The 72,089-nt window shown below is 43.9% G+C and overlaps 1 protein-coding gene and 1 pseudogene across 1 annotated transcript; both read right to left on the bottom strand.

The window, feature by feature from the left end:
• Positions 1–16,013: 16,013 nt before the first annotated feature.
• On the bottom strand, positions 16,014–70,490 carry SPATA48 (spermatogenesis associated 48). The gene is made up of 9 exons (XM_043588441.1): positions 69,223–70,490; positions 62,359–62,456; positions 44,591–44,667; positions 38,517–38,655; positions 36,595–36,662; positions 32,380–32,421; positions 31,054–31,161; positions 22,007–22,114; positions 16,014–16,248 (listed from the first exon to the last, which is right to left on the bottom strand). Exons 1-9 carry the CDS (start codon positions 69,773–69,775, stop codon positions 16,125–16,127), a joined length of 1,317 nt encoding a protein of 438 aa, XP_043444376.1. The 5' UTR covers positions 69,776–70,490; the 3' UTR covers positions 16,014–16,124.
• On the bottom strand, positions 46,521–47,536 carry LOC122486513 (annotated as a pseudogene).
• Positions 70,491–72,089: the final 1,599 nt, after the last annotated feature.

Here is a 72,089-nt window from a genome sequence, read left to right as displayed (position 1 = left end):
AGACATCAAAGTAATCATTGGCCACATGTATCTATAAGCCCGACAGGCACCTGAAGCAGGCCATATAATCCTTACCGGTGCTTCCTTACAGAGTGGCTGTTATGGTCAGGGTGGATATAGATACTGACGGTATCCTCAACATAGAGATGGGCAAGAACTTCGAAAATCCTTGAAATCGCACCCTCAATCTTCACAGGGCAACTGAAGCCCGGAGGTGCCCGGCGACTTGCTTGAGATCATGCAGCTGGCTGATGGCGGATGTCGCTGACCCGGGCCATCTTTTCTATGTCGTTTGTACTCCTGTGATTCCTTATAAGCCAACTAACTGGCAAGATGTAAGAATTTCTGAGGCCACTATAAAAAAAAAAAAAAAAAGCATGCTTATGATAACAAACGCTCTGCTTAAATAATTGTGTGCTATTTACCTAAGTTGTAATTATTTAATCGACTTTAAAGCATTTTAACGGGGGAGGGGGCGCCTGGGTGGCTCAGTCGGGTAAGCGTCCGACTTTGGCTCAGGTCACGATCTCACGGTTCATGGATTCGAGCTGTCATGTGCTGACAGCTCGGAGCCTGGAGCCTGCTTCAGATTCTGTGCCTCCCTCTCTCTCTGCCCCTCCCCTGCTCATGCTCTGTCTCTCTCTATCTCTCAAAAATAAGCAAACATTTCTCCACAGCTAACTTGATGATAAATTATCTACCTATATAATAAAAAAAGAAAAAAAATGGAACTGAAAGATACATGTCTCAAAAGTGAAAGACTGCCCAAGTGCCTAGAACAGTAAATAAAATATGTAAAACTAAAATAAATAAACATTAGAAAATTAGAAAAAAAAAACATTTTAACGGGATGGCTAGGCACACAAAGTACTCCATTGTTCTGCAGCCAAGCTACTAACAGAGAAGCACAAAGTGTCTTCAAAGTGAACTCCAGAATGGTCTAGAATGTTCAGAAGGGCTCTTGCCTATGACAGGAAATCAAGGGAGCTGGTTTGCAACTAATGACTGCAAGATGGGACTCTTCTTTTGAGTTAGAATAGCAGAAAAACAGCTGTATATGGAAGGATATGGATGGATATGCCAAATTCTCCCACCTGAACCACCCATGAGCTGTATGTGAGAAAGTGACCCTTGGTGGCGGTACGAATTCTTGGGGCATACAGCTGGTATCTAGTCACGAAATCCAATTTCCCCAGCAGCGCACAGCATCTGAAACCAAATGCATTATATTTTGATTGGCTTCCTCTCCTGACCAGCTCTCTCTGCCAGACTCAGAGGGGAAACTCCTCTATTTTATTCTAAAATAAGCTAAAGCAGGGGTGTCTGGGTGGCTCGGTTGGTTAAGTGTCTGACTCTTGATTTCGGCTCAGGTCACGATCTCACAGTTTGTGAGTGCGAGCCCCACGTGTGGCTCTGCACTGACAGCATGGAGCCTGCCTGGGATTCTCTCTCTCTCTCTCTCTCTCTCTCTCTGCCCCTCCCCCGCTCACATGTGCACTCTCTCTCTCAAAAATAAATAAACTTTAAAAAATAAAAAAATCAAAATTAAAATAAGCTAAAACAGCAGTTACGGTCGGACAGATTTCACAACCGCCCTGCCTGTGACCCTCTACCCACGGACAGCCCATCCCTTCCCTGTTTACACCTTCTTGAGCACCTTCAACGTGTAAACGTCGACAATTCAGTACACAATTGTCCATTCCACGCAAAATCCTCACATGCCTGCATATATGGCCCCAGGTCAGCCTTCTTTCTAGCCACGGCGTGTCTCAGGGCTCATTTCTGTCTGGGTAAAGAATATGGGGCAATTTTTCCAGGCGACTGTGGGTTTTTAATAAGTGTTTCCTGAAGTAGTGACAGATTGAAGGAAATGCATTTGTAGCATTTTCCACTCATCTTCAATGTCCTAGGGAATCGCGTCAGATAAGATGGTGGAGGTGTAAATGGATCCCTCCTTCTATCTTTCATGCCTACGAACTTCAGTTGACTATTTCTAACATGGGTTGTGTTCCCAATATGTGTCAGGCAATGTTTCTACCCTTATGGGACATAGTGTCCAGACTTATGGGCAAACAGGCGTACAGATAAACAATTATGAAACAATTCATTAGGTAGATAGCTATAGGTACCAAGTGCAATAAAAATGACAAGGTCAGAAGAGTTAATTCCCAAGGGGGTTAGGGAGACCTGGGATAGTACCATTGGCTCTTTAGGGTTACGGGTGAGGGATTTGGCAGGAAGGGCAAGAGAGCCTGTGAAAAAGTGTGGAATGAAGGCTGGCAGCCTGCAGGGCAGCAGTGTGGGATGGCTTGGTGGCGGGCAGAAGATGAGCCTGGAAAGAAGGACAGGAGCCATGCCGTGCATGAGCTCCGCTGAGGGCAAAGGACTTCTTCTGGGGCTTCCGGGGCTCTCTCTGAAGGTAGAAGGATTTCTAGCAAAAAGTTTCATGGGCAGATGTGTATTTTAGGGCCAGCTTCTAGCACCACTGAGGAAGATGAATTTGTATCGGGCAGAAGGAGAGCAGGAGAGTGGGTGAGAGAAACCATCAGAGGACCGTTACAAAAGTGCCAAGAAGCGATTGATGGCCTGGGCTGGAGGCAGATGAGAGGTGGGAGTAGACGGAAAAAAAGACACTGAGAGACATTAGGAAATGCACTCAGTGGAACCCGGGGCAGCCTTCGCATGAGTGTCAGTGTCCCGGGAGCAGAGGCGGGGGTTTGGAATGTAGGACCGTGCTCAGGTAGCCAGCCTAGGCGACTCCGTGCAGGATGACACGAGCACCCTCCACCTGCAAAGTCAGGGACAGAAGCCGATTTGAGAAGAGCGGGGATTGGGAGGATATCAGGCCAGAATATGCAGAGTTGAGTGGCGTGCATGACAGCCAAGTGGAGTCGTCCAGCTCAAGTCAGGAGAGAGACCCCGGGCCCCGACTAGCGGATTGGATCCCTGTTTTTGTGGCTCACGGGATGTCTATTCAAAGCATCCTGTACCCCAGTTCAAGGGAATCTTATAACACACATTTGTTCACAACACTGCCTCTGTGATACAGGGAAAAGTCCCACGTCCTTATGCCTGCCCACTACGGGCCCTCGGGAAGGACAAGGCAGCGCTACAGAATGGCCATTGCCCTCCTCCTGCCTCTAACTCTGGGGAGAAAATTTCCTTTATAGCCCATCCTAAGAGGACACATTCAGGGAGAGGAGTTGACAAAATAGGAGACAGACCAACAAGCAAGTTCCGCACTGTCAGCTCAGAGCCTAGCTTGGGGCTCGATCCCATAAACCGCAAGCCCGTGACCTGAGCTGAAATCAAGAGCCGGACACTTAACCAACTAAGCTACCCAGGTGCCAGAACCCTGCAACTGATCTCAAAGAAACTACCACTCATGGATTTTTAATAGTGAGTCAATGAAAAATAGCACAATGTTCTAAAAAGTCTGTTAAAACAGTCTCCTTACCAAATATCTATCTTCACAACTTTCCTGTACTTCAACCAAAGACACCTATTCCCACAGATTTGCAATGCAGAAGTAGATGCAAGAATCCAGCTCTCTTTTAGCAAGCTGGACACTAATGAGATTTGCAAAAATTAAAACAATAAAACACATTATTTTTTGGTTTTTTGAAAGATATAGTTACTTTTCATAAAAAGCGGGTTATTTGTGTTCATGTCTAATGGCTTTATTTCTGTGGTTTTAAAGTGAATTGGGGGTACCTGGGTGGCTCAGTCGGTTAAGCGTCTGACTCTTGATTTTGGCTCAAGTCATGATCTCATGACTCACTATTAACCCCACATTGGGCTGGGTGCTGATGGCAAGGAGCCTGCTTGGGATTCTGTCTCCCTCTCTCTCTGCCCCTCTCTCATCTCTCTCTCTCAAAATAAATAAAAATAAAAACTTTAAAAAAATAAAATAAAATGTATTAGTGGGCACCTGGGTGGCTCAGTCGGTTAAGTGTCCAACTCTTGATCTCAGCTCAGGTCTTGATCTCAGAGTTGTGAGTTTAAGCCCTGTGTTGGCCTTCATGTTGGGTGCAAAGCACACTTAAAAAAATTTTTTTTTTACTTAAAAGTAAAAACAATGAATGAATACAGATTTTTAAATTTCTCACTTTTAATTTCTAATACAATCAATATCAATGACTTAACCCATGTGAATAAATACAGAACCTTAATCATTTTCAAGAGTATCAAGGAGCCCTGAGACTACCGTTCTGGAGAACCGCCAGGCCACACAATGGAGGAAGTCATCAGTTTGGGTCTCCAGTCCAGCCACATATGTTCCTCCCTTGCTCCGGCTCCCATGTTGCCTAGAAGTTTCTCCCCTCTCTCCCCTTAGTGAATTTCATGGCATTCTTCAGGGCTCAGCTCAAGGTCATGATCCCTGGAAGCACTGTCTACTCTCTCCTCTGTTAGAGCTCCTTAGTTACACCTTGTTGCATCTAGAACCCTGTCTCGCCTAATGCTGTTTATCTCTACAACTGGGACATATCACACCCTCCCCCCGCAGGAACCCAGCTGTGCTGGAATGAGCCCCCGCAGGTGTGTTAACTGAGTAACCAACCGGACCAGTTGGCACTGTGCCCTCAGATCTGTGCTAAACCCCGAGACACGCACTGGAGCTTGATTAAAGACAAAGATGGTGGATGTTCATAAATTCAGGCTGGAGGAGCTTACTCTCAGAAAAGCAGGCTGAGGGCAGTCATTTTTCCTGAGATGGAACACACAGAGTAAGAGGTCGCTGTTTGGAAGGACTTCGGCAGTTCCGTCTGACTTAGGAGAAATCTGAACTGTAAGGTATCTTCACAGAAATGGTTTATTCTCTTTCAGTTGTGTTTAAAAGGAGTGTATTTGATTAAATATAGTTCATAGTAATTTGCAATCAGAATCTCAATTATCTGAGCCTGGTTGGAGGCAGCCAACCACAGAGGGCAACGGTTCTGAGGAAGTCCCACCTCGGCTACAGTCTTCATCCTCCATGAGTTAGTGTGCAACCCTGGGCACCTGTCTGAATTCCAGTTCCTCATCTGTAAACCATACAAAATAATACATACCCTGTAGGGTAGCTGGAGCGATCAGATGAAATATTACTTTGACCTCATGCACAGGGATGTTAAAAAGGTTTCGGCTTCCTCGCTTCCCTTCCCTTCTGTCTGGCCAGCCCCTCGTTGAAATTGAAGTCTCTAATTAGTGGATTCTGCATACACTTGTGATGTTGTTTGAATCTTCACTTGGCAAATTCAGAGGAAGTGTAACAAAATGATTCAAGGATCCTGAGAATTGGGCCCAGATAGTTAGATTGTACTGGACACGAAAAGAAAATCTTTAGAAATTGACTTTGGAGAACTTTTTGTATTTTTTTTTTTGAGAGAAAGAGAGCAAATGGAGAAGGGGCAGAGAGAGAGAGAGAGAGAGAGAGGGAGACAGAAACCCAAGCAGGCTCTGTGCTGCCAGCACAGAGCCGGATGCAGGGCTGAGACTCATGAATCGTGAGATCATGACCTGAGCTGAAATCAAGAGTTGGGTGCTTAACCCACTGAGCCACCCAGGCACCCCAACCTGTTTCTGTTTTCATTCAGGTTTTAACTCCACATCTTCATCTTACACAGTCTCTCTCAGCTTCCCTGATCTGCAAGTTTCTTTATTTTCTCTGAGGCTCTAAAATGTGTACAGTCTATACTACACAATTTATCCCTTAGTGGGATATCGTCTCATTGACAACCAAGATTCTTCAACTAAAGTAGAAGAATGTGATGTGTTCTGTGTCCCAGTAGGATGCATGTGTACATGGAAAAATGCGTGTGAACCATTATCCATCCAGCTATCCATGTGTCCATTTGTCCACCCATCCACTCATCCATCCATCCATCCATTTGTGTGTCTATCCAACCATCCATCCATCCATCCATCCATCCATCCATCCATCCATCCATGTGTCTATCTATCTATCCATCCTTCCATTCATTCATTATACAGATATTTTTAAATAGCACCTAATAGGTGCCTAGCTAGGTATAGGACTCTGGCTGATACTAAGATAAATAAAACATGATTCCAGACTACAAGGAATGAGAAAGAAACTATATAAATGGATCTTCTCATCACAAAAAGATAATTGCTATAATATTTTACATTAAAAAACAAACTAAGGCAATATCAGGAGTCACAGAAGTAAGGGGACTTATTTGACAGCTATATTGATAGAGAGACAAAGTAGAATCCAAAGTAGATGTAGGATGACTCTCAGCTTCTGGCCTTGTCGCATGGGTGAGTCATGGTGTCACTGGCTCATCAAGACTGACTGAGGTTGAACAGGGTCAGAGGCCATAGGACACAGGGCACAGGTGCCTATTACATGGATAGCACATACAGCAGAAGAAGGGGAGCCATGATCTGTTTCAGAGGAATGTTATTTTTAATAATAATGGTGTCATTACGTATTGAGTGTCTCTAATGTGTCCGGTATTTATGTATGTTCTCTCCTTGAACGTCCTCAACAACCCAACATTTTTCTAATATGAAATGGGAGAGCATCAAGGGCATAAATCTCCTGCCATAAGTCAAGGTAAGTGCGGGAGCCTGTGTACCTCCCCAACCTGCACTTGAGGGGACACTGACTTCAACATAGGCCCATGAGTCGGCTACAAGAGTAGGGCCAAAGCATACAACCCCCCTTTCTAAGGGAAGAGGTCACAGTCTTCATGGGACATCCATGTGACTTTAGAAAGTTAGAGAATTAGGAAGATAAATATTCCAAATGAGGAGAAAGCTTTGACCAAGAGTAATCAAATACCTTGGTCCCACATTCAGCGGCCAGACCCCAGAAAGGGCAGTGGTGGGAATTCGGGGTCCCTCCATACACAAACGGCTTCTCCCTGTTTACCCCTGTGAAGTCCCTGTCCTGCCTCTCCCTGTAACCCTCTGCTTCAGCACCCACTGCTTTCTCCTCAAGCAGGAAGTTGAAGTGAGCAACTTCCTCCCAAGAGGTGCTTCTGATGGAAAGGCCACATCTCTAGAGGGCCTGGGAGGAAGGAAGGGGGCTGAAGCTTTCTCTGAAGAGTAGAACCTTATTCCAGGAGCCCAAGACTCCAGGCACCCTCAAGGACAAACCATAAAGAAATCAAAGGAGCTATGGTCAAGCCACAGTCCACATGAACAGCATCACTCCCCACCTTAGCTAGTGTCACCTTTTAAGCAAAAGAGGCATAGGGCTTTGCAAAGATCCCCGTGCTTTGGAAAAATACCAGGAGGTCTCACCTCCATGGTACAATGATGTCTACTCCTGAGCTCTTGGTTCCTTCTCCAGGGACATCCTGGCATTTGGGGGCATGGCGAAGCCTCCCACACAGGACTTTATAGACCCCAGGCTCTGATTGGAGGGGCTGGAGGGCTCCCCCACTGTTCTGTAGAGCCATGAGCTGACTTCACTGCACAAAAGATCAGAGCCACCCAAACAGGCAGCGGCCAGACCTCCCTGGGTGACATGGAGCCCCATCTGTGTCTGCTGACAGGAATCACATGTGGGGGGTGTCTCCGCCAGACTTCCCCTCCAGAACATGGGGAGTAGGGCACACCCCACACCTGCTAACCCACCATGCACCTTGCAAGCTCTTCTTCCTCACATGCTCCTTTAGGAAACGAGTTTGCCGTGTCCCTGGGCTGAGTAAGGTCCAGATCATTTGGGGCCACCGCTTACCCCCCAGGGTGTGTGGACATCACTCACCTGTCCCCTTGTTCTCAGAAGCCTCCTTGAAAGTCCACAGTCCCTGTGTGTATTTCACTGCTATGTGTATAAAGCTGACTCCAGAGAGGTCCTTTTATTTCTCAACTGGTAAATTCATTATGAAATAATCCTTGGAGAGATACAGGCCACTGGTTTTCTGCAATTTGCAACACCACACTTTAACTTATGTTGAAAGCTGAGCCTTTTGGTCCTCTTGTCTTAGAAGTATATTAATATTTCCGTGACCTTTACTAGATGGCAGTTGAGACATATTCTTTTAAATAGCAAAACCCAGAAAACCAATAACCTAAAATACATATTACTGACCCTCATTTGATGAGCAAATTAGGAGAGATAAGTCTTTTCCTAAAGTAAAGAGAAAGTCAAGGGAACCTGTAAAGTTTAAGTAGAATGATTATAGATACATGGATGGAATGGATGGATGGATGGATGGGTAGGTGATAGATTAGACAGCTAGTAGATAGATAGATAGATAGATAGATGCACTTATGGATGGATGGATGGATGGATGGATGGATGGATGGATAGGTGATAGATTAGATAGCTAGTAGATAGATAGATAGATAGATAGATAGATAGATAGATAGATAATAGATGCACTTATGGATGGATGGATGGATGGATGGACAGATAAACAGACAGATGGGTAGGTGGATGGATGGATGGATGGATGGATGGATGGATGGACAGATAAACAGACAGATGGGTAGGTGGATGGATGGATGGATGGATGGATGGATGGATGGATAAACAGATGGATGCATGGATAGATAGATAGATAGATAGATAGATAGATAGATAGATAGATGATAGATGCACTTATGGGTGGATGGATGGATGGATGGATGGATAGATGGGTAGGTGATAGATTAGACAGCTAGTAGATAGATACATAGATACATAGATAGATAGATGATAGATGCACTTATGGATGGATGGATGGGTAGGTGAGAGATTAGATAGCTAGTAGATAGATAGATAGATGATAAACAGATGCACTTATGGATGGATGGATGGATGGATGGATGGATGGATGGATAAATGGACGGATGCATGGATAGATAGATAGATAGATAGATAGATACCAATATTTTCAGACAAGGATTCAGATTCTGATTTGCTGTAGCACTTTAAATACCTTTAAATTCTAGATTATTTTAGGTAATTTACTTGAGTTTTTAAAGGATTATACATTTAGTGTGTATCTAGATGACAATAAAGGTGAGAGCAGAAAGCCATCTGTCAGAGTGCCGGGCAGCTGTATTGCCATGGGGCATGCTAGCTTGAGCATGTCACTGACTTTGAGGCTGAATGCCCCTCCATTTGCATTGGTGTTGGTCATGGCGGTTAGTACCTCATAGGTCCAAATCTGCCCTTGAAACATGGTCGATGTTTAGAACCGTGAACCTCCTCCCAAGTCGTTGAGTGCCAGCATTTTCTCCCACCAGGTCCACGTTGTGGGCAGAGTCCAGTGTAAAGTGGATGGAAGCCCCTAGAGCTGAGCCCAAGTGGAGGCCACACCACCCAGAATAATGGAGAGCAGAGAGGACAGAAGGACTGTTGTTCCCTTAGAAACCAGTCTGCATCCTCCCCCTCTGGCATCTAAAGCAGTTGTGGATCTTGCCCTCTTAGTCTTGCTCCAATGCCTGAATGCGGCATCTGCCATGGCTCACAGTGGCCTCATAGCCATCTCAGGAAGGACCCACAAGACCCCTGGCTCGAAGCGCAGTGACTTAGTAACCCTCTCAGGGAAGACTTTTGCTGCCTTTGTCATCTTAAGTAATTGAGTATATTCAAGTGGCCCTAAACCATTAAATGCTGGGGGTGTTTACCCAACATGCCAGTTTGGGTTTGGACTCTCTGATCTGCAGAAATTATGCCACACGGTTCCAGGACCTCCTCTTTCCAGTTCGTCTGACTGGGTTTTCCCTGGCCCTGCTTTGACCTGCCCAGAAGCTCCCAACCCTGCCTGGGGGCCTGCCTAGACCTGGATCACCCCCCCTCCCAACATCGATCTTCCCTGCAGACCCCCTGGACACTAGGAAGTGTCCAAGGACCTTACGACCCTGGGGACCCCGCACCGGCCCCCTCTGAACCCCCCAGCACATTGACGAGCCTCCTCTATGTTGTATCTTGTGGCGCTGCCCACAAAAGACACATGAAAATGGTCTGCCAACACTGGAAACATAGATTTCTACTGACACTTTATGGCTTTTATGTCCAAAGTGTGAAAGTGAGGCGGTAAAGCTGTTTTCATTTACGGTTGACAAAGTAGAAGCCGTGGGGTTTGCCCCGGAGACCCACTCTGGGTGGGCGGCACAGGAAAGCAGCCTCTTCCTGTTCATCATGACCAGCGGGTCCCGTGAACAGGGCGGCACGACCTTTCAGTGGTGGTTTTCACTAGAGTGTGAGGAACCAGCTTTGAAAGATGGGAGGTGCTCTGCAGAGGGCACTTGTGAGCGCGTTCAAAACCAGCCAGAAGGAAAACATACAAGTGCTTTGAGAAGACCGCAGTAGAGCATCTAGATAGAAAGCACAAGGATTTGCCGTGAACACAAAGTCAGGAAAATGGGTCTGTCGGGCTGCTGTCCTTTTCTTCTCAGAAGCTGTGTCTCGGGGCAGGGAGGGGTCACCTGGAGAGTGTGGGAGCCAAGACTTGGAGCCCATTCAGGCTGATTCTGAAACCCCTCTTCGCTGAGACTAGAAATGAGAAAACACCACCTTCGAAGCAGATGTTTAGAAAATTGATGCTGGGGCGCCTGGGTGGCTCAGTTGGTTAAGCTCAGGTCATGATCTCACGGTTTGTGAGTTCAAGCCACAAGTCGAGCTTTGCGCTGGCAGCGAGGACCCTGCTTGGGATTCTCTCTCTTTCTCTCTCTCTCTCTCTCTCTCTCTCTCCCTGCCCTTCCCCACACACTCTCTCAAGATAAATAAATTAACTTTAAAAAACAAATTAATTAAAATTAAAATTGAAAATTGATCCTGAAAATACGTTTTGCAGAGAAACACACTGGTCCCTTAGTTAATTGTAGCTATTTATTTATTTACTTTTTTAATATGTGTATTTTGAGAGAGAGACAGAGTGTGAGTGGGGGAGGGGCAGAGAGAGAGGGAGACACAGAATCCAAAGCAGGCTCCAAGCTCTGATCTCCTAGCCCGACATGGGGCCAGACCCCATGGCCTGAGAGATCATAACCTGAGCCCAAGACCGGCGCTTAACCTACTGAGCCACCCAGGCGCCCCAGTTAATTGTAACTATTTAGCAGGTTTCTTCTTGAGCGGTGTATTGATTATAATGCAGAACTCTGTGATTCCCAGAGATGAGAATAATTCGGTCTGGCCTAGACTAAAGGGAACAAGTAGAGCTCATTTAGAAAATTTTCATTTAGGGGTGCCTGGGTGGCTCAGTCGGTTACGCATTCAGCTCTTGGTCTCGGCTCAGGTCATGATCTCTTGGTTTTGTGGCTTCCAGCCCCACATCAGGCTCCTCCGGGCTGACATCGCAGAGCCTGCCTGGGATTCTCTCTCTCCCTCTCTCTCTCTGCCCCTCCCCCCCCCCACTCGCACTGTCTCTGTCTCTCTCAAAATACATAAATAAACTTAAAAATGTTTTTAAAAAGAAAAATTTCATTTATTACAGCATAATCCTGGGTGGTCAGTTTAGGCCTCCACCAGGTAATCGGCACCTCTCCTGGTGACAACCTCCTCCCAGCAGCATCAGGGCGGGAGGGTGATGGACCACGAAGACAGTGGGGTAGTTTGCACTGCACTGCCCAGGCGTGGGTTTTCCTTCCATGGGTCAGTGCTCCCTCTGGTGCGGGGAAACACTAACGAGAAACACGTTAAGCATGTCTAATGTGATCTGTGACCTATCGATTTCCCCCAAGGGTTAGGCATCTCCTAATATCAGGGGGATCTTATAATCGAAACAGGAAAATCTGAAACTCTGTGGCGAGGGGAAAAAGCAGGTACGGAGTCAGGTTCTCAGACGGCAGCACGTCCCAGAATGACTCAGGAGGCTCCTTCGGCTCTCGGTTTTGAACTTGGAACCCTGACTTGAGTTTGTCAGCATCTCTGAGTTAATCTACTGATTGAATTCGGCCTTCGGCTTCCTGGCAGACATGGGAAAATGGAAGCACTTTCCATTTTAGCATTTTCCATTTAGGGTAACTATGTAATTTCACACCTACCTATATGACAAACCACCAAATTTTAGAAAAGGTTGAGGTAGGTGGCTTACATAATTCTCCTACTTGGACACCAGTTCTGCAGGAGGGACAAATATCTTCCTGGTACTAAATTCATAAAGGAAAAATTCTCGCAGTTTCTGTTTTAAGGGGTTTTGGAGAGTTTTAGGGATAGGGTCTTACAACTTTTCAAATTTTCCAGTTTTCAAGAAACACATGTCACTACAACAGTATAAAAATACAGAATTACTACTGTGTTTTACATCTCCCCACATTATTCCGCATAGCCATTTAAAATGAAAATGAGATAAATATGTACTATTGTAAAATATGCTTTTAAAATTATTTATTACTGTTTATTTATGAGAGAGAGAGAGCGTGAGCGGGGGAGAGGCAGAGAGAAAGAGAGAGAGAGAGAGAGAGAGAGAGAGAGAGAATACAAGCAGGCTCCAAGCTGTCAGCACAAAGCCCAACGTGGGGCTCAGACCATGGGCCGCAAGACCATGACCTGAACTGAAATCAAGTGTCGGACGCTTAAACAACCGAGCCACCCAGGCGCCCTTCTGTAAAATCTGCTTTTTACAGGTACCAATAATTGCATGTATATCTTTCCATGATAATATAGACATCCACTGTCTTTTTAACACATATATTTAGTTTATTCATGTAGCACAATTTATTAAATTTTCTCTCAATTGGCATGAAGTTGTTTCTAATTCTTCTCTGTCATAAGTTGCCACACTTTCAATTTCTTTATATAAACATATTTGCTCACTGGAGTAATTACTTGCTTGACAAAATCCTAAAAGGAAAATTGCTGAGTTTGAACCTTGGCCACTTGGAAAACTCTGGAAACATCTTGCCGAGGGCCCTCTGGAGAGGGGCTTAGCTTTGTCAAATCCTACTTACAGAAAGCAAAGTTATGGGTCTTTTCTTACCAGTACTGATCCGTGGGTGGAAAATGAAATACCACATTTCTCTAATACTCCTGAAGTGTCAATATTTCTTTGCCCATTGGCCATTTATGTTTCTTTTCTTCTTAGTGTTTACTTATTTTGAGAGGGAGAGAGAGTGTGTGAGCAGGAGAGGGGCAGAGAGAGAGGGAGAGAGAGAATCCCAAGCAGGCTCTGTTCTGTCAGCGCAGAGCCTGTCGTGGGGCTCAATCCCACAAACCGTGAGATCATGACCTGAGCCAAAATCAAGAGTCTGACGCTTGGTTGACTGAGCCACCCAGGCACCCTGCCATTTATAGTTCTTATTTTTTTAATGTACTTGTTAATGTCTTTTGCCTTGGTTGCCTTGTTTCTATTGGTGTAGTCTTTCTCGTTCCCCAAACATGGACTGTTTTTACAGTGAGGATATGAAATTTTGTCTGACATATTTTGTCAACAAGTTTTTCTTGAAAAGATTTTGGTGGTGTTTTTTTAAGTTAAAGTAGTTATTTTTTTTTCTTCATAATTTCTGGCTTCAGTGGTCTTTGGAAAAATTTTCCTCCACCTAATAAACCAATTCTCCTGAAATTCCAGGCTGTAAATTACCCATTTGAAGCTCTATTTTTGATTTATGGGCACAACTTACTTTTGACTTATGGGTGGGACCTGGATGGATCTATTTTTCTGTTTTGATTCTATACAGTTGTCTCAATATCATCTATCCAAACAAATCTATCCTGTACTCGGGGGGTTAACATAATTTCTTTATCCATTTGTTTCTAGATTTCCTCTCCTCTATCATGGGTATCATACTTTTCATATTATCGAGCTTGAGTAATGCATTTATAATATTTTATAATTGTCATACCCTTTTCTTCTAAAATGGGCATTTTAGCATGCATTTTCTGTTATGGGTGAAAGATTTAAAATTTTTGAACATTCTCTGCCACCTAAGTTTTATGGAAACTTCGAGGTTCTCTGCGTTTGGTCCATCCCTGGGGATAGATAAAAGCCAAGAGAGTAATGTAGGGCATCCTGTGCTGTAAGGAAGGGAGCCAAGGGAAATGGCTCATCTAAGCAGGTGTAGATATGTTGGCTCCCAGTGCATCAGAATAATCCAAGACCAGAGTTCAGATCTTGAAGAGCAGGTGACTATCCCTGAAGCCATTGCCCTTGATTTTTATGAGTTTCCACTGAACTCTGACCAGGGAAACCCAAATAATACAACTTACCCTCACAAGCACAGGCTAGGAGTTTCTAGCAGCTGGTATTTCTATGTTGGCCTGGGATTCTAGATCTGTGGTGAGCAGGATTTTAATTGTCTTCATGAGAAAGCAGACTGAGCTAGTTTTTGTGCAAACAGAAGTGCTTCCTCGTCTCTCGTGCTGGCTGTTGCCTGAAGATGCTGCGGACAAAGCCAGCATCGTTCTAGAAGCAGCTTGGAAGGTGCTGGGCGCTCTGATAGGTGTCCGGTTACCTGCACTGTAGAGGATGGAAATGGTTATCGTAGCCTGCAGAATGCCAAGATCAGGTGCCACTGGTGCTCTGCCATAGAAAGGCCCAGAAGAACAAACAGGTGCCTCAGACTTTGAGCGATAACACCTCCTGACAAAGTGGCCTGCCAGGGATGTTTACTACAAAACATAATCTCTGGTACCTGCATTAATCTATTTCCTGGACAGGGCTAATCCTTCCCATTTGTGTTTGGGTGAGAATCTTCCAGAGATGAAGATTTCTGTTTTGGTCTGATTTTTTTTTTTTTCGAACAGAATTGCTTGTTCTGAGAATAATTAGGCCACGAGATTAGGTTCAGGTGAAGTCATTCCTTTTCTGTGAAAGCAAGTCAACTTCCCAGGACAAATGGAAGCATGCCTTCCTGCCTGTTCTGGAAGGAACGGCAGCTCATACAGAGGGTCTGGGGAGCCAACATCCAGATCTGTGGAGGTCGACTGAGGCAATACCCCGTCCCCAAACAAAAACAGCCAATTTTGCCCTTTTTCAAAGGAATGAGCAGAGCTTATACACGTTTGCTTGACGTGCTGTCTCTTAGAAGCTCTTGGAAGAAGAAAGCAGGAAGAAACCCTGAAAAATCCTTCTGAAAAGCCTAGGAACATAGGGTGAACTCCCCCCCACCCATGCCCCACCTTTTTTCTGTTTCTGTTTGTTTCATCAAGTAGCAAGGTATTTGTAAAATGCCTGCTGCGGGGGGTTGGGGGGTCAAATGAGCTAAGATTTGAGAGAGCACGTTATAAACTCTTGATAGGACCTATGGATATGGGTAGGCAGATATAAATAAACTTTACATGTATACCAATAAAACTACATTTGGGAGGCTGGAGGGGTCCTGTATGGCCCACATTCACTCTTGAGTGATTCTGGAGCTGGTGCTCTGTCTGCCCAAGGTCCACACACTGAACCCTAAAGTGGATGGGACTGGTCACTGCTGTCCCTTGGGCCTCATGGAGCCTGCGGGGATGCTTTTTTTCTTTTTCTTTTTCTTTATAAATTTTTTTTTTTGCATTTTATTTATTTTTGATAGAGAGAGACAGAGCACAAGTTGGGGAGGGCAGAGAGAGAGGGAGACACAGAATCAGACGCAGGCTCCAGGCTCCGAGCTGTCAGCACAGAGCCCGACGTGGGGCTCGAACTCACAAACTACGAGATCATGACCTGAGCCGAAGTCAGACGCTCAACCGACTGAGCCACCCAGGGGCCCCTGCTTTTTTTTTCCTGAAAGAGAAATACAACAGCCAGGCAAGGGATGGTTTTGTCCTTTATCCTAGATCTTGTCCCCGTGTGATGCCCTCTATGGAAGGAACACCCCCACTTTCTCTCCCAGCCACTCAGTTTTCCCATTCAGAACATATGGGGTTTTGATTGGATAGTCTATGGTAACCAACTTTGTGATCTATGCTCTACAGTTACAATCACTGCATTAACTTGGTCAAGACATGAACCCTCTAGGTAGGCCTGGCATTCCAACTCTAAAGAGGAATCTTCTAGAAATAGAACCATTGCTACTGATGGCTTCCCGAAAACCTTGGCTGCCGTCATGGAGTGGTGGCATTCCAAGCCCCGGTCAGGCAAGGAACTGAGGTTGGGGTCCAGAACACTCTGCCTCAGGCAGAAAAGAACACCAGACTTCATCAGACCTCTACAGACACACCCAGAACATGCCTGGATTTTTTTATTTCCCCATTGCACCATGCACAGTGCCTCCCCAAGGCTGAAGATTGTAAGTCCCATTCAGAGGGCAGGCATTTGTCAGTAGCCTACACTTTCCTTGTCCTTCTTATTGAAGGGATTGTAGGGTTTTACAGTTGTGACCATTCGAGACAGCGGTGCCTGGTGACGGAAGAGGTCAACTGCCATTTCTTTCCGTAAGATGCTGTGACAGGGTGGCAGGGGGAAAAAAAAGAAAGAAAATGACCTATACGATAAACATAAAAACACATAACCTTATCTATTTTCCAGTGAGACACATGTTCAGGGTGGAGAATGAGGGTCAGGAGAGCACACGGAGACTGGGAATGATTCATCCTTGTGTGCATCGTTTCGTTTATTTCCTTTATTTGCCTTCGGTTTCATTTATTGCATTCTGTGCGTAACATTGCAATTAGTTTCATCGACTGAAAGTCTACTCTGTGCCTAGAATTACAGTAGGCACTAAGAATATAGAAAATGTAGTCAAAAGGAAGTAATCAAAAGTTACAACACGAAGCTTCTGTGCGGGTGAGGCTGGGACAACAGGAACAGAGAGGAAGAGTCACCTCTCTGGGCTGGGGAAGGAAGTCCTCCCCACCTTCCCCTCCCACAGTCTATGTCAGGGAGGAGTTAAGTGGGTTGTGATGAAAGCAGGTTGGTGATGAAGAAGGGGTACAGGGAGAGTGGCGTGGGAGGGCACAGGGCTCGTGGGGAGAGGCTCAGGGCGGGGGTGGGACCGGCCACATGCAGGGCTGGGACTCGGTTTCCCCCTGCCAGCGTGGTTAAGCTGACTGCTCTCACAGGACATGCTCAACCTCACATGTGTCTTCGTTGGCTCATTTACCCAGCGGGGAAAAATGCTCTCTGTGTTGCAAGAATTGAAAGAAGATAACTAAATACGTAGAACGCTACACAAACAACGCTTTCCCAATCAGTGTTCATGCCCAGAGGTGGTCTTCCCAGGGTGGACACAGGCCACGCCAACTCTCTTGAACGACTGCATACAGCCGGGGTCACTTTTGCTGCTGCTTGAATCACACACACACACACACACACACACACACAGAATGCGGTGTTCATAAGTGGCAAAAGTTACGGAGCGCACAGCAACTCAACCCAAAGTGGCTTTTTTTTTTTTAATTTTTTTTTTTAATTTTTTTTTTCAACGTTTATTTATTTTTGGGACAGAGAGAGACAGAGCATGAACGGGGGAGGGGCAGAGAGACAGAGGGAGACACAGAATCAGAAACAGGCTCCAGGCTCTGAGCCATCAGCCCAGAGCCTGACACGGGGCTCGAATTCCCGGACCGCGAGATCGTGACCTGGCTGAAGTCGGACGCTTAACCGACTGCGCCACCCAGGCGCCCCTTTAATTTTTTTTTCAACGTTTATTTATTTTTGGGACAGAGAGAGACAGAGCATGAATGGGGGAGGGGCAGAGAGAGAGGGAGACACAGAATCGGAAACAGGCTCCAGGCTCTGAGCCATCAGCCCAGAGCCTGACACGGGGCTCGAATTCCCGGACCGCGAGATCGTGACCTGGCTGAAGTCGGACACTTAACCGACTGCGCCACCCAGGCGCCCCCCAAAGTGGCTTTTTAAAACACGCTATGATTATCGTGAAGTCATGGTTTTTTATTGTGTCGTGGAAAATGGCTGCTGGGGTGCAAACTCAAGCTTCTGTGAAGGTGGCCTTGCGGCATGAGGGAACACACAGGGGACGCTGCCCTGTGACGGAAGCGGCAGGCAGGAGAAGCCCCTATGTACGTTCTCATGCTCTCCGAATGGGAGATTCACAACCCCCGTCTCATCCACCCCTGCGCTCTCCCGCACTTGAGTCTCGTCCACTCCTCTCCCTCCTTGCTGTTCTGCGTCTCATCTCAATATCACTCTAAAATGCAGCTGGGGGCCTGTACACCTGGCTCAAAACCTGTTACCGGGACCACATGGACGTCAGCCCCTTGGCATTGGCATTCAAGGCCTAGCTCACTTAATCCCAACCTGGCACAATGGTCTCCCACTGGGAACTCTGCACCACGAGGGGTGCATGGCCCCTCCTCTCCTGGTGGTCTTAACCAGCCTGCCGTCAGGGGGCAGGTGCATTTTGGTTGACTGGTGATGTCTGCATGCAGACTGCAGGAGCGTGAGGGAGAGTGGGTGGGGAGGGTGCGGGAGGCAGACTGGAAAGGGAGACTGGGTGTTTCCCTCTGAAAGAAGCTTAGAAGGGAGAGGAAGGAGGGCAGAGAAATGCCTGCTCAGAGAGGACATCTTTGATTTCTATAGCACAGAGGTGGCTGGGGTGGGGCGGGGGTGGGGGGAGGGGGTGAGAGGGTGGAGGGAGGAGCTGGGGTGGGGAGCGGTGGCTGGGTTTCTCCCCAAGCAAGAGTGGGGGGGGCAGGGCTAGAGAGGGCCAAGCACTCTGAGGGAAAGATGAAGCTTTTGGAAGAAAGAACTCGTCTTGGTGGGGGGAAGGAGATGGAGGCCCTGGTGGGAGAAAAGGCTCTGACGCGGGAGTGGGGGAGAGGCCAGGGGACCGGCTCGCCTGGGGGTGGGCTGCAGGCGCCCATGGGGCAGCGGCAGAGGTGGGCTCCAGGCCGGCAGGGAGGGTGCATGCCGGAGCCCGGGTCCAGGAGTGCCCGGCGCGTGCCCGTGTGCACGCGGCCTCTCAGAAACAGCAGAAAAGACGCAGAGGGTCAGGCAGACGCTGTCAGGAGGAAGTCAGCTCACTCAGTTCTCAAGATACTCATCAGAGACCCGACCCGGACTCGCACTTCCACAAGAAAGTTCTAGCAAAGTTACAGGACATATGGTGTCACAAAATTGAGAGGACATATTTCATGACGGAGAATCTCCAAGGTCCGTTTTTCTCTGATCACGGGTGCCTCCTCATGTTACAGAATGCTTTCTATCTTCATTTATTTATTTTTATTTTTTCAATGCTTATTTATTTATTTTGAGAGGGGGGGAAGGAGGGGAGAGAGAGAGAGAAAGAGAGACAGAGAAAGAGAGAATCCCGAGCAGGCTCTACACTGTCAGTGCAGAGCCCAACATGGGGCTTGAACAGAGATCAAGAGTCAGATGCTTAACCCACTGAGCCACCCGGCACCCCAGAGAGTGCTTTGTAAAATCTGAGCACCCCACCGTGCTTCCACACTGCCAAGCCCCAGTGCCTGCAGGTACAGCCATTAGGGGTGGGCACAGGGATGGAGATTTGGGCACCTGGCCCAACAGGGGTTGGTCGCTTCCTTGTCACCCTTGGGTGCTGCCACTGTGTCTCCAGAGCCTCTGTGCACCCCAAGAATAAGAACCCCAGAGAAGCTGCCTCGGAGGGTCCTCGGTCCCCACTCTGAGACAGCAAGATGACAGTGGTGTGTGTGCAGGATATGAGGGGCGAGTATGGGGGCTTCCCGGGGGGGTCAGCAAGGGGCCTAAACCTGGGCTGGAGGGTGTGGCCGAAGACTCAAGTTCTTTTCTCAAGTAGGAATAGCAGTAGTAACATTAGCAACAGCAGTAGTGACATTAGTAACAGCAGGAGCAGCACTGGTAACACTAGAAATAGTCATAACAGTAGCAGTAACAGTGGAGGATGGTTTTCCACTTAGAAATACAGGCTTCAGGGCACCTGGGTGGCTCAGTCGGTTAAGTGTCTGACTTCAGCTTGGGTCATGATCTCCTAGTTTGTGAGTTCGAGCCCCACGTCATGCTCTGTGCTGACAGCTCAGAGCCTGGAGCCTGCTTCCGATTCTGTGTCTCCGTCTCTGTCTGCCCCTCCCCTGCTCATGCTCTGTGTCTCTCTGTCTCTCAATGGTAAATAAACATTTAAAAAAAATAAAAAAAGAAATACAGACTTCTTTGGGACATAGTAGAACACTGGACAGCTAGATCCTGTGGCTGTGGAAACATGCTATACCAACAGGGCGTCAGGGATGCGGCCTGAGATGTTTGGGTAGAGAAGGTGGATCCTGAAGGAAGAAGGCCAGAGATGAGGAAGGTTGGCATTGCCCTGGGAGAACATCATCAGGCCTCTCCTCCGTCATTAACCGCTCAGACACGGTGTGTTTTCCAGCCTTCTGGGAGCTACGTCTTTACGACAGACATTTGGATGCATTTAATTGCGCCATTGCTTCCTTGGGCCCTTCAGTGAAATAAAATTACACTAATTGTCTCAATTTCTGTCAGTCCTGCCTTTGCCACTGGACCTTTGAAAATGTGTCTTGAGAGAAAACTGGTTGGATGCAAAACACTAGCCTAGAAAGCCAATGTCCTCCTTCAAAATGCATCTCGTCAGATGGCCCAGAGCCTAAGCAATCAGCAAACCCAGAATTTAGATCAGTTGAGGAAGCCCTGTGTCAGCAGGCACGTCCCCCACTTGGTCTCTGCCTGAGGAACCGGGTCCTGTGCACAGGGTGTGGAATGATCTGGGTGCCTCAGACACAGGGCCACACGAGGCTCTCCTGTGGTCCATGGTTGTGTAGTGAGGGCCTTCGTGTGTGGGATCCCTGGAGGAAGCCAGCCTTGCCACACACAGCCTGGCCCCCCAAACATCTATGAGACCAAGGGCCCTCATCCAAAGTAACCCTTCCTCCATGAAGCCTTCCCAGAATTCGCCTAGAACCTTGTGTCTGCCTCCCTTTCCTCACCCATAAAACGGGAAAACAAGAGCATCTTCCTCACAGGCTTTCTGGGTTGGGGAGGTGGGTCAGTTAAGCACAAAGCACTTGGGTAGCCCGGTGGAGAGGAAGAGCTCACCCACGTCAGGGACACGATTGTGGTGACACTTGTCATCCTCGGACTCCAGCAGTGTGTTTCTTGCTCACCACTAGCCAGTGAGCTCCATGCAAACTGGGTCTAACTCCTGTGACTTCCTGGGGACTAGCACACAGCCATACCAACTGCCCACCTGGGCCCAGGAGTCCCTTTACCCTTGCTGCCTTTCAGAACAGGTAAGAAACCCGGGAGGACTCCCACCTGAGGGTCACCTCCTCAGAAAGCCCTCTCTGACCGCCGAGCTAAATCAGCACCCTGTCCAGGCACTGGCTATGGCGTCTCCCCGCCTTTTCTCCTTCACTGCACTCGCTGAACTCATCTTATTCCCTCAGTGACTTGTGGGCATCTGTGCCCTCCATCGGTCACACCGGCACATAAGGTCCTGAAAGCGAGCCTCGTGTCTGTTCAGCCCATGCGCTCAGCGCCTCGAACAGCGCCTGGGCCCAGAGCAGATGCCCAATAAATGTTTGCTAAGACCAAAAGGAGAAAAGGCACCCTCTGGGGGGTAGCGAGGGAGCACCACCTCCCTCCGCCTCCAGGGCACACAGGGACCTACTGGGGTAGTTTATTTCTTTGCGGGAGCCAGCGACTGGACCTGGTTAAGACCTCTGAGTTTGCATTTTTCAAAACCGTCATCTTGTTTGCAAGGCCGGGACTTCCATCAAATGTTTTCAAATTTGAGTCATAACGAGCAGCAGCGCGCAGCTCCTCTCAGGCAGCTCCGAACGACGGGGTCGGCGATAACCTTCCATCTAACATCTCCGGCTTTCAATTTGCGAAACGGTGTTTAAAACTGTATGTCGACTTTCAACAGAATGTTGTCTCTTCTGAAACAGAAGGCAGCGATTCGGGGGAAGCGAACGTGCGTCTCACGGGGTGTGTTCCATGCACCCAGGCGTGTTCCGGTGTCAATGCAGGAGGGTCGTGTGTGTGCAAAGCTGTGAGTCCAAGAGGCAGGCTTGCTGTTTACCTAACGTGGCGGGAGTGTCTTCCTACAGGGCTCCTTTTTGCCACCACAGCAGGGAAATGAACTCTTCTGTCTTTTGGATTTGACACCCTGATGTAAATTTGCTCTTTGTAGTTAATTGTTCTTTAGCGGAACGACCATAATGAGGACCCTCCCCCGCCCCGCCCGGAGTATCTGAACGCCCTGAGTGATGGGACTTAATACTCACCGGTACACTTCTGAGTCTGGCGATGGGGCCGTTGATGGAATATCAGAATTTGCTGGGTGGCTGGCTGTGAAATGAACCTTACCGGTGTATCCTGGAATATTGGCAGAGCTGAAGGAAAGAGTTAAAAGGGAGGGGGAGGGAGGGAATGAAAACAGGCATTTGTGAACGAGTCCTTGTCACCAGCACCCACGTAGAAAGGTGCAAAGGAAGGTGCTGGAAATCGGGCCGGCAAACAGGAAATGCTGACTTGGAGATGCCCCGATAGTGGCCCTACTCTAGGACCGCAGAAACTTCTTTCCAGCCCGTGTTTTCCTAGTCTTTGAACTTTGCATGTATTTTACAGACGTGATTCGTGGCTGAGCTGTCTCCCGTTGAAGGCAGACGTTGGTTCTTTGCAGGACAGCAGACCTGTGCCCCACACGTGACTCTGTCGTGCTGACTCCAGCACTAGGAGACACATGACTGTGATTTGAAAATAATATGTTCTTGTCGCTATTATACTGCATTCCTGATTTCATGTAATTTCGTTTTCTTTAATTTATTTTGAGTGAGAGGGTGAGTGAGCAGGGGAGGGGCAGAGAGAAAGGGAGAGAGAGAATCCCAAGCAGGCTCTGAGCTGCCAGCGCAGAGCCTGATGTGGGGCTTGAACTCACGAACCCTGACTCATGACCTGAGCTGAAGTCAGACGCTTAACCGGCTGGGCCACCCAGGTGCCCCTGCACACAAGTGCCTTTAAGTAAATTGTTTGCTGAGGGAGAGAGGTGAGGCTGGAGCGGGGCTGTGTGGGTGTAGTTCCCCCCTGCTGCTTAAGACCTGTGGCCTTGGCCTCAGGAGCGAGGGACAATAGGGAATTTAAACTGTATTTCAAGGGGGCACCTGGGTGGCTCAGCTGGTTAAGCATCCAACTTCAGCTCAGGTCATGGTCTCACGGTTCATGAGTTCGAGCCCCGCGTCAGGCTCTGTGCTGTCAGTCTGTACTTAGGCTCAGTCTGTACTGAGTCTGTACTTAGATCCTCTGTCCCTCTCTCTCTGCCCCTCCTCCACTTGTGTTCTTTCTCTCAAAAATAAATAAAACATTTGAAAAATAAGTACATAAACTGTATTTCAAGGAGCAAGAACCTACTGTGTGCAAACCTTGGCTCTCACTCAAACAGGACATGATCTTTGTGGACTCGAGTTCCGAGCATCCTTTCAGGGCTTAAAGGGAGGGAGGAAGATCACCACCGCTGATGTGCCAGGAGCAGGGACAGGGCCAGACAACAGGTTGCCCTTCTGCTCACTCGGCTTTCCCATCCCCGGGCCACTCTTTTGAGAGTGTGACATGACATTGGCGCGGTCCCTCATTCTAGATGGATGCACAGACGCAATGCAATGCCGAGCCTCTGTCCCGGTCAAGGGAGAGGTTCCTCCGGGTGCATTGCTTGCATCTGGGGCCTTCCCACAAACCCAATCAACCAAAGGAGATGTCCAGGAACCATTTGCCTGAGGAGAAATTTTCAAAGCACGGGGCTTCAGGGACGTTGTTTCTTACAGTGGCAGGGGAGGGGGCAGACGGCGGAGAGGGGGCGGCGACGCAGGTGTGTGCCCGAGAGTCAGGGCCCAGATTCGAACCCGGGGAATCGGCCCATCAGCTCGCAGGTCTGGACCGGAGACGTGATCTCTCGGAGCCTTACTGCCTCCGCCACGAGAGGGGGTGAGGATGCCAGCTATGGACGTGTTTGGTGGGGAAAAGGTAGCAGTTCCCAGTGCAGATGCTGGGTGTCCCCCCCCCCGAACCCCTGGACATGGGTCGTGGTGTGGCCCCTTGGTATCTCCCCTCTAACAGAGTGAAGGGAATTTACGTCGATGGCAATAGCAGAAGAAACCGTACACGTTACTGGTTCCTGGGAGACTAGGTAAATGAGGTGATGGAAAAGCACGGGGACCCGGGCCTCCCTTCCAAGCCTGACGTGCCCCTTAACCAACTGTGAGTTTTTCCTCCAGCGAGGGAAGCCCTCTGGGCCTCAGCCCAGTCACCTGCAGCAGGGATAGGACACTATTCACCTCTTTAAGGCTCCTCCGGGATTCAAGGGATTCAATGAATGTGAAAGCAACCAGAGGATCTTCAGCACTTAGGTGGGGCTCAACTCATTTCAGTTGAAATACAAGATTTTAAAGCAATGAGAAATTTCTAAAATAGGAGCCCGGTAGGTGGAGCCTATGAGGTTTATCCAGCAGAGGCCAGCTATATAGATGTTCAGACAGTGGTTTCCAAATGTCCCCACATACTGGAAACTCACGGGGATTTTTCAAAGGTACCCATGCCTGACTCCCAGCCCCCAGACGTTCTGATTTCACTGGTGCAGGGTGGAGGGGGAGGGTGGGAGGTGACTTGGGAATCGGGATCTTCAAAATCTGTCTAGATAATTCTAGACAAGCTGTGCATGGAGGTTTGGAAATCCCTATTTCAGAGTTGCATTTTCAGGTCTGTTGGAGGGACTCGGGTGATCAAATCAGTGTTGCCAAATTCTAGGAAGTGCCCTTTAGGATTTGCTGGAATTTTCTTCACGGGTAGCTGTATGTCAGGGAGAGGTAGCAAAAACCGAGGCAGAATTATTCATGCGTATGTCTTTCCCCCAAACCTTCTTTAAAGCTTCCATGCATGTTACAGAGGAAATCCCCTTCCTCTGTGTGAGATGTTTTTTTCCACTGCCCCTAAAAACACCTGCAGAATTGAAATGGCTCTAAAGTCATAGCCCTTCCATTAGAGCAGTTAAGAAGTCAAAGATGGAAGGGAACGGTTTTGTCAATCGAAAGAAGAACTTGATAGAAAACATCATACAGCTATGTGCCTCGTGGCGCACGGGTTATTGACGCCAAGTGGTATTAGACATTACATTATAATAATGACATAATGTTACGTTACATCACATCCACTAACAACAAACCATGAGCCAGGAGGCTAAATTAAAGAGAAGCCGCTTAGGCTTAAGAAAAGAATTCAGCTGCTCAATACACTGCCAAATATTTGAAAACGAAAGTCCTCACCCACGCCGCTTCTAAATCTGCTCAAATTGCCCCTTTTCAGGGATATCACAAGGGGACTTTTTTCCCACCTTGAGTGCCACATGTTGACCTTCTGGCAAGAAGAGAGTCGCCTCCGGGGGACCCGGCCCTGCTGCTGACAGGTGACATGATTATCTAGGGGCAGGAGACATCTGTTCAAGGTGCTACACTATGCAGGCTTTCGCGTGGACTTCTGGGTTGGTTCCACGTTCAAAGACCCCCTTCTGCCACTTAGGGAAAGCAGAGAAAAGCAGGAACTCATTTAAAAATAAGAGAAGTAGAGGGGCGCCTGGGGGGCTCAGGTCATGATCTCACAGTTCATGAATTCGAGCCCCGCGTCGGGCCCTGTGCTGACGGCTTGGAGCCTGGAGCCTGCTTCGGATTCTATGTCTCCCTCTCTCTCTCTGCCCCTCCCGCCTTGTGCTCTGTCTCTCTCTCTCGCTCTTAAAACTAAATAAACATTTTAAAAAAATCAAAAAAGAATAAAAATAAGAGAAGTCTTCATTTTTTTTGTCTTTCTCCACAACTTCTGGTCCTTTAAACACCTTCTTCCGTACCCCGGAATAAGCCTGGATTTTGTCCATTAACGGGCACATGTGAAGAAATTATTGCCTAAGTTTGCAACTAACTGCTTTGGCTCAACCTGGCATGATAAAATACAAATTAAATAATTTTAGAACGTAAGGAATTTAGTGAGCCTCTTAGAAAAGGAAGCACAGATGGTGTGTAATTAAAAGTTAAACAGGAAATAAAGAAAACGCAGGGACAGCATGTTGTATGTGGCACACAGGCAGGGTGTATGTGGGTTGGGATTTCAGCGCGCAGACAGCTTCTTCCCCGTCCACAGACAGGACCAAAGCCCTGTGAGCGTGCGCTGTGTCCCAGCCACTGTTTTAAACGCTTGTGCAAATGGACTTAATTCTCACCAGACCCTGCGTTGTGGATCCTAAGGATCATGCCTATCGTATGGATGCTGAAAGTGAGGTTTTAGAGAAAGTCTAAGTCCTGTGTCGTAGCAGGTGGCAGAACCGGCTGGACCCAGGATCCCCGGACGGATTGCTGGGAGATGCCCCTGTGCCCTCCCACCCAGGGCCCCCAGCCCAGGCGGGAGAGCTCAGCTACCTTCCGCTGCTGGGCATTTATTCAGGGTGTGGGTGCATGTTCAAGTTCAAATCGATCCGACAATCTTGCCCTGAGAGCCGTTCTGTGTCAGGCACACATCCAGGCAGAAATCAACGAGGCCCATTCCTGGCGGCTTTCGCATCAATGAGAACACTTTTAATGCACATGTAGAGGTTGGAAAAACCCGAGTGGGGCAAAGACCACCGATGAAAAGTAAGGCGGGGGTGGGGGTGCATGTGAGAGGGAGACAGAAGGCAGCACAGGGTCAGAGGTCAGAGAGGCTGGCCGTGAACTTCGGGGCCGCCCCTCCCAGCCATGTGACCTTGGACCACTGAACTGAAGCTCTCTGAGCCACACTGTGCTGTGGTCAGGGGACTGTAGCTCCCCTGTAGGGGGCGGGGCACCGTGCAGCGGGAGGGGCGGGGGCTGGGCAGGGTCAAGGCTGGGCCCTCAGGGAGGGCTGAGAGAAGGCGGCTGCAGGACCAGGATCCTTTTGGTCACGGGGCCGTGTTTCTCAGAGCGTAACACGTCATGGCCCCAAGATCTGTTCAGCAACTGTAGTTTTATCATTATCCTCATCAAGTGTCTATACTTGTTCTTTCTCTGGTCTTCGAATCTCTCCAAATGGAAGCGGACACAGAAACAGCCGGAAGGCTTGGTTTGTCCGCAGGCTGGAGCCCCGGAACCGCTACTTCCCTGGAGGCAGAGGGCGTGTCCTTGTGGGAAGAAGGCCCCCCCCCCAGCTCGCCCCGGGGGTAGGGGTGGGGGCTGAGAAGGATCTGCTCTTGGCCCCTCCCGAGATGACTGACCTGCGGCTTTGTCACATCCTGCACTCAGGCCTCGGCCTCCTCATCTGTGAAATGGGGAGAGAACCTGTTGGCACACCTCTGGCCTCCCCACACTAGTTTGAAAATCAAATGAGAGCGTAGACGGGAAAGCCCTCCAAAAAGGCAGAAGTGTCGGCCGGCCAGCGTAAGGAACTACTATTCATAGCCCCATTCTCTAACCTGGATTGTGGTAAGGCTTTGGGGGTTTTTTGTTTGTTAAAGGTGCCACACGCCACGGCAACGGGCAGGAAGGCACCACCCGCCCCCCCCCCCCCCCTTCCATGTCAGACCTTGGCCAGCACCTGCCTGGGGATCCATTTTGGACAAGTGCTCGTTATTTGCAAAGGCTTCATCGCAGGGATGATTGGGTGAAGGCACAGTAAATGTGAAACCCTGCAAAGTTCTGAAATGAAGGATTACAGCCTAGTGGAAGACAGCCCAGTCGGGGTGCGGTGGGGGGTGCCTGGCTGCTTTAGGAAAATAGGCCCGCGGTGTCCGGAAAGCATCAGGCGTGGGGGCGGAAGGCACGGGTTCATGGCCAGCTCGTCTCCAGTGGGCTCTCCCGCCAGGGCACGCGTGTCCCCTCCCCTGCGCTTCAGTTTCCTTGTTGGTAAGACAAGGGGCTGGACCAGGTGAGATGCAGGACAGGGTACCCCAGGAGCTCCAACAGCTGGTCCACTGCAAACCCATTTCCAGCCGCTCTCTCCATTTTCTCAGGAAAGGGCAGGATTTTGGATTTTGGATCCTGACTTCGCACAGATAGGCTGTTCCATAGCACGCCCATAGTTATGTGCTTCGAGTATGCTTTTGTAAGACAGTTTGGTCCTATTTTTTATCATCACTAATTTTTCTGTATTTTTTTTTTTTCTGTAATGATCAGATCTGGTTCCACAATAGCTTTAAGCTTTTTTTTTTTTTTTTTTTTTTTTAACGATGAGTACAATCACCAGCAATTTGAAAACCCCGGCCATGTCAGAAGGCTTGGTAGCCAGGAAACAAAATCAATTAATGAGGGAAGTTTGACAAACCTTTGCTCTTTTCTGGGAGACTGGTGATGCCAGCAATGGAACCACCTGAACTAGGAGTCGGTGGCCTTGACTGTCTGAAACGTGGTTTCATATTTCCACCATGACTAAGTATCACGAATTGTGGGGAGAATCCAAAAAATATCAGGAAGACATTTTTCTTTAAGAAAGTTTATGATGAGAAAGTAAAGGAAGAGTGATACTTGCTTTTGAATAGGATGGCGCTTCCATATCCTCTACTTAGCACAAAGTTAGTAAGTTTATGTGTTTCTGGGTTTTGGATTTTATGCAAATGGCATCATATTGAATTGCCTTTCGGCTCAATGCGGTATTGTAACATCAATAAAATGTTTTATGGGGCACCTGGGTGGCTCAGTCGGTTAGGTATCTGACTCTTGATCTTGGCTTAGGTCATGATCTCAGGGTTCGTGAGTTCGAGCCCCGTGTCAGGATCCGTGCTGACAGTGGGATTCTCCATCTCCCTCTTTCTGCCCCTCCCTTGCATGGGGTCTCTCTCTCTCTCTCTCTCTCTCTCAAAATAAATAAATAAAACTTAAAAAAATATATTTTGTTTAGACATCTACATGTATGTAGTAAAACTACAAAACAAAGTAAGGAAAAGCACAAAGACTCGTGGCTTCTGGGTTGGGAAGCGGGATCTGGGTGGTGAGGCTGGGAGGCACCCACACATGGCTTAGAAGACATTAGTAAAGTACTAAAACAGTCAAATACTATTTCTTTAGCGAGGCAGGAAAACACAGACTTTTATTTGTTATTTCACTTTATATGTTACCTATGACACTACATATTTATGTATCTATTAATATTTCATAATAAAAGTGAAAACCATTTCTTTGTGTTAAAAGGTTAAGAGGACCTTAAACATGGAAACCGGATTCGAAACAAACTTTGCGAGCCTGGTGGCCCTCTAGTGGCCAAATTGGACAAGTGCAACCAACGTCTTCAATTTCTTTTCCGGGAGCCACGCATAATTTCACTTCCTCAGAAACAGAAATCCACAGCAAGCCGAGGTAGACCGGCCCAAAGTTATTCAGGCTAAATAGGATGTTTTACATCAAATTCTTACAATACTTGCCAAACCCCTCTTCATTCTCTTGGAGGAATGACCCAAGAGAATATGTTTGGATTCTTTGGCCAGCATGTCTCATAAAATGTTGCAAAAGTTAAAGGCACATTTCAAAAGAAAAAAAACAAAATAAATCTTTAGACCTGTAGGATATTTTAAAGGTGGTTTCATCTTCATATCCTTTTAAAATCTTTAGAATTACTATGTTTAATAGCAGTAACTCCCTTGCAAAATTTATGGAAGAATCACACCAACTGATCCTTCCTCAAGACTCAGCTCAGACGTCACACGCATCCCGTATGTCTCACGAGTGAAAGTGACCTCTCTGTGCTACTGAGCTTCGAAAACGCTAAGCTAACTTTTGGGGGGACTTCTTTCATCCTGCTTTTTATCGTAATTATTTGTGTACAGCATTTATCTGCCCTTCAGATTCTTAAGCTACGTGAGGGCCAAGTCTTTGTCTTTTGTATCTTTATGTTACCACAGTTCTTAACACAGTGCCTGGAGCATTTTACAGGCTCCTTTGCCTTTTCCTTTGGGTGTGTTATGTAGAGAGTTAAGTGAGATAAGTTACACAACTATATTTTAACACCAAAGTTAGATTCGAAACATACTTCATAGTTTGCCCAAGTGGTCAAAAACTTTACATAGTCCGAAAAGGTAACAGGGAAATTTAAGACCATTGTGGGAGACGGCATTGCTTAAATTTAACCTGCAACAGAGTAAGTTCGAAGGACAGCTGATGCGAAATGCAACTTGTCTCATGGGCGCAACTGATGTTCAAAAAACAAACAAGGAATCAATTAACATTGAAAATACTGTGGTAGTTCACACTTTGGCTTTGCATGAAATCTGCAAGTTTGTCTGTGTCTCCCGGCAGAAACTGCTGGGATAATATCCATGGCAGTCAGCAACTCAGTGGCTCATGAAAAGAGCACAGGATTTCAACTTCCAGCTGTATCTGATGAGTCCTAGGGAAGTGACTGACCTCTGAGCCCCCATATTCCCATTGGTGAAAGCAAATATATATGTATCTATATATATCTAGATATAGATACATATATCTATATATATCTATATATATATCTATATCTAGATATATAGATATATATAGATTATACATAAACATATTATATATATAGCTTAAAATAGTACACATTAAATGTAGTTATATATTATATATTAAATATATTTTGTATTTATTTTATATAAGATATATACTATGTACAATATATTATATAATATATGTTTTATATATAAAGTTATATGTCATCTTATATATTTCATATATAATATATTATAAATTATAAGTTATACATTATAACTTTATGTTATATTATATCCTTATGTATAATATATTGTATATCGTAAACTGTAAGTTATACATTATCACTTTTAAATTATATCATATCAAATTATATTTTTATATATAATATATATTACATGTTATAAGTTATATATTATATAAGTATATTATATAGAAAAATATATTGTATATATTATCTGTATATTATAAAATATAGATGATATAATATACTTATACCATATATAATATTTTATATATTATGAAATATATAAATTTTAAATATACAAAATATTTAAAATATATAAAGTATATAAAATTTATTTTTATAAAATATATAAATTTTATAATATATGAAATGTCTTTATAGTTTATGTGAATATATTTTTTACATGCATGCAAAACATGGAATATAAGATATATTACATTATTGTGCATCAAGGCACCCCGGTCCGTCAGTGCACAGAATTATGATCTCGTTTGTGGGGAGCTACATTTCTTTTGGGACAGCAGGCGTCTTTCTTCTTAAACTACATTCGATGGCAAGCCATCTTGTATTCCCTCATTTATGATAAAGCCCATCACCGTGTTTCACCCCAAATGGCACTACAAGGGGAGTAATTACAAGTGGAACTCACCGACTTGTGTTTGTATAAAGAATCCTGGAGCCCCGAGGCTTGGCGAGAGATGTGATGTCTCCAAAGGGGTTGTCAACATCATCGGCATTTGTAGACTGCACACAACCCCTGTTTGCGTGACAAGAAAAGAAAACGTGTGTTTCTTCATAAGAAAAACAGAAGAAGAGGTAAACAGTGCCCTAACATTCAAAGGGAATCTTATTTACTAAAATCGATGAAAAACTGAAACAACAACAACAGCAACAACAATAATAATAACCATGATGATAGAACAATTTGCCTTAAAAAACTAAGAAAAGAGATTTCCTCTTTTACAGAGTAACACCTGCCAGGCTCTCGTGATCTGAAGTTTGGGCCAGCATGAGAGGAACAGGTGGGTTGTGTTTTTGTGCAAAGAAAGAAGCTGTTTGTGCAGCCCAGGGAGGCTCCTTCACCGGAGGCTGGCCCCGGGGGGCAAGGCAGGGACTGGCATCCGCCAGAACCAACTGGGCTCCTGTTGGAGATGGGAACCTGGGCAGGTGCCCGGGAATCTGGGGCGCCCAGCCATGTGCCTTCAGGGCCCTGAGACAAGGCGGAGGTGCTGTCAGCCAGAGGGCGTAGTGTCCTTGTCCCATTGCTGGGGCCACTAGTTGGAAAGAGTAGTCAGCTCCATCGTAGGGCAGAAGAGGCCACAGTAATGGCGGCAGCAAGGGCAAAGATTAAAGGCCCAGGGCCTCCATTTTCTTGGATTTACTCTGTTCCAAGGCACCATGACCTGAATGTTTATGCTCCTCCCGTATTCCTGTGTTGAAATCCTAATGTCCAAAGGTGACGGGAGCAGGAGGTGTGAGGAGCTCAGGTCACGAGGGCGAAGCCATCGGAGTGGGATTAGGGGGCCCACAGAGCCCTACTACTGTGAGGACACAGTGAGAAGTCTTGTGACTTCTCCATGGAGAGCCACATTTAAACTCAGAAGAAAAAGGAGACACATTTTCCCGTACTTAGTGTTAGGGAGCACGTCGTATCTTCCGCATCGAGTATAAAAGCCTTTCTGGTTGACAACACCCAATATTAGGAGCATCCAGGGTATTTTACTTCATAAAATAACCAATTTGGGGAAACAGAAAAAATGCCGCTCCCCCTTTCTTTCTTTTATCATAATCTTTAACAAATCTGTGATGAAAGTCCTGACATTAAGCAGGCTCTGGGCTGGCAAAACGTTAGAACTCTGTTCGAAAGTATAAATTGTCTTAAACAATAAATTACAGACATGACTGAGCTGAAAGCAATTACAATTTAGATGTAAATCTAGTAATTTTTAAAACATTAAGAAACAGTATCACTTACGTATAAAGAGGGATGTATTTGCTTCTGGAACTTGGACTCACACTGAGAGAAAGAGAAAATGTGCACAATGGAGTTAGTGATGTTCACTTAATAAGCATCCAAGGGTTACAGTATTTCTCTTATTGATACCTCCTGGGATTTAATCTCTTTGGAGATGCCTCCTGGGAATTAACCTCTAAAAGTTTGTAATGTAGGGGCTCCTGGGTGGATCAGTCAGGTAAGCATCCGACTCGGGATTTTGGCTCAAGTCATGATTCCACAGTTGTGAGTTCAAACCCCATGTTGGGTTCTGTGTTGGCAGTGTGGAGTCTGCTTGGGATTCTCTCTCTTCCTCTCGGCCCCTCCCTAGCTCTCTCTCTCTCTCTCTCTCTCTAAGTAAATAAATAAACTTAAAATAAAATAAAATAAAATAAAATAAAATAAAATAAAATAAAATAAAATAAAAAACAATAACATAAAAGTTTGCAATGGTAAACAGAGGTGATTTAAAGATGTAGTTTTAAGTGAAAAGCCAAAGCAGAATAAACTGACTCCAAGTGTCATGGACACACATGTCTTTGCTTGCTTTCTCTTTTTTTTTTTTTTTTTCAATCTTTATTTTTGAGAGAGAGAGACAGCATGTGAGCAGGGGAGGAGCAGATAGAGAGGGAGACACAGAATCCGAAGCAGGCTCCAGGCTCTGAGCCATCAGCACAGAGCCCGACACAGGGCTTGAACTCACGAACTGCGAGATCATGACCTGAGCCAAAGTCAGACACTCAACCGACTGAGCCACCCAGGCGCCCCTTTGCTTGCTCTCTTTAGCCCTATTTCAGAGCCTCCCCTCTTGGGTTACCCCCACCCCCTATTTTTTAAGGAGGCTTCACGCCTAGCACAGAGCCCAACATGGGGCTTCAGCTCATGACCCTGAGATCAATGCCTGAGCTGAGATCAAGAGTCAGACACTTGGGGCGCCTGGGTGGCGCAGTCGGTTAAGCGTCCGACTTCAGCCAGGTCACGATCTCGCGGTCCGTGAGTTCGAGCCCCGCGTCGGGCTCTGGGCCGATGGCTCGGAGCCTGGAGCCTGTTTCTGATTCTGTGCCTCCCTCTCTCTCTGCCCCTCCCCCGTTCATGCTCTGTCTCTCTCTGTCCCAAAAGTAAATAAACGTTGAAAAAAAAAAATTAAAAAAAAAAAAAAGAGTCAGACACTTAACCGCTTAACCGACTGAGCCACCCAGGCGCCCCCTAGGTTTCCCTTTTGCTGCACACCTCCTTAGTGATTGGTGGGGCAATATTTGGCAAAGCCCCTGGTTTGCTGAGACACAGAATCTTCATGTTGAGTGGATCCTACTGACCATCCAGTCTAATCCTCCATGGTGGAGATGAAACGGCCATAGCACGGAGTGCAGTGACTTGCACAAGATTCCCGTTATTTACAACCTCACAAGGAACTCCAGGTCTATTTTGTATTTTCCCCACACCCACCCCAGAATCAGCCATTTCTCCAAGGGTCTCACAATTTCTTTGATCGGAGAATGGTGATTCAAAGCCAGCATGTGGGTGCTAGATATGGTTGTGGCTGCTGGGGTGTCCCTGCTCCCGGGTCCTCTGAGCAGACAGAGCTAGGGATGGGTGGATGTGTAGGAGTCTGTGTATACCCACATATTTATGTCTATTTCTGTATCTGCTATCTGTATTAAAGTAAACGTGAGTTCACAGGATACGTCCTGATCATCTCTTAGCCTTTCTCCCCTACTTACCCGTATTTCCTCCTGACAGCGTGAAACTTGCTTCCTGTTACCCACCAAAAGTTTCATTTTGTTCAACCCTATATGTCAGAAGTATTAGAATCACCAACCCACTTCCCTGCGGGAACACACCCTGCGGGTACACACGTACCACCTGGAGTATAGCGCTTATATGCCATGCATTCCTTTTGTCTTTAGCCTTACATTTTTTGGTCAAAATACTATTTCCAAATTTATTAGGGCCCAGCCTTTTTTAAGACCACCCGGTTTTGCCCCCATCCACTCAAGTGTAGTCATGTCATTTATTTGTAGCACAGATTCATTTGTCACAATCTGCATTCCATCCTGGATTCCCCCAGCACCCTGGGCAGGAATGTATGTAGATACGTATTGGTGTTTCCATGTACGTACTTAGTTCACGTTGCCTTCAGTAAACTTTGTTCTTTGTGGTGGTTAGTTCTTTGGGTTTCACAAACACAAAGAGTCATGTGGCCACCATCACAGAACCATACAGAACAGTTCATGACCCTAATGTTCCCCTTATAGGCTCTCCATGCACATCCCTTTCCCCCTTCCCAACTCCTGGCCACCATTTTTCTATCCCCTTCCTGTGGTTTTGCCTTTTCCAAATGTCGTATAAATGGAGTCATACAATATGTGACCTTTTGGGTGTGGCTATTTTCACTGAGCAAAATGCATTTAAGATTCACACACACCGGGGCGCCTGGGTGGCTCAGTCGGTTGAGTTCGACTCAGGTCATGATCTCACGGTCCATGAGTTCGAGCCCGACGTAGGGCTCTATGCCGACAGCTCGGAGCCTGGAGCCTCGTTCAGATTCTGTGTCTCCCTCTCTCTGGCCCTCCCTTGCTTGTGCTCTGTCTCTGTCTTATAACTCTCTCTCTATTAAGAACAAATAAACATTAAAACATTGGTTGTATACTCATGTATATGTTTATCCACTGTATACTTTTCCACTGGCCTGTTGAAAGATACCTTTGTTGTTTCTAGGTTTTGGCACTCTGAGTACAGCCGCAGAAACATTCCCATACAGGTTTTAGTGTGGGATCCTCAGTGCAACCTTTGCATAGACGAAGGTTGCAGGATGAGCGGCATGCTTGAAAGTTGTGAGATGCGGCCTACCGATGAAGACATGAAGCTTTTCATTCACTGGATGGTTTCTTATTTAAAAAATGCAATGATTCGTACAAACTGGAATACAAATTTTTATCATCTGCGTGAGTTATCTGCCATTTCACCACATGATGTAAATAAGATACTAATAAGGTATTTTTGTTAGCGCTCATGTAATGTAAGAACGGGTACCAATGCCTTCCATCTTTATTCTTTTAAAAGATATTTGAGGGGCGCCTGGGTGGCGCAGTCGGTTAAGCGTCCGACTTCAGCCAGGTCACGATCTCGCGGTCAGGGAGTTCGAGCCCCGCGTCAGGCTCTGGGCTGATGGCTCAGAGCCTGGAGCCTGTTTCCGATTCTGTGTCTCCCTCTCTCTCTGCCCCTCCCCCGTTCATGCTCTGTCTCTCTCTGTCCCAAAAATAAATAAACGTTGAAAAAAAATTTAAAAAAAAAAAAAATAAATAAAATAAAATAAAATAAAATAAAAGATATTTGAATATGATCACAGTGACATCAGCTTGCTTTGTTTTCGAGAGTCTTATATTTTTTGAGTGTCATACTCTTTTTTAAAAAAATGATTGCCGTTCAACATATATGCTGGAATATATTTTTTATATTGGGATGTTTTACACATTGGCAAAACATATTTTAAACAATCCTTATCAAGAAAATTACACATTATTTTTAGAATATGGCTCGCCAAAATCTAAGTTTGCTGACAAGACAACATTTTTCTCAATATTGTCACTATTTGTAACAGTAGACGCGGCAGTTCAACTCGATTATAATTTGGCACATTTTCACCTCATCTTTTTTTTTTTTTACTGATATAAATATTCATTTTTAAAGGACAATTTATTTTTAAATAGTTGTGGCATATCTCATAGTCTAAATTTTAAGGAGGTGTAAGAAAAGGCAGGCAGGCATCGCTGAGCAACTGAGACAGATTTGGGTTCTCTTTCCTGTCCCAGGGATGGAAGTCTGAGGTCTCTGGAATATTCTCCAGAGGATACGCCCCTCAGCCCCTCTCTCACCCGTGGGCTGGAGCACCAGACATATTTTTTTTTTAATTTTTTTAAATATTTATTTTTGAGACAGAGAGAGACAGAGCATGAGCAGAGGAGGGGCAGAGAGAGAGGAAGACACAGAATCTGAAACAGGCTCCAGGCTCTGAGCTGTCAGCACAGAGCCCGACGCGGGGCTCAAACTCGCAGACCATAAGATCATGACCTGAGCCGAAGTGGGACGCTCAATCGACTGAGCCACCCAGGCACCCCATGGAGCACCAGATATATTAATGACAAAGATGTTTTAGTGAAAAATTTAGTAACGAGATCATGAGGAGATAAAACTTACAAAGTCACTGGCTTGATGGGTGCCAAGAAAGATCTTGTTTGAAATCTGTCCCAGAGTCCACCAACCATCTAAAATCGGCATCAAAATGAAGGACATAGTTAATGAACAAGTTACCGTAAATTCTCGTATATAATCTCTAGCGCTCTTAACAGTCCCCAGCGCATCAATGGTAAGCCCCAGGCTCCCAACAGAACGCACTCCCCAAGCATCCTTAACACTTCGGGGGTTTGCCCCAGAGCCCCTCTGGTCTCTGCTCTGCTCTCAGACCCACAGTTTCCCAGTTTGTTTTCCCACAGCTGGAATCTGCCTCATCATCCAACTCCTTTGGATTGAAGTCCTGACAAAGGTCTCATTTTTTTGTTTTTGACATTTTAATTTATTTTTGAAAGAGAGAGAGAGAGAGCATGAGTGGGGAGGGGGCAGAGAGAGAGAGAGAGAGAGACACAGAATCCGAAGAAGGCTCCAGGCTCCGAGCTGTCAGCACAGAGCCCGATGGGGGGGGGGGGCTCGAACCCCCAAACTGTGAGATCGTGACCTGAGCCGAAGTCGGATGTTTAACCAACAGAGCCACCCATGTGCCCCAGAAAAGGTCTCATTTTTTTCATCCCAGAGATTATGTTTCACTTGGATCCACCTAGGTTCACTCTCTGCAGCCCCAGGCTGGTCTCCCCTTTTCAGTCCTGCCCAGACCCTGAGCTTTGAACCTCATCTTGCTGGGGAGAACTTTGGATCCTGGTATGATTAATTAAATGCCAAAGATAGGTTGAAAAAGTGACCAATTTTCAAAAGATGTAAAAACATTTTAAAGTAGGTGAGAGATTCTTAAAAACAGCCGTAAGAATCAAGGCACGTGCGAATCCCGTGCCGAGACTTTATATTATTGTAGTCATGTTTTTCCTCTCTCGCTGCCATTTTTCTCTATAAAAGCCAAAAAAGTTTTTCAAAATAATGTGGGCTTCTCACCCTGTGGTTCATGAACCTCTTAAGAGCCCCTGGTTAGAACCGTATGTCAATAGAATAATCTTCCTCTTTAGTGCTATGTTATTTTACATCGCAAAGAGCTACATTATGAGAGGTGGCCCCAGTGCTTGTCAGACTTCTGCGGGGCGAGGTCAATGGAAGGAGGAGCTAGATGCTTTGCAGGCAGAGAGCAGGGACATCTAATCCAGGGTTGGAAAGGTAAAAGTGAGGTCCAAGATAACACCTGAAAGATTCACGGGATTTAGCCTGGAAAAAATGGAATACTGAAGGCAACAGAGCCCTGTTTCCAAAACAACATGGTGTGTTGAGGAAGAGCATGGCCCATGAGGACTCCACTGAGGTTCCGCGTAGAAAGTGATGCAGTAGAGCGCGGTGTGGGGATGGGGCTGGAGAAGCAAGAGGAACACAATGTCGGGGGCGGGGCAGGGGGGGGAAGAGGGGAGGCTGAGTGGGGGCAAATAACAGAACTGGAGACATGGCCTGTCAAGGAGCGTAGCTTTCACTTCATAAAAGTGATGCGTTGGCTCAGTTGGTTGAGCATCCAAGTCCTTGATCTCGACTGAGGTCATGATCTCACAGTTTGTGAGATCAAGCCCTGTGTCTGGCTCCGCACTGTCGTGGAGCCTGCTTGGGATTCTCTCTCTCTCTCTCTCTCTCTCTCTCTCTCTGCCCCTCCCTCGCTTGTGCCCGTGTGCTCTTTCTCTTTCTCAAAATAAATAAACTTTAGAAAAAAGTCCAACATAGACAATGTTAAAATATTAAAACAGGGAACTCAGTTCCATAAGTGTACATATTTATGCGTGCTTTCCATATTTCTTACAATAGAATGAGTATTTAAGTTTTGGACTTCAGCTTAGAAATAAATGCATGGTTGCGAAAATGCAACTTTATATATAGGAAAAGGAATGATGCCTGTGCAATTAAGGTCCCTGGTCACTGACCTGGGTTATTGCTGGTACCCCTTCATATCTTTTCCGTGTAAAGCACTGTGAAATCGGGTCAGCAGCTTTTTCCACTGTTGTTTCTTCTGGATCGAGTTTCGGTGGTAGCATCTTATCCCAAGGAACAACTTCATAAGCTCTGTGAAATGAAATAATGATATTTTATAAAAAATGCATATTGCAATTGGTATGAGTCATCGTGGTCTCATGGCAGGCAGGTAATTCTAAGGTGTCCCCCAAGATTCCTGCCCCCCAGGGGTACATGTCATATATAACTACCTCCCGTCTGGCGTGGGCAGAGCGGGTAAGTATGACAAGAGGTCACTCCTGCGATACTCTGTATGGCAACTTTATATGGCAAAGGGATTGTGCCCATGTGATTAAGTCCCCTAACTGGTTGACTTTGAGTGAATCCAAAGGTGGGCTTTCCTAAGTAGGTCTGACCTAAACAGGTGCCTCCTAAAAAGAGACAATAACACATCAGACACTCTTCAGCTGTCCTTGAAGACACATCTCACGAGCCCAGCAGCTGGAACGAATGGAATTCTGCCAACAATCTCAGTGCTCCTGGGAGACAAGGATCCAGCCCCCGCTGACTCTCCAATTCTAGCCTGAGAAACCCCAAGTCTTGAACCCCATTGGGGCACGCTTACATTCTGACCACAGTCTTGTGGTCTAAAGCTGATATATGTGTGGTCATCTGCTACACAGCAGTGGAAAACCAATGCACCTATTTATATACATCTTATAGTTGACACAAAAGAAAAATCATTTGACCTTCACAGCAGGGCCAAAAGACCATTAACTGACAAATAAACAAACGATGGCTTAGAGAATGGAATTTGTTTGCTTAAGGTCGCTCAGCTACTGGTGGTGGATGTCAGGATGCAAATGCAAATTATCCGCCTCTGAAGAGGGAGCCACGTTCCCGTTGTCCCACCACACCAATGGTACAAGGAGTCCAGCCATCTTAGTAAGTGCGAGGATTGTATACATAGGATTTGTATCTAAAGGTACCATCTTTAAATGGTATTTCAAGTTTTGAAAGTTCTGCTCTTTTTGACAGATATACGTGACCGATGCAGTGAAATAGACTCCAAACAAATATTTATTTGGAAATTACTATATTTCAAGCACTGTGCTAGGTGCTTGGGATAAAGGAGCAGATAAGAAACAACATACAGGGGCTCCTGGGTGGCTCAGTCTGTTAAGTGTCTGACTCCGGCTCAGGTTATGATCTCACAGTTCATGGGTTCAAGCCCCATGTCAGGCTCTGTGCTGACAGCTCAGAGCCTGGAGCCTGCTTCGGATTCTGTGTCCCCCTCTCTCTCTGCCCCTCCCCTGCTCATGCTCTGTCTCTCTCTCTCTCTCAAAAATAAACATTAAAAAACTATTTTTTAAAAAAATACACAACATACAAATTATATTTGCCACCTAGGAATGATGTGAGGATTCAATAAATTAATATCTGTGAAGTCAGACAGCACAGTGATGGCTCCACAGTGTGTTTGTCGGCGTGTATGTTTTCAACTCATTCAGTCCGAAAATTCCCGAAGGAAAGCTAACTCTCATGAAATATTTTTAATTGTAGCAAAAGCTTAAATGGTGCACTTTTCTGACACAATATCTGGATAGTGTAGTCAGAAATTAACCTGAGTTGAACTGAGTCTTCAAAGATGCATCTCGGTTTGAGCCTCTGATACATTTCATGAATACTTTATGGAGTTTTCCATACAGGGTACAAAAGTTTTTTTCCCTAAGAAAACTTTTATATGATATATTTTGTTCCTTTTATTTTTTAAATGTTTATTTATTTTGAGAGAGTGCAGGAGGGAGTGGGGGAGGGGCAGAGAGAGAGAGAGAGGCAGAATCCCAAGCAGGCTCTGGACTGTCAGCGCAGAGCCTGATGTAGGGCTCGATCTCATCAACTGTGAGACTATGACCTAAGCTGAAATCAAGAGTTGGATGCCCAACCAACTGAGCCACCCAGGCGCCCCCAATATATTTTAAAAGAGATTATCAAATAGAATGATTTAAAAACAAAAGAAAGAAACAAACATAAAAAAAATTCTGAATAAAGCATCACAAATTTAGCCAAATCATTAACTGTTTCTCAAATGACCACTGGAACTTTTTCTGATAGAAACCAAGATGAGAATACAGTAAGGGAAGGGCGCCTGGGTGGCTCAGTTGGTAGAGCAGGTGAGCATCAGACTTTGGGTCAGGTCACGATCTCTTGGTCTGTGAGTTCAAGCCCCGCATTGGCCTCTGTGCTGACAACTCAGAGCCTGGAGCTTGCTTCGAATTCTGTGTCTCCCTCTCTCTCTGCCCCTACCCGCCCCCCTCAAAAATAAATAAACATTCAAAAAAATACAATAGGGGATAAAATCAAAATCCAGAGAGGAAATCAGAGGCCATTTAGTTATAATCCTTCATTTTTAAGATGAGAAACGTGAGGGCCCAAAAGAGTGCAGGCTGACAAAGCCCCAGAGATGGCAGGTAGAACCGGGGATCTCACCACCGGCTCCCAGGCTGTCGACATCTTCTCCAGAGCTCTTTTCTCAACTTGCTCTATGGTTCCGGAATCCAGCTCCATATCATGTATTTCTTCTTTTTTTCAATGTCAATGAAGTTTATTTGGCTTTTTTGAGTAGTGCTCTTAAAGCATCGCAGCTTGGTAAACAGTATAAATTAGTACAGGCATCTTCATTAGAACAGTCATACGAATTAGTACAGTCATTTGTTTTCTCATGAGTTGCTAAAAAGATGCAGCCTGGGGCGCCTGGGTGGCGCAGTCGGTTAAGCGTCCGACTTCAGCCAGGTCACGATCTCGCGGTCCGGGAGTTCGAGCCCCGCGTCAGGCTCTGGGCTAATGGCTCGGAGCCTGCAGCCTGTTTCCGATTCTGTGTCTCCCTCTCTCTCTGCCCCTCCCCCGTTCATGCTCTGTCTCTCTCTGTCCCAAAAATAAATAAAAAAAAAAAAACGTTGAAAAGATGCAGCCTATTTTTTTTAACGTTTATTTTAATTTTGGGAGGCTGAGAGAGAGAGAGAGAGAGAGAGAGAGAGAGAATGAACGGGGGAGGGGCAGAGAGAGAGGAGACACAGAATCCGAAGCAAGCTCCGGCCTCTGAGCTGTCAGCACAGAGCCCGACATGGGGCTTGAACCCACGGACCGTGAGATCATGACCTGAGCCGAAGTCAGACACTTGACCGACCAAGCCACCCAGGTGCCCCAAGATGCAGCCTATTCTAACAGGATAAATATTTTTACCACTTGGCGTTAATGAAGGCTCACACACGAACAACGTTCTTCGTAAGGAAAAAAAGAAGCTGTGGCCGAGACCCCAATGAAAAGAACTGTGTGGAAATGAAGGTTCCCATACTTTTTGAAGCCGTTTTACAATGGGGAGACAATGCAAGCGATCTTGTTGTAAACTTGCCATACAGACTTGTAGCGATTTTGCTGACTCATTATCTGTTGTAGGCTGAAATAGGGGTTAGAACGAAAATCATCCCTAATTAAAAACTGGCACTGTTCACAGAAAAAAAAAAAAAAAGTAGGATTTTGCCTTTGAATCTGCAAGTGTATGTTCAAATCGAATTTGCCTCTCCTTCCCCCAGCTCAGCCGCAAAATGGGCTTGAAGTAACATTCTTTACAAAGCCTTCATTTTCAACTCGATGCAAGCTAAGCAAAGATGATTGAAACCCAAGCTTGCACAACGGACGGGCATCTCCCAGAACATTTCTTAGGCACAAAACACACAAGAGGAAGGGCTGCTCGGTGACATTTTCATGAACAAAATGGCATCATGTTCGTCAACAAATACCCAATGCTGTTTTCTTCTGCTAACAAGAGTTGCAGAGAAAGAGAGAGAGAGAGCATGATTCTGATTTTGATCCCACGTTTCTTATATACTCTTTATATTTTTATAAGCCGCCTGGGAAAATATCCAATCATATGTATATTTCATGAACCTGTTGGGTGCTGGGTGTGCCATCGGTAGGAAAGAAAACCACGAAGCTGGAATCTGCAGCACGTCAGTGGGGTTCAGCACAGTGTTGGGAGGGAGGGGTTGGGGGGGCGGGTGCTTTGCCGGGTGCACACACATCCTTATCGGTTCTCCACTCTCTGTGGCCCTGCTGACTTCAAAAAGCCCACTGGGCAATTGCAATCACCCCTTCCCAGTGCCCATCGTACTTGGCCATTTGCGGTTTCACTCCCTACACCCTTTGCGTGCCTGCCAGTTCACACCTGTCTCTAGGACATGACCCCCCCCCAACACACACACACACACACACACACACACACACACACACACACTTATTTCTCTAGCTTGGACCTTTCTCCCAAACCCCAGACCCGCACACCCCACTGCCTACTTGCCATAGCCACTTGGATGTCTCATGAACATCTTTATATTCAGCTCTTCTAAAATGCGCTTCTGACCTTTCCCTCCGAACCCGCTCCCCTGCTTCCAACCGTGTTGAAGGAATGGCAATCAATCTCATGTCCATCCGGCTGCTTAGCCCGAAGCCTTGGAATTGTTCTTGACTCCTATTTCCCTGACACTCACGACCTCCAATGTGGACATTGTGTCGGCTCTACTTTTAAAACACATCCAGGAGCCAGCCACGGCTGACACCTTCCTACCACCTTCCCAACGAGCTGCCCTTACCCGACCTCTAGAGATGCCTCCCAATTCTCCCTGACCCAATCAGTTGGCTGGGGACACAGCGGCCACCATGTTGCTTTCCTACGCAAGTCTGATCTTGCCGCTTCTCTGCTAGACCTTCACTTCCCTCACAGATAAAGCCCTGGTGTTTACAGTTGGTTAAAATGTTGGGGCGCCTGGCTGGCTCAGTCGGTTAAGCATCCGACTTCAGCTCAGGTCATGATCTCACAGTCTGTGAGTTCGAGCCCCGGGTCAGGCTCTGTGCTGAAAGCTCAGAGCCTGGAACCTGCTTTGGATTCTGTGTCTGCCCCTCCCCTGCTCATGTTCTGTCTCTCTCTGTCTCAAAAATAAATAAAAACATTAAAAATTAAAAAAAATGCCCCTGGACATCAGCTTCTGGGCACTCCCTGCTTTTTGCCATCTTCTCTTCCTAATGTCCTCCTTACTCTGTTCCAGGTACCCTAGCCCCCCTCTCTTCCCTGACCCTATGCACATTTCCGACACAGGCTTTCCAAATGGCTGTATATTCCCTCTGCCTGGAAAATGCTCGTTCCAGACATCTGCAAGTCAGTCCCTTAGGTCTTCTGAGCTGCTCTCAAACCCCATCACTTAAGGAGCCCCCCCTCCCCACATCCTATTCACTACGGAAGCCTACCGTCCATACACAGGACGCTCCAGATGCTTCTTCCCAGTCTACCTTTTCTCTTCTATGTTTCCACGTCTTCTAGGATATGAGCTATTTATGTGTTATGTCTGTCCTTATTGTCCGTCTGCCTTTAGAATGAGAGCTCTTTGAGAGCAGAGATCTCTGTCCGCCTTATTCCCCGACGAACCTCACAGCCTAAGGCACAGACACATCGCAAAAGCTGAATATGGTTTTTGACTGCGTAAATGAACCCCTTCAGGCTTTCTCTGCTCTTGTTTTCTATGATGCTGTACTCTTATCTCCTCCTCTCACTGACCATTTCTTTTATGTTTTGGTTTTATGCTTCTATTACCCGTAGATTTTCTTTAAGACTCTCCCTTGACCTGTTTTATTTCAGCCATCAGTGTGAGTAAATATCTGTGTCTGATGTTTTCTGAATTACAGCATCCAGGACATTGTGGACACAAAGGGGGATGTGTCACAAAAGATGAAAGAAATACCTTATTTTTAATTTTAATTTTGTTATTTTAGAGAGAGAGAGTAGGGGGAGGGGCACAGGGAGAGAGAGAGAGAAAGAGAGAATCCCAAGCAGGCTCTGTGCTGAGCGCAGGGCCTGACTCGGGGCTCGATCCTACAACCCTGGGATCATGACCTGAGCCAAAATCAAGAGTCAGGCACTCAACCGACTGAGCCACCCAGGTGCCCCAGAAGAAATACATTTTTAAATCAAAACTCTACTGGGAAAAATGCTTACTTTTGTGTCGAGGACTTGTAAAATGAGTCCTTCACGTTATATTTCCTGTTTGGCTGTAAAAGTGATTCTCCATCCTCCTAGAAGGTGTGAATAATAAGTGAAAGGAGATCAGATACACATGGGAATTGCTAATGTTTTCTACAAACATGCTTTCTTTTTTCCTTGTTCTCCATTTTTCTCCTTTCATAGCACCCCTTCCACAGACCAGGCTTAATGCTTCCCTATTTTCTTCAATTGTCTTGGAAACTTACTTTCTATGTATGGTCTCCTAAGTGATTAAGTTAAAATTTACAACATGTGTATTCAAGTTAATGGAAAGTCACATTTTATGAGAAAGCTCTTGAATTTTAAATGCTGGCAAATGATGTTTTTAGCACCATGTAAATAAAACATCTTAAAAAGTCTAGGGGCGCCTGGGTGGCTCAGTCAGTTAAGCATCTGACTTCGGCTCTGGTCATGATGCCACAATTCATGAGTTTGAGCCCCATGTCGGGCTCTGTGCTGACAGCTCAGAGCCCAAAGCTTGCTTTGGATTCTGTGTCTCCCCCTCTCCCTGTGCCTCCCCCACTTATGCTCTCTCTCAAAAATAAACATTTAAAAAAAACTTTTTTAAGTCTTGTGTGACTTGTCTTTTAACAATAGGACATTAGCTCTGATACACTTCCCCTTTCCTACCTTTCATCTTATTTCATTGAAATTAGTTGATTATTATAATTATTAATATTAATTTTTAATTATATAATATATTATTATATTTTAATAATATCTTATATATGTAATTAAATATATAATATATTATTATTATATTCTAATTGTCATTAGAATCTTTAAGTATTACTATTCATTTAAATTTTCCACAGTATTTTGCCAGTGGTTCTTTGTCTACTTCTGCTACTGGTACCCAATTTGTTCTTTCCTGGTTCCACTCTCTTTGGCTGGAGTTCAATTTTCAGTAATTCTTTCAAGGATACAAACTTCTAGCTTTGTTTCTGAACTAACTCATCCTCACTTTTTAATACTGTTCCAGGTGAATTTAGAATTCTAGTTTAATGGCTATGATTCTTTGGTAACCTACATACACCTCATTGGCTTCTGGATGGTTATTGTTGCTTTGGAAGTACACGGAATATAATTGTCTGCAAGTATTCTGCGTCCCCGTCCCCACCCTCTGGCAATATTTAGGATATTCGTCTTGATTTTCCCACGGAGAAAATTTGTTTAGGAGAAGGTATATTTTTTCATCTGGCTAAAGACTCGTTATGTTTCTTTAATCTCAGAATGCATAACTTCCCCCAATTTGGACAAATCTCCATTGTTACCCTTTTATTGCCAATGGATTCTCTTTATTCTCTTCTTAAGAAGTTCCCATCAGGCAAATACTAGACTTTCTCATTCTGTCTGCCATCTTTACCTTCCATGCTACCACTGTCCACTTTCCTGTTCACAACACTTCCTCCTTCCCCTATTTCTAGTCTCTGTTTAAACCTGTTTGTTGTATTTCTTTAAATTTCATTAAAGCTGCATCTAGTGAGGGGCGCCTGGGTGGCTCAGTCGGTTAAGCGGCTGACTTCGGCTCAGGTCACGATGTCGCGGTCTGTGGGTTCAAGCCCCGCGTTGGGCTCTGTGCTGACAGCTCAGAGCCTGGAGCCTGTTTCATATTCTGTGTCTCCCTGTTTCTCTGACCCTCCCCTGTTCATGGTCTCTCTCTCTCTCTCTCTCTCTGTCTCAAAAATAAGTAAACGTTAAAAAAAAATTAAAAAAAAAAAAGCTACATCTAGTGAAATCATGTAATTGTTCTGTTGCTAGGCTGAATTCTATATATAGTTTTTTTCATTTAGAAATTTTTTTTAATTTTAATATTTTAGTAATTTTGCTGTGGAAAATAAAATTCCATCTTGGAAGAAAGAGAAAACTCCTCTGGCATCTTTATTTATGTATTACAGTGGGCCAGCCAGTGAAAATCCTGGGCCTTCCATATGGCTCATGGCTTAGTCATGACATTGATAGAAGAGGGTTTAGTTGTGTCTGCCACACTCTGGCTCAGTGATTTTTGGAGTTCTTCTGGCGCTTGTACAAGATACCCTTTGCCTCTAAAAAACACAGTTATAACTCGCTTATAATGTGAGTTTGGCAGAAGACAGACTGGAGGGGCCACTGCAGTAGCATCTCCAAATATTAACATTTCGTTCCAAGCGTCTGCGTCGACACTTTGACAAATTCCATTGTGAATCACCACCAAAGGTACGAATGGCAAGTTGTGCCTGCAGATGGTTTCCACTTGGGTGCAGAAGACCCCAATACACTGTCTCCTTCCACGCAGAAGACCCACTGCCCTGGGCTCTATCTTGGCCAACGTAGAGGCTGCAATGGCCAATCCCAAACCAGCTCCCATCGTTCCCAAGGTGCCAGCAGCAAGCCTGTGATGAGGAAGGGCATTTGGAAGCACAGTGCGTCCAGCGTCCATTATATTTGCTCCTTCACGTACCACAAAACAGTCTCTGTGTACCTGTTCTTGCGCATGGGAGAAGGCTGTGTAATCACCCACAGGTAGGGATTTGGGAGAAGCTAATTCCTGTGCTATTTTGGCCCGTTGGAGGTTATACCCAGCATGGAGGAGGCGGCCCCCTACATTCCTCTACCAGACAAGACAGGCAGATTCCTTCCATCCTACACTAACACATTTCTTGGAAGGATCTTCCCTGCTCTTCATTTTTTTTCCCTCCCAGAGTTTTCCACCACTTGCTCTCTGGAAGACACTGCCCTGGTGTTTCTATCAAATGGTTCTAAAAGCTGTTTGGTGAACATTGGTGACTCCCGGCAAAGTCACAGCAGGCCTTACCTTACCCCCCAATTCTTCTGTACAGGTATCAACCATGTGATTTCACTCACAAGTGGAATTTAAGAAGCAAAACAAATGAGCAAAGGGGGGAAAAAAGAGGCAAACCAAGAAACAGACTCTGAACTATAGAGAACATACTGATGGTTACCAGTAGGATGAATTATTACTGATTGAGTTTTGAACGTTAAGGAAATATTTTCACTCTTGACATAAACCTCCTTTGATCATAATATACTGACCTTTTTATATATCACTGGTTTTGATATGTTAATACTTGGTAATAATTTTTGTGTCTCTGTACATGAAGAATATTAGTCTGTAATTTCCTCTTTTTTTTATTTTTGTAATGTCTTTGTCTGGTTCAGGAATATTAGTTAAGTCAGACCTCTAAAACTAGTTGGAAAGTGTGCCTTCTATTTTCTGAAATAACTTACATTAGACTGATGTGATTTCTTCCTAGGATGTTGGACAAAATTCAGCAATGAAATCATCTGATCCTAGGGTTTTCACTGTGGGAAGATTTTTGATCAGAAAAATTAAATTCCTTTAATAAATCGGGGGCATTCATTTCATAATCAATCGGGGGTGTTCCATTTTATTTAGTATCAATTTTGGTAAGTTGTATTTGTAAAGAAATTTGTTCATTTAACCTAAGATGCTAAACGAATTGGCAAACTATATAGTTTAGGATATTTTCTTATTTTGCTTTCAGGATCAGTAGTAATAAACTCTTTAATTTCCTATGTTGCTAATATGTGTTCTCTCTCTTTTTCTTGATCGTACTAATAAAATGTCTTTTATTGATCTCTTTCCTTGATCTTTCTAAAGAAACAGCTTTTGGTTTAAAGTTTTCTCTCATGTAGCTTTTCTCTTTTCCATTGATCTCTACTCTTTAATTCTTTCTTTTTTAAAAAAAATTTTAATTTTTTTTTATTTTTTTGAGAGAGAGAGAGAGAGAGAGAGCACAAGGTGGGGAGGGGCAGAGAGAGAGGGAGACACAGAATCCAAAGCAGGCTCCAGGCTCCGAGCTGTCAGCACAGAGTCCGACAGGGGGCTCGAATTCACAAACCATGATGTCATGACCTGAGCCAAAGTCAGACGTTCAGCTGACTGAAACACCCAGGCTCCCCTCTTTCTTCTTGTTTAATTTAACAATTCTTTTGTCTTAATTATTAATTACTAATTTTCAGAACCTCCTTGTTTTCTAATATAAGGATAAAAGGCTAATATTGTTCTTTTCAGCAGTGTTTACTGCATCATACAAGATTTAATAGGTTATAGTTTCATCATTGTTCAGTTTAAAACATTTTCTAATTTTTCTGTGATTTTTTTCTTTGGCCCATGGATAGTTCAGACTTGTGATGTTTAATTTTAAAACATTTGATGCTTTCCTGAACATCTTATGGTGAATTATTTTTAATTTAACTCTGTGGTGGTTTGAGAACACAAGTAGAATTATTTCAATACATTTAAACATATGAAGATTTGTTTTATGCTACAGCATACGATTACAGTGAATATATCATGTGCATCTAATATGCTTTCTATTCACTTACTTTCAGCTGATCTGTATCTTCATACTGAAAGCGTACCTCTTGTAAATAGCATATAGTTGTGTCTTGCTTTTTTAATCCATTCTGATCATCTCTGCCTTTCAGTTGAAATGTTTAGTATATCACCATTTTTTTTTTTTTTAAGTAACCTTCACCACAGTGTGGAGCCCAACGCAGGGCTTGAACTCATAGTCCTGACATTAAGACCTGGGCTGAGATCAGGAGTGCGACGCTTAGCCAACTGAGACACCCAGGCCTCCTTGACACATTCTTTAAAAATCAAATGACAATGTAGTAGATGGCTCCGTTTCTGGACACTGTTTTCCATTGCTGGGTTTGCCAATCACTTTGCCAATTGGTGCTGATTATTTCAACTTCACAGTCAAACCTAAAATCAGAGAGCACAAATCCTCCAACTTTATTTTTACTCAAAATTGTTTTAGCTATTTTAGGCTTTTCATGTCATAGAAATTTTATAATCCGTCTGGTCAATTTCCACAAAACATCTTCTCAGGATTTTTATAGGGTCTGCATTGAATCTAGAGATCAATCGGGGAAGTTTTAATAAATTAACAAGCCTTCCAGCCAATGAACCTGGCTTACTTTCCATTTATTTGTGTCTTCGTTGTTTATTTCACTCAGTAACATACTATAGTGTTCAGTGAAAAAATGCACGTGTTTTATTATTTATTAAATCCTATGCGGTTTTTGGTACTGTTGTCAGTGGAATCTTCTAAACTTTCATTTTCCAGTTGTTTGCTTATGATACTTAACATTACAATTGACTTTTGCATATTAACCATAAGCCTATGCCTCCCATGAAATTAAAGATTACATCCAGCAGTTGGTTTGAAGATTTCTGAGGATATTTTTTTATAAATACCATCATGTCATCTCTACCCAGAGATGGATTTATTTCTATTTCTTTTTTTGTTTTGTTTTTTGGTTTTCTGCAATAGCTCTCTCCTCCACTAAATGGAAGATGATATTGGTAAGAGCAGACACTTTTGTCTTATTCCTGATATTAAGGGAAAAGCATTCAGTCTTACATCATCATTGCGTTAGCCTCAGGGTTTTCACAGATGCTTTATCGCAGATTGAGGAAGGTCCCCTCCAAGTCTCCAAGTTTGCTGAGAGTTTTGATCCTGAGAGAGTATTGATTTTTTTTCCCCTTTTGTTAGTAACAGTCTTGGTCATTTCTGATCCTTTGCTTTTCTGTATCCTTTTTATAAAGCACTTCTCAAACTCCACGTGGATACAGACAGGATATTGATTTGGATGGCACTGAGACCGCAAAAAAACTTAGTAAGAAAACGCGCATGGTAGATATTTTCCCATCCCACACTCCTATCTATTTCTATTTACTGTGGTTTTCTTGTAGTCAGCATATAGTTGGGTATTGATTATTTTATCCAACATAAACATGTCTGACTTTCTATTTCTATTTACCATGGTTTTCTTGTAGTCAGCATATAGTTGGGTATTGATTTTTTTTATCCAACATAAAAATGTCTGACTTTCTATTTCCTTACATTAAATTTATCTAATATAACATTTGACATAATTTGGTTCCAATATGGCTTTGTTTACTGTTGGTTTCATCTCCTCCTTTTCCTTTTCTGTTACTTTCTTTTGTATTATTTGAGGTTTTTTTTTCTTTGTAGAATTTCATTTTGTCTCCCCCTATTAGCTTATTGCCTATGATTGATTGATTGGCTTCTGTTATTACTGTCACTCTAAGACTTTATACGTCTTTAATTCTAAGATTTAAAGTATAATATTACACCACTTCATGAATAGTGTAAAAACTTACAATATCACACGCCTATTTTCATCCTGACCTCCCGGGTGCTATTGTTATATGATGGACTTCTACATGTGCTGTATGCCCCAAATACATTGCGACTGTTGTTGCTTTAAACATTCGATGATATTTTTGGGGCACCTGGGTGGCTCAGTCTGGTAAGTGTCCGACTCTTGGCTTCAGCTCAGGTCATGATCTCACAGTTCGTGAGTTCGAGCCCCGCATCAGGCTCTGTACTGTTAGTGGGATTCTGTCTCTCTCCTTCTCTCTGTCCCTCCCTTGCTTGTTCTCTCTCTCACGTGCACTCAAAATAAATAAACTTAAAAAAATATTAAAGGATATTTTGCAGTATTTCAAAATGGAGAATAGCATTTTCTATTTACAACACATTTACCGTGTCTCTTGACCTCAATTTCATTCCATTGAACAAACTCAAATTTCCACCTGCACTATATTCTTTTGTCTGAAGAACCTCCTTAGGTCGGTTGGCAGTAGATGCCTCAGGTTTCTTTTTCTGAAAATATCTACTCTGCCTTCCTTTTTGAAATTTGTTGTTGCTGATGAATGTGTTCTTAATGAACTTCTTTTGACATTGCAAACATGTGTCCATTTTCTTCTAGTGAGCACAGATTCAGACAAGAGCCTGCTGTCATTCTTACCTGTGCTCCTCTGTGTATAACGGACTTTTTTCCTCTAACTGCTTCAAGATGTCCTTTGTATCCCCGTTTTCCAGCAATTTAACTTAGGTGCACAGTTTCCTTTATCTTTCTACAGCTTGGCCCTTGTTCAGTTTCTTGGGTCTGTAGATTTAAATCATGAGGAACAACACTGGCCACTGTTGGCCCAACTATTTCCCCCATTTTCCATTCTTTTCTGCAATGCCAGTTACACGCGTGTTAAACGGCCTGCTATCATCCCCAAGCTAACTGGTGTTTTACTTATACGTTTTCTGTTTTACTTTGGATAGTTTCTGTTGCTACATTTTCAACCTCGCTGATCTTTTAGCCTGCAGTGTCTGATCTGCTTTGAAACGTGTATCCATTTATCTTTCATTGTATCGTGTTTTTCATGTCTAAATGGCCTCTTGAATCCTGTTTACACCATGCATTTTCCTCACCTCCGTGGTTGTGGTTTCCTTCACCATCTGAATGTATGGAACATGTGTGTAATAGCTGTGTTTGCACACGTCCTTGTCTGCTTGCTCCTTCCTGTCCACCACTTCCAGGTCCCGTGTTCTTGATTGACCGTTCCTCCTGAGTATGGGAACTAGTCCCCTACTTCTTGGCATGAAAATTAATTTCTATTGAGTACCTATTTTAAACGTTGGGTTGTTGGTTGCTAACACTTGTTTTATTCTTTGTTTTTAATGTTGATGTATTAATTTTTGAGGGAGAGAGAGGATGCACAAGCAGGGGAGGGTCAGAGAGAGAGAGAGAGAGAGAGAGAGAAGGAGACACAGAATCTGAAGCAGGATCCAGGCTCTGAGCTGTCAGCACAGAGCCTGATGCAGAGCTTGGACCCACAAACTATGAGATCATGACTTGAGCTGAAGTTGGACGCTTAACCAACTGAACCACCCAGGCGCCCCATAACTTGTTTTATTCTTTTTTTTTTAATATTATTGTTTTTAAATTTACATCCAAATTAGTTAGCATATGTGCAACAATGCTAGCATTAGTTAGGATTAGTTCAACAATGATTACAGGAGTAGATTCCTTAATGGCCCTTACCCATTTAGCCCATCCCCCCTCCCGCAACCCCTCCAGTAACCTCTTGTTTGTTCTCCATATTTAAGAGTCTCTTATGTTTTGTCCCTCTCCCTGTTTTTATATTATTTTTGTTTCCCTTCCCTTCTGTTCATCTGTTTTGTCTCTTAAAGTCCTCACATGAATGAAGTCATATGATATTTGTCTTTCTCTGACTAATTTCACTTAGCATAATACCCTCCAGTTCCATCCATGTAGTTGCAAATGGCAAGATTTCATTCTTTTTGATTGCCAAGTAATACTCCATTGTGTGTGTGTGTGTATATACATATATACATATATATACATATATATATACATATATATATACATATATATACATATATATACATATATATACATATATATGTGTATATATATATATATATATATATATATATATACCACATCTTCTTTATCCATTCATCCATCGATGGACATTTGGGCTCTTTCCATACTTTGGCTATTGTTGATAGTGCTGCTATAAACATGCGGATGCATGTGTCCCTTTGAAACAGCACACCTGTATCCTGTGGATAAATACCTAGTAGTGCAATTGCTGGGTCATAGGGTAGTTCTATTTTTAATTTTTTGAGGAAACTCCATACTGTTTTCCAGAGTGGCTACACCAGTTTGCATTCCCACCAGCAATGCAAAAGAGATACTCTTTCTCCGCATCCTCACCGATATCTGTTGTTGCCTGAGTTGTTAACATTAGCCATTCTGACAGGTGTGAGGTGGTGTCTCATTGTGGTTTTGATTTGTATTTCCCTGATGATGAGTGATGTGGAGCATTTTTTCATGTGTCGGTTGGCCATCTGGATGTCTTCTTTGGAGAAATGTCTATTCATGTCTTTTGCCCATTTCTTCACTGGATGATTTGATTTTTGGGTGTTGAGGTTGATAAATTCTTTATAGATTTTGGATACTAACCCTTTATCTGGTATGTCATTTGCAAATATCTTCTCCCATTCTGTCTGTTGCCTTTTAGTTTTGCTGATTGTTTCCTACCCTTCGCTGTGCAGGAGCTTTTTATCTTGATGAGGTCCCAGTAGTTCATTTTTGCTTTTGTTTCCCTTTCCTCTGGAGACGTGTTGAGTGTAAGTTGCCGTGGCCAAGATCAGAGAGGTTTTTGCCTGCTTTCTCCTCAAGGATTTTGATAGCTTCCTGTCTTACATTTAGGTCTTTCATCCATTTTGACTATTTTTGTGTATGGTGTGAGAAAGTGGTCCAGGCTCATTCTTCTGTGTGTCGCTGTCCAGTTTTCCCAGCACCACTTGCTGAAGAGACTGTCTTTATTCCATTGAATATTCTTTCCTGCTTTGTCAAAGATGAGTTGGCCATACGTTTGTGGGTCCATTTCTGGGTTCTCTATTAACTTTTTTATTCTTAAGTAGTGTTAGAATATGTTCCAGCACAAAGTTAAGTACTGGAAGTCCATGGATGTTTTTGAGGGTTGCCTTTAACCTGTCAGAGCAGGTCCATGGGAACCTTTGGAGTAGGGCTAAGAAACCCTGACTACAAAAGTGACATCCTTCTGAAGATCCTGCCTGACGTCCTGTGTCCTCCAAGGTATCTTCATTCCAGTTTTGCGGGCACTTGAACCATCCCCTGCGCTGTTGACGTTTCAGAGAATCATCATGCAGTTCTCTACAGCAGGTCTGGTCTTTCCCAAGTTCCAGTACTTTCCTCTTGTCAGTGCACAGATCAGTGCTCACAGGCCTGCACATTCTCCTCCCCAGCTCTCCAGTGCACTGTCTCTGCAGCCCCCTCCTCTCTGGTGCCCTGGTCCACAAACTTTGGATGCCTGGGTCCCCCAGAGCCCCAATCTCTGTCTCCTCAGCTCAACAAGAGTCTAAAGGTGTGTATGGACTTCCCTTCCCTTGACTGTTGCTCAGAAGCTGCCTCCAGGGAGTAACCTGGTGAAATCGGAGGGTTCACATATTTTCCCTTCCTTAGAGATTGCAATCCGTCACTGCCTTTTCTCTAGTGTTTGCAAACTATTATTTCTCATACTGTGGCCAATTTTCTCTATGTTTAAGGCAGAAAAGTAAAGGCAACAGCTGCTATTCCATTTCATCTACACTTCATTCATGTTCTTTTCTTATCTTTTAAAATATCTTGTTGTACTTTCTTTTGGGTTACGTAGCTGTTCATTTTCTAACTTTGGAGAAAGGATTTTCTTTTTTTTAATGTTTATTTATTTATTTTGAGAGAGAGAGAGTGCACACGAGCGGGGAGGAGTAGAGAGAGGGAGAGAGAGAATCCCAAGCAGGCTCCGAGCTGTCAGCACAGAGCCCGACCTGGGGCTCGAACTCACGAACCGTGAGATCACGACCTGAGTTGAAATCAAGAGTTGGGTGCTTAACCCAAATCAAGAGTTGGGTGCTTAACCACTGAACCACCTAGGTGCCCCTCAGTCAATTTTTAACTGATTCTTCATCTCCGGTTTTCTCTTGGGTGATTCCCTGCCTTTCTTCGGTGTCCCTTCTTAAATTTTTATTTGAATATCTTTTCCTTTGGGCATAGTGCAATCCTTAGCTTCTGAATGAATTTTCCATTTCTTTCATTTTTTTTTCACTGTCAATTTTATTTGTATTTAAGTTTCAAATATCTGTATCAAGACAGCTTTTCATATCCTCGGATGCTTGTTTGAAACACGTAACTCAGTTTGGAGTGTTACAATACAGTTTTCTTCTGTTTTATAGTTGATTTGGTATGTTGTATTCTTACTAAGGTATTTTGGTTCTTATTTCGATTCTTCTTTTGTTATAGTTTCTTCGAATAGATTTATCGCATTTTCTTTCATTCACTTGATGGAGTTGGGGTGGTTCGCGATATTCTTAGTTCAATGCTGCCCTCTTCTGTCCGTGTGGCAAAGTACAGCACTTTCTCTAATAAAGTTGTTTCCTCCTGGAAGGGATTTGTTTTTTGTTTTTTTGTTTAAATGTTTATTTATTTCTGAGACAGAGAGAGACAGAGCATGAGCGGGGGAGGGGCAGAGAGAGAGGGAGACACAGAATCCGAAGCAGGCTCCAGGCTCTGAGCTGTCAGCACAGAGCCTGACGCGGGGCTCGAACTCACAAACTGTGAGATCATGACCTGAGCTGAAGTCGGTGGCTCAACCTACTGAGCCACCCAGGCGTCCCAGGCGATTGTTATCAAAGGGGTTGTCTCACCTCCACTCAATTCATTCTTTGCCTTTCAAAATACTAACTTTCCCTCTTTCCCTTTTTCCTTTTCATCACTCAACCTCCAAAGGGCAACTCTCTTTTAAACAATTAATGCCTTTCAAAGACTGCCACCTCAAGTCGTGTATGCTTTTAAATTCCTTCTCTGCAGACGGAGTCTATCTTTCTAGCGGTGGTTGTTAGATCAGGAGTAAGCCGGCTTCTCTCTACCACACATTTTCCAAGACTGTCCTCATTTACTGAATAAAAGGCTTCTGTTAAGTGCTTGAAGCATGACTTATTAGGATTTTATGTTTTCTTTTTTTTTTTTAACTTGCAGTCATTCAAAATTTAGTATTTCTCTGTGTCCTAGACATGTTGAAGGTGCAGGGTTTGTACATTATAAAAAAAAAATGGATTTTGCCATGTTTTACTAGTTTGCTCAGTTTTTGAATTTTCAGGTTTTCTTCTGTTGTTACATAACCATCAAAGATTATATATTTTCCTCTAGGCATTATTATAGTTAATTCCCACACATTTTGCTATGATATTGCTGTTATCATTCAGTTCAAGACATTTTCCATTTTCCATTTTCCTTATGTTTTTCCTTTGGCCCATGACTCATGTCCATAAATACATTTTTACATTTCCAAACGCATGATTTTCTAGGGTTTTTGATCTATTATAATGGTCTTGTGGTCAAAGAACATACTCTGTGTGATTTAAAATATTTGAGGGGCACCTGGGTGGCTCAGTCAGTTAAGTGTCCAACATCAGCTCAGGTCATGATCTCACGGTTCGTGAGTTCAAGCCCCGCATCGGGCTCTGTGCCGACATTTCAGAGCCTGGAGCCTGCTTCAGATTCTGTGTCTCCCTCTCTCTCTGCCTCTCTCATGCTCTGTCTCTCTCTTTCTCTCAAAAAGAAATAAACATTAAAAAATAAAATAAAATATTTGAGTAATGTAAGGAGTTATTGAATCACTATATTGTACACCTGAAACTAATACAACACTGTGTGTTAATAATAGTGATATTAAAAAAAAAAACATCTAAGCCAAAAAATTTAAAAATTAAATATTTGAAAATTTCCAGGTTGTTTTATGATACGTGGTAATTTTACGAATGGTCCTTGCAAGAAGGTATACTTGTGTGTGTGTGTGTGTGTGTGTATTATTACTAACAAGTTGCCCCAGTATATTTATATTTATATTTATATTTATATTTATATTTATATTTATATTTATATTTATTAACTAACTGTGCTGCCTTATTCTACTATATGAGTTTTGTCTATACTAAATCCCCCAATATCCTGTTGTCCTATTAATTGCCACACAGTTTATAATGACTCTTATCAGCAAGAGTCACGAACAGATATTTCAGTGTCTTTACAGATTAAAAAAAAAAATCTATGTTTAACATAGAGGTCATCCAAGTCAACCTACCATTGTTAATGTTGTACACTAATATGTATTGGATCTTTGCCAAATCAACTGTTGCTATATCATTGATGTAATTTCTATGTCTCTCTTGAAAATCACATGTAAACCTTGATAAGAATAAGAGCTGTGTTACAGGCAGAACAAACAAGCACGTAAAAACAATGGCTCTCCTGGCAAAAAGAAGGCATGTGGGAAGGCAAAAATCATATCAAGTTTTTTACTTCTAAAAAGTCCACTAAATTAGAATTGGCCACGGTTCATTTAAAATATCTTTTATCGTGAACTTTGCAGAGTTCACGAGGTCTGTCACAATCACCTGTGTCCCGTGGGTCATGTCTTGATAAGGTTGGTGTGTAATGTGTGGGTAAGATTGGCCCCCTTGAAGGGGCCAAGATTCTGAAATCTGTGCTCTCTTCGAGTTCTTCAGCATTTTGGTACATCATTGATACCATGGTATCATCTTTCATTGGAATCTGGATTTTTCTCTAAAACCCATCGCTTCCAGTTCCTGATAGGTCTTATAAGCTGCCATTTCTATATGTTATATATCTTTAATTTTTTTATGAAACGTTTGCAGATCCTGAAGTTTATGGTTTACACGGTTTTCTCAAATCTTTCTTTTTTAATTTTATTAATGTTTATTTATTTTTGATAGAGAGAGAGACAGAGCACAAGTTGGGGAGGGGCAGAGAGAGAGGGAGACAGAATCCGAGGCAGGCTCCAGGCTCTGAGCTGTCAGCACAGAGCCCGGCGCGGGGCTTGAACTCATGGACCATGAGATCATGACTTGAGCTGAAGTCCGATGCTCAACCGACTGAGCCACCCAGGCGCCCGTCAAAGCAAATCTTTATAGGAGCTTTTCTCTTGCTGGCGAATCTTCTATTTCTATTCTCTGCATGTTTTGTGTGTACTGTTTCATAAGGAAGGGACTACATTTCCTATTTGAATTCATCAGGGTTCTTGAAGTCTGACTCAATGGAAATTTCTCTACAAATGCTAGATATTTCTTAGGTTCTATGACAAGACATTGAAGGAGATGTTCCTTTATGTCCTAATACTTCAGCATTGTTCATCCGCATTAAGATCCTTCATTACTGTCAACATCATAAATGCCTCAACTTCCTAGATTTCTTCAAATTTCACAAGAGCTAACAAAAAAGGGCTGCTGAGGTCCATGTTCTGAGCAATGCAATTACCATAAACAATGCGAACAAAATTTTCAGGAATTTTCTATTTCTTTCCATTCTTGTGTCTTCCATGTTTTGGATCTCTCTCTCTTGAAAATTGGGCTGCCATTTGCCGTGGTGCTGGGAGGAACACTGACAAGCTGTTGCTGTGGGATCTGGTGCTTGTGTGGGGCCATAACTCTCCATGTACAGCAGGGAACGTGAGGGCACCCTGCAGGAACCGCCCAGAAATGGGCACACGGTAGATAAGTGGTTACATCTTCACATACTGCTTCTGTCCTATTCATCTATACATTTGGGATTTCAAATAAATACACGTTCCTCTTTTTCACTGTTTCCTATATGTTTCTTACTCTCACTTCATATTTTCCATTTTTTTGTGCATTTTTGCTTTATCATGAATGGTGTCTCCTTATTTACCTATCAGCTCTCCAATTCTCTCCACCAGCGTCAGATCAGCTACTGTGCTCACTTGCTCTGTTCTTTGTTTATGATATTTTTCAGTTCTGGAACTCCTTTCCCCTCAATTTCCTAATTTCCCATTTCGTAATTTTTAATTTCTTTACAAAAATTCTGAACTCACCTTTTCTCTCCTTGCGTATTTTCAGTGTCTAGAATCAATGTGTGTCTTTCTGTTTTCTTTCATTCTGCTGATTCTAATTCACGGTGCCCTTTCTCTTTACGTGTTTGGTTACTATTGATTGTATGCTGGACATTTTATTTTAAAACATTACTGATGGAAATAATTTAAGGCTTAGTCACATATTATCTTTCTCCAGAGAAGTTTTGTTTCTGTCTGCCTGCATCCTGGGAATGATAAGAATCTAAGATCACCTCGATACCAGTTCAAGACTTAGAGTTTTCTCATTTACTCGGACCAAGCCAGGCTTTAGTCTGGTTAAGGGCTTTTTCCTATTGATGTATCCTTTTTCTAAGAAACCAGCCTCCAGGTATTCCTTCCAAAGCAGTGGATTGTTTTCAGAGATCAGTTCCAACTTTTGATCTTTTATTATACTTCTGAGACCACCAAAGATCCGGCTCAGAGTTTTAGCTTTCCCTTCTAGAATGGCAAATTCCTGTATGGCCAAAGTGGCCTTGAGTGCTAGGCTTACATTTTAAAGTTTCCATCCTTTCGCTGACCCAATCACTTCTACCTTATTAGCTTTTTGATATTTTAATAAAAGCGAAATATTAATCTAGTTGTTTCCCATTAGAAGTATTGCCCCATGTTACCTGGTTAGTTTCTACTACTGGAAATAAAATATCCAGATTTATTTTCTGCGAGAAGAAGTCTAAACTTATTTTGAATTTAAATAAAGATGCTAATAAGCCTTTACATGACAAGCACTTACTTCAGTAGTCTAATTCTAAAATAGATAACTAGATAAAACATGGAGACTTGCCATGAATTTGCAGCTTAAATGAAAAACAAAAGGCACCAATGCCTTTCATTTCTTAAAATGTTTACTTTGATTTGCTCTCAAAGGACTTACCTACAGGAGCAATGGATTCTTTGAAAAGTCTGGAGATGGAATGAGTGAAACTAGTAAGTACAAGTTTTCTTTCTCCTTTCAACCACATTCTGCATTTTATCTGAATTTAGAATGGCTCAAAACAGGCCAAATTACCCCCATTTCTTTTTTTTTAAATGTTTATTTATTTTTGACAGAGAGAGAGAGAAAAAGAGAGAGACAGAGCATGAGCGGGGGAGGGGCAGACAGAGAGGGAGACAGAATCTGAAGCAGGCTCCAGGCTCTGCCCTGTCAGCACAGAGCCCGATGCAGGGCTCGAACTCATAAGCTGCGAGATCATGACCTGAGCTGAAGTCAGACGCTCAACCAACTGAGCCACCCAGGCGCCCCTACCCCCATTTCTAAGGGCAAGATCTTCTTATAAAGAAAACTCTGTAGACAAGGAAAAGCAGGAAGTCCGGCATGGCTGGATGGCATCTAGATAAAGGAGGCACTGATGATACAGATTTTGAGGGACCCTTTTGGTTCCTTCGCCACTCATTGTGTACAACTGGCAGTTGTGGGACGTGTGCTCCAATCCCCTCTGTGGTCGAATCAGTCTGCGCAATCGTGAAGGAAGACATGGGAAAAGTAGAACTAAACCTAACACGACAGTTACAGATAAATCCACAAGCAGAGATCAATTGTGGAAAGGAATACATATGGGGGTCATGGAAATGGACACTGATTCCTTAGAAGTATTCACATCTTTACTTCTAATGGCTATGGGGTTTCCTTCTGGGGAGATGAAAATGTTCTAGAATTAGATTGTGGTGACGTTGCTCCATTTCGTGAGCACCTTTAAAAACACATCAGTCACTTTAGGGCACTTGGGTGGCTCAATTGGTTAAGTGTCCAAGTTCAGCTCAGGTCATGATTTCATGGTTCGTGGGTTCAAGTCCCACATCAGGCTCTGGTGCTGACAGTGCGGAGCCTGCTTGGGATTCTTTCTCTTTCCCTTTCTCTCTGTCCCTCCCCCACTCACACTTTCTCTCTCTCTCTCTCAAAACTAAACTTAATTTTTAAAAATGTAAAAAAAAACATTGAACACTTTAAATGGATGGCTTTTGTGGTATATGAAATATGTCTCAATAGAGCTGGGGTTTTTTCTTAATTTTTTTCTTAACGTTTATTTATATTTGAGAGAGACAGAGACAGAGCATGAGCAGGAGAGGGGCAGAGAAAGAGGGAGACACAGAATCCAAAGCAGGCTCCAGGTTCTGAGCTGTCAGCACAGAGACCAATGCAGGGCTCAAACCCAAGAACTGTGAGATCATGACCTGAGCCGAAGTCGGATGTTTAACCAATTAAGTCCCCCAGATGCCCCAAGCTATTTTTTTAAAAAAAGAAAAATCCTTGAGCTGTCTGTATATCCCTTGGGTAGTCTTCCAGTCATTTAAATAGCAAGAGTTTAGAGCCAATAAAATCCACATAGAAAAATGATTAATAACATAATCATTAAATTCAGAAAGATACCCAGGTTTAAACTTTGGTTTCATACTTAGTGTGCAGTTAAAATAAGAGACTCTTTTTTTTTTTATAAAATTTTTTTAACATTTTATTTATTTTTGAGATAGGAAGAGACAGAGCATGAACAGGGGAGGGTCAGAGAGAGGGAGACACAGAATCTGAAACAGGCTCCAGGCTCTGAGCTGGCAGCACAGAGCCCGACGCGGGGCTCGAACTCACGAACTGTGAGATCATGACCTGAGCCGAAGTCGGACGCTTAACCGACTGAGCCACCCAGGCGCCCCAGTAAGTGACTCTTTAATACAGAGAACAAACTGAGGGTTGCTGGAGGGGAGGCAGGTGGGGGGATGGGTTAAATGGATGACAGGCATTAAAAGGAGGGCACTTTTCAGGGTGAACACTGGGTGTCATAGGTAAGAGATGAATCCCTGGGTTCTACTCCTAAAGCCAAGACTACACTGTACCTTAACGAACTTGAAATTAAATTAAAAAATCAGTTATGTAACATCACTGGTCATTAGCTTTCTCAAGTAAGGTGGGGATAACAATACTGCCTTGTCCAGAAGCAGGGATGGAAGCAAGATTTTCACTCAAGTAATACACTGTTGGAGCACCCTAGGGGACAGGAGGTTAGTGAGAATGTGGACCCTGCTTAGTTTCAGGTGTGTTTCCTCTAGGAAGTCAGTCAGCCATTGGCCAAAGTCTGAGGAGACCGTGTAGGAGGGCGCGGTCTTCCAGGCTGGTGGCCGTCAGGCATTTGGTGGCCACCACTCATGGCTACTGGAGGAGGGTGCCCTTGCCAGGAAAGAGCATCTGGGTTGGGCACTATCAGCATTTCCTGCTCTCTCTTCCCCAACAGTATTGCTACAGGACGACAAACGATAACACATGACACACAATCATTGTGAAGGGCTGCACGGTGCCTGGCACGTAAGAAGTACTTTCTAAACAGTAGCTATTTTTTTTCCAGGGCATAAAATATCAAATACACAGACAATGAAATGAATTGCAAATATTGTGTAACCCCATCCCATAAGACAATCTTACCGTGCATGTTGGTTCTTCATCAAATACATATGTGTGATTTATTGAGCACACTTCGTGATGAGGTGGTAAAGGAGTAACTTTCAGTGGGCTTGTCCAACCTGAAAAAAAATAAATGTATGTACTTTGGGTTTTTAAAGATGTACTAGAGATCTTTTCTTCCGCCAGAAGTATTTCCTATTAGAAATGACGTTAATTGACGTTTCGGTGGAATACCTAACAACTTTTCTCAGCAGTGAGAGCTGAATTTCCATCTTAGGGTAATTATAACGATGCGGAATTACTTGGTATGTATCACTCATTACTAGAAGAGGCCTGTTGGGTACCATGAATCTGCAGATGAGTGTGCAGTTGGGGACGGTGGCCACACAAAGGAGTCTAGTTACCATGTAGATAACTTACCTAACTGATAGAAGTTCTAAGACCCTATCAAATACACACACAGACTTCAACAAATATCTACTGCGCCGTAAGTGGAAATAGATACGCGGAGACGGAAGAGGGGGTTCCTGGTTTTGAGGTGCTCCTGAACAAAGAGCAACGACAGTCGTGTAAGTAGATCGTTGCAGTGTCGTGTAGCAACCATAAGGATAGTTGGGCTCTGAGCTCTGTGGGCGTGTGGAGGAAGGATACTGGCCCAGCCAGACTGTGGGGAGTTGAGACTATCTCCCCGAAGACAACTCTTGATCTAACGTTGACAAAGGGGAAGTCAGAAAGATTAGAGTCTGAGAAGGCCTGGACACACCACTGCTGACTTGGAAGACAGAGGAGGCCTCGTGAGGAGGAGCACAGGTAGCCTGAGGGAGCAGAGTGTCCCTGGCTGTGACAGCTCTGACGCCCGGAACCGGAATCTGCACAAACTGAATGATCCTGAAGTCAATTTTCCCCGGACACTGTAGGCTTTAGCAGTTAGATCCTGAATAAAAAACCCAGTTGAGGGGCACCTGGGTGGCTCAGTCAGTTACGCATCCAACTTCGGCTCGGGTCATGATCTCACTGTTCATGGGTTCGAGTCCCACGTCAGGCTCTGTGCTGACAGCTCAGAGCCAGGAGCCTGCTTTGGATTCTGTGTCTCTGTCTCTTTTTGCCCCTCCCCTGCTCTCTCTCTCTCAAAAATAAACATAAAAAAAAATAATTTAAAAAATTGAAAAATTAAAAAGAAAGAAAACCCAGTTGAGCCTGCCTAGACTTTCTCACAAAACTGGGTGCTAATAAATGGGTTTCATGTCAGGCTGCTAAGTTTGCGGCACTTTGTCACCACAGGAAGAGAAAATACAGAGGCAGAGGCAGAGGCAGAGGCAGGAGGTCAAGGCCAAGTGAGAAAGGTCGTGCTGAAGCCCATGGTTATTTCCATTTTGAGAACAAGGATAATTCTGTCGGTGACACCCAGCTGGCCAAAGGAAACCCTCCAGAAGACCGTTGTGCCCACCGCAGCAGGATGGCACTCTGTGGTGTCCTTCTGATTTGCTGTCATTGACCAAAGAGGAAAGTAGGAAAACAACAAAACCTAAAATGTGATTTTTAAGGCAGAGTAGGAGACAGGAAACGGGACACTGAATCTCAGCTGTGCACGTCAGGGTCGCTACGCTCACATCTAAGTAAGACGATGGCATTGCCGTTACCTTGTTTCACACTCTGCGGCTGCAGAAGAAACCACTCCAAAACCTAGTGTCTTAAACCAACCATTCATCATCTCTCGGGACTCTGAGGCCAGGCAGGGGTTGTATGTCATGTGGCGTAGCTTGGGAGAGCTTATGAGGTCCCAAATCATCTCCCTCACATGGCTGGCCAGTGGGAGCTCAGCTAGGCCTGCTGACCAGTGCCTTGTTTGTTTGTTTGTTTGTTTGTTTGTTTGTTTTTCCTACGGGCCCATGCTGGATTTGTCACAAAATAGTCACTGAGAATCCAGAGGAAGAATCCCAAGAGGACTAATCCCAATGTGCAAGTCCTGAAGTCAGGCTCCACTTACATCATGGTTGCTAATGATGTCTTGTAGGCTAGAGCCCAGAGACAACGTGGGCAAGGAACAGACCTCATGCCCTGGTGCGGGAAAGGGCAGACACACACTGAAAGCGGTGAGCTGCCAATGGCCACATTCAGGAGCAGCGATCACACACCTTTTCTTCATTACGCATAGTCTAATTTCACCACTTTCATGCCACCAAACAAGTATCAAGTCCCTTGTCAAGGAAAATGTTGTATTAGTTCTTCCCTTGTTAGAGATGGGACATGTCTGCGACTGTGATATGTTCATTGTGAGTTTTGTGCAACACATGAAAGTGTATGAGTTTGGAGGGGTCTGCCACAAATGGTGTTTTTCCATAGGACCTATCATTTTTATCATAAAATACTTCTATAATGTGATGGTTTTAAAGAAACAAAACCTTAAATTTTTCTTAATGTTTATTTATTTTTGAGAGAGAGAGAGACAGAGACAGAGCATAAGCATGAGCAGGGGAGGGGCAGAGAGAGAGAGAGGGAGACACAGAATCCAAAGCAGCCTCCAGGCTCTGAGCTGTCAGCACAGAGCCTGATGCGGGGCTCGAACTCACCATCGCGAGATCATGACCTGAGCCGAAGTTGGACACTTAACCGACTGAGCCTACCCAGGCGCCCCAAGAAACAAAACCTTAAAAGAAATATTTAAGGAGTATTCTCTGTATATTTTTTATCTTTTTTTTCTTGGAAATATTTATTCAGTTATTTTGAGAGACAGAGTGTGCAAATGAGTGAGGGGGTGGTGAGAGAGAGAGAGAGAGAGAGAGAAAGAAAGAGAGAAAGAGAGAAAGAGAGAGAGAGAATCCCAAGCAGGCTCCATGCTTAGGATGGAGCCCAACTTGGGGCTCTATCTCATGACCGTGAGATAATGATCTGAGCTGAAACCAAGAGTCGGACACTCAACTGACTGAGTCATCCAGGCACCCCTGTATATTTTCTTATTCATGTGTTTTCCTCCTCTAATGGCTAGAGATATGTTTCTTCAACATCTAAAATATCCTTGGTAGTGGTCTCTCTGAATTTTCTTTCTCAACATAGCTAAAGGTAGGTCAATTTTGTCATTCTCAAAGAACCAATTTAAGGTTTAGTTGATTTTTCCTGTTCTTGTGTTTTCTACTTTATACTCTATTTATATGCACCCAACATCAGACCTTCCAAGTACGTGGGCAAATACTGACAGAATCGAAGGCAGAAATAACTCTATAATAATAGTTGGGGACTCCAACATTCAACTTTAAATAATGGGGAGAACAACTAGACAATGATCAATAAGGAAACAGAGCACTCAAACAGTAACAATTTGACCCAAAAGACATATACAGAACACGCCAACAGAATACCCAAGCAGAACACACATTTTTCTCAAGTGCACATGGATATTCTACACAATGGATTATATTGTAGGCCACGAAACAAGTGTTCATAAATTTTAAAAGACCAAAATCATACAAAGGTATATTTTCTGGAGTAGCCAGATTCTGAGACAGAAAGAAAAATGGTGATTGCCAGGGGCTGGGAGGAGAGGAGGAGATAAGAAGTTAATATTTAATGGGTACAGAGTTTCAGGGTTTTTAAAAAATTTTTTTTAATGTTTATTTATTTTTGAGAGAAATAGAGGGAGGGAGAGAGAGGGTGGGAGGGAAAGACAGAGAGAGGGTGACACAGAATCAGAATCCAAAGCAGGCTCCAGGCTCTGAGCTGTCAGCACAGAGACCGATACAGGGCTCAAACCCAAGAACTGTGAGATCATGACCTGAGCTGAAGTTGGATGCTTGACCGACTAAGCCACCCAAGAGCCCCCAGAGTTTCAGGTTTTTAAGAAGAAAAGACTTAAGGAGATGAATGGTGGTGAAGGTTTCATAATAATGTACTTAATGCCAATAAACCATGCACTTAAAAATGGTTGATTGTTATAGAGCAAAGGTTTGCATGCCCCCCAAATTCACATGTTGAAACTTCTACCCCCAGTGTGATGGTATTTGAAGGTTGGGCCTTTGGGGGGTAATCAGGTTTAGATAAGGTCTCGAAGGTGTGGTTCCCATAATAGGATTACTATCCTTATAAAAAAAAAAAAAAGAGGAAGAGAGACCAGAGCTGTCTCTCTCTCTCTGCCAAATGAGGAAACAGGAAGAAGCATGTCCTCTGCAAGCCAGAAAAAGGGATCTCACCAGGAACCAAATTAGCTGGCACCTCTATCCTCGACTTCCCAGCCCTCAGAACTGTGAGAAGTAAACATGTCTTGTTTAAGCCACACATCCTATGGTATTTTCTTTTAGTAGCTTGAGCTAAGCCAGTGGCTAAAAAAAGTAATAAGATATACAAGGAGTTAGAAGTATTGATATTAGGAAGCTGAATGTAGGAAAGTCAAAGATGTGATACAGGCAACCTCTATTTTCTCTGTGATAAGGAAGATGTGTCATCTGTTGTAATTAGAGGCAAAAAGATCAATGAAGGGTTTGAATATAATTAGGATAAGTTTAGAATACCTGACTGGTATATGATAAAGAAAGCCAGCTAGGAACAAAAAAGTATTGAACCCAGTTAAATGTCTAGACAAAGTCGGAATAGGGCAAGAAATTGGCAATATAATCTTTTACGATATTGTCTTGGTATTTATGAACGCCCACTGAAAAGCGTACTGGTGTGTGATATAATTAATTCTACAAATGTGTCCTTTATCAGAATGTATTCTACATTATGTGTATTTGGGTTTGCTAAAAACTGAAAGTACTTACTATTGATAATTAATGATTATTTCCAAGATCTACAAAATCATTGAAAATTTGGACAAATTATATCGAACCCAGTCCACAGCTGGCCGGTATTACTCCTTGAAACTCTAATAGCCAATATTAACAGCTACTATCAACTGAATGCTTGAACTGGGTTCCAGGAATTTTGTTTCGTGCTCTACATGTCTTAATTCATTTAATCCTAATGATTTTATAAGAGAAGTACTCTTATTGCCAAGGAATTGAAAATTCTGGACTTTGTAAGAGCTAACATTTATTCGTCCATTCCTTCATGTCAGATATCTTTATGTGAATTATATTAAATAGTCCTCATTATTACCTTATTAAATAATACTAGTATGTGAATTTATATGTATATCCACAGGCATAAACAGATTAGCAACTATTCCCAGATGATAGGGCAAGTAAGCCTTCTCTTAGGATTCAAGCCTAGACAGACAATTGAACTCTGTTGTACTGATTCGGGCAGTGAGTTCTATACTTGGTTCTGAACTGTTGGTGCAAAGTCCGTCAACCCTATTTTAGTTTTAAGTTAGCTTCGATGAATTATTTCTTCAACGTGTAATTTGTTGGAATAATGTTCTGAGAGTCCAAGCTTAGAAAAACCTAACGAAACAAACCAAAAATACGGCTCTTGAAACTTACACTAGGCTGGGGTTTACTGCTTGTAAACAAAGTGGTATACTTGTCTAAAATAGGACTCTTATAAACAACTTCAATTCCTTTAAACATATTCTTAACAATGACTATTATTTTACACGGAAGCATCAGCAAAAGATTGAGCTCAAGCTCTTTTCTTGACAGAGTCGAAAAATAGTCACTTGCTCTGAATCAGTGAGATGTCCTCTGTCTGCACGACAGACCCGAACTCATCAACGGTTCAGGGCAAATTACGTTAGCTTCCGGTCTAGATGGCATTTCAAGTGGATTGTAAAACACTTACTTCTTAAAATAGATTGCTGGAACCTCATTCACATTCTTTACTTTATTCACTCATATTCTTCATGTGGAAATGCCAAACTAGAGAATTCCCCCAAGCCCGCCTGCTGAGTCCACAGCTGAAGCACACGTGAAAAAGCCTAGCTCTTATCGTCTGCTTCTCTCTCTCCGAACTGCTCTTTCTTACTCCGTGTGCCTTTGCTTTGCAAGTGTTTCTCACCGTTTCTGCACCAAGCCTGTGACACTGTCTGCGAGTTCTTACAGAGAAACCATAAAGTGTAGAGCTATTAGTAAGGGGTCAGTTCTGTATCCAGGGCTACGGAAGGGTTGTTTCTTACCAGACCCCCAAATCGACTTCCAACTACCTTCCCATTTCATTTTGGTTCTTGGGACCTCTTTCATAACCATCAGCAGACGTTTCTCAAGGGAGAGAGACAGATAAGGAGGTATGCTATACAATCATCCAAACTAAACATACATTCCCTTGTGGAAAAATTAGGTTATCTACATGTCTAGAATAAATTCTCTGATACACACTTTGTGTTGGCCACTTATCCTAATTAAGGCACGTTTTAAAAGCCATTTTTTTAGGGGCACCTGGGTGACTCAGTCGATTAAGCATCCAACTCTTGATTTCGGCTCAGGTCATGATCTCACAGTTCGTGGGATCAAGCCCTGTGTCAGGCTCTGTGCTGACAGCATGGAGCCTGCTTGGGATTCTCTCTCCCTCTCTCTCTGCCCCTCCACTTCCCACACATGCACTCTCAGTCAAAAATATATTTAAAAATACATTTTCTTACAAATAGATTTATAAAAGGCTTATCAATCTTACTATCTTCTCCTTACCATCTATAATTTTAAAAAATAAGAATTCCTTATTCTGTATAATTTTAAGTTTAAAATACTGAATCTTATATCCATGCTCTTCTCTCTCGTTCGAATGTTTAAAAATTATAAAGCCCAGGGGCACCTGGGGGGCTCAGTCGGTTGAGCACCGACTCTTGATTTCAGCTCAGGTCATGATCTCATGGTTTGTGGGATCGAGCCGCAGGTCAGGGCTCTGTGCTGACAGTACAGAGCCTGCTTGAGATTCTCTCTCTCTCTGCCCCTGCCCTGCTGTCTCTCTCAAAATAAGTAAACATTAAAAAAATTATAAAGCCCATGCCACTTTATTTACCTCCAAGTCTTGCTCTGATGGAAATGTCCGGTGTTGCCCTGGAATCCCATCTCCTGTCTTGTTTTAGTTCTTCTAATAAAATTGTTTGCCTTTTCAGTGTTGTTTGAAATCCTGTGTCTGGCCTGGGAACTCGATGCTGCGGTTTCACGTCACTGAAATCCACCAGGTTTGGTATGGTCCTGCCAATGCCAGGTTTTAAATCAGCATCACCACCAGGACTCAAAAACCCTGAACAGGGATCACCCAAGGGCACATCATCCCGAAGTGGAAATAGTGGATAATCTTGCCCATATGGCGGGGGATAAGGATAGTGTAAATGATAGTCTGGCATGACTGAAGGGGGATAAGGGTGAAACTTAAGAAAAGTAGGATTGCATTTCTTTTCAATTCTGCCATGGTCATGTCTGTCCTCAACGCCTTTCACAAAAGGCATGTTCATTTTTCTTAAGAGATTGCAGTAGTGCGGGTAATCCACGTTCTCAACAGCCTTTGCTCCTGGAAGGATGGACCTTTCAGAAATACTGATCTTTCCAGGTGTGCACTGTGAATCCATATCCACGCTCTTTAGAATTTTGGCTGACTGTAAATGAAGCTCTTCTGATGATGCCTTTCTCTTTTACTATAAAACTTACTATTTCCAATAATTGAGGATTGGTTAATCTAACCTAAAGTTGTTGATTTGGTTTTCTAAATGTTGATAGAGTAGGTTTTCTTCTTCTTTTTTTTTTTTTAAGGTAGATATTTTTTCCCTACCAAAAGAAGTAGATAGGGCAGTAAGGGATGAGGACAGAAAATAATAGAACAAAAGAGAGTCCTTGTTGCTTGGCAACAGCTAGAACTGTAACACATTGGACCAGTTAGTGTATATGTCACAATTTAATTCTTAGGAAAGACAAAAATGGCCTTGTTAGTAGTGTTTTCATGATAGTTTCCTCCCCACTGCTCAGGAAAATGGTGCTCAGTTGTCACTTATTTCTAAATTTTTTCATAAGTTGACATTTTATGGGTAAATGATATTCAATAAAGAGTATAAAGCAGCTAATCAACTGACAATACATTTTTAAAGTCTATATCTAACTAAAATTTTTACCTTATAGACCTAATAAATTATAAAACTCACTACCTGAATAAATGTAAATGTAAAGCAAAAAATGAACATGTATTATATCATAGGTAACTCAGTGCACATAATTTTTAAGAAACATAAGTAAAGTCAAAGCACAAGTTCATCATTAAAATATCTAATTTTTTGGGAGAGCACCAGCAGGGGAGGGGAGGGAGAGGGGGACAGAGGATCTGAAGCAGGCTCTGTGCTGACAGGCTGACAGCAGTGAGCCCGATGTGGGGCTCGAACTCACGAACCACAAGATCATGACCTGAGCCAATGCTCAACTGACTTGAGCCACCCTGGTGCCCCACAAGTTCATCTTTAAAATACACTTAATTGGGGCGCCTGGGTGGCTTGGTCGGTTAAGCGTCCGACTTCGGCTCAGGTCATGATCTCACAGTCCGTGAGTTCAAGCCCCGCATGGGGCTCTGTGCTGACAGCTCAGAGCCTGGAGCCTGTTTCAGATTCTGTGTCTCCCTCTCTCTCTGCCCCTCCCCTGTTCATGCTCTCTCTCTGTCTCAAAAATAAATAAACGTTAAAAAAAATTTTTAAATACACTAAATTATTTTACATTTTTGCTACCAATGTACAGAATAGGAACAATGGAATTTTTCAAAGCATTTCCAAAAACCAGCGTAAGATACCAGTTATTTGCTCACCTACGAAAAAGGACACCATTAACAAATTGGTCATTTAAAAGCTCATTTATTTTTTTTTTTAAATTTTTTTTTAACGTTTATTTATTTGTGAGACAGAGAGAGACAGAGCATGAACAGGGGAGGGTCAGAGAGAGAGGGAGACACAGAATCAGAAATAGGCTCCAGGCTCTGAGCTGTCAGCACAGAGCCCGACCCGGGGCTCGAACTCACGGACCGTGAGATCATGACCTGAGCCGAAGTCGGACGCTTAACCGACTGAGCCACCCAGGCGCCCCTAAAAGCTCATTTCAATGAGATAATTTGGTCTTGTATGAAAACTGCTGCCACAGGAATTCCAAATATTGGAATTTGGGCACAGGGTTCACAGCATCCCTAATGGAGAAAAAAAAAAAAAAAATGCAAGTATGAGTGAGAAAGCTACTTTCATATTTCTTGCAATCAGCTTTCCATCTTCATAATCACACCACACATTAACTACAACCTCCAATATTACATCCTACTCTCAGGTTGAATATTAGGTATTTACCCAGTAGAACAAGGTAGGAGGGATGATGAACTGAAACAAATTCTCAATGGCAGAAAACAAAAGCCAATAGCAGCCACAAGTCCAGTTGGCAAAAATCGTATCTCTCAGGTTTACCAGTTTATAAAAATTAAGAGGAGTTTTAACAGGGCATATACCGAGCCATAGTGATTGGGGACACTATTCAGTAAGATACGACCAAAATGCTGGCTGGATCCAAATCATACTGAAACATGCTTGAGAACACTAAATTTAATTCAAACCTGTATATAGATTAGAAAGTCTTTTGGGGGCAGCTGGCTGGCTCAGTTGGTTAAGTGTCTGACTTCGGCTCATGTCATCATCTCATGGTTCATGAGTTCAAACCCCAAGTTGGGCTCTGTGCCGACAGCTCAGAGCCTGGAGCCTGCTTCAGATTCTCTGTACCTCTCTGTCTCTGCCCCTCCCCAGTTCCCACTGTCTCTGTCTCTCTCTCTCTCAAAAATAAACATTAAAAAAGTTAAAAAAAAAAAAAGTGTTTTAAAAAAGAACTAAAAACAAAAAGTTTCTAAAGATGTAAATCCACTCAGTGAAAAAA

This window comes from Prionailurus bengalensis, chromosome A2, assembly GCF_016509475.1.
Source record: "Prionailurus bengalensis isolate Pbe53 chromosome A2, Fcat_Pben_1.1_paternal_pri, whole genome shotgun sequence".
NCBI lineage: Eukaryota > Metazoa > Chordata > Mammalia > Carnivora > Felidae > Prionailurus > Prionailurus bengalensis.
The sequence above is the reverse complement of the archived record's forward strand: the minus strand, read 5'-3'. Positions and strand labels throughout refer to the sequence as shown.

Bases quoted from the DNA above. Each gene is read 5' to 3' on its own strand.
- SPATA48 (XM_043588441.1), bottom strand. From the start codon at position 69,775: ATGGATTCACAGTGCACACCTGGAAAGATCAGTATTTCTGAAAGGTCC. The intron at 62,457-69,222 runs GTAAATAAAGTG...ATTTTTTTTCAG, and splicing joins CATCAGAGCAAGACTTGGAG to GTTGGACAAGCCCACTGAAA. The intron at 44,668-62,358 runs GTAAGATTGTCT...CACACCTTCTAG, and splicing joins ATGAAGAACCAACATGCACG to GAGGATGGAGAATCACTTTT.